Genomic DNA, 72,089 nt, shown 5'->3' on the forward strand with positions numbered 1-72,089 from the left:
TCCAAAAATCATGGTTAAACTCAAAGTGGAAGTATGTTTTTCAAAATGGTCATCAAGATGTCGTTCTTTCGACAAAAATGACTACCTCTTACAAAAATGACTTGTAACCTTTATTTCTGACTATAAACTTATACTTTTCTATTTAGTTTCATAAATTTAAGTTCATTATAAAACCATAGCAACTTGATTCACTCAAAGCGGATTTAAAACGAAGAAATTATGAGTAAAACAAAATTGGATAAATTTGCTTGTTGTAGCTACGTGAAATTTGTAAAAAATCTATACCAACCATAACTTAATTAACTTATATTGTATTATACATGTATTCTAACATATTGATAAGGCTAAAAAGGAACATATATTTCATAGCAATATCCCTTCTAAATAATAGTTTTTCATATGTAATTGTATTATATTTTCATTGTAATTGTTTAAATAAATAAGTGCGAAGACAAAAGGCGAAAACGAAGATTTGAAGACACAAACGTCCAAAAAGCTCAAATGTACAAGATACAATTCAAAAGGTTCAATTTATTGATGAGAAACGTCTAAAAATGACAAGAGTACAAGTTACAAAATGCAAAGTACAAGATATTAAATTATACGAAAGGACGTTCGAAAATCCGGAACCGGTACCCGAGCCAACTATCAACGCTCGACGCAACGGAGCTGAAAGTACAAGTCAACTATGCACAAGAATATAATATAATATTTAAATAATTCATAATAAGAATAATAATAAATAATAAAAAGTTGTTAATTGAGCATAGTTAAGGGGTCATAAGTGAAAATTTCAATTCAATATTTGCCTATAAAAGGCAATTCATTTGATCGATTTATGGACACCTTTTCTTCTTTCTTTCTCTTTACATGTAATATATATATTTATAATTTTAATTTTAATTTTAGTTTAAGTTTAATAATAATTGGGTTATTGTAAGGAATGTTTTACGGGTTTTAAAGTCGAAACTCTGTCCGTGTAACGCTACACGATTAATAATCACTGTAAGTTATGTTCTTCCTTTTTAAATTAATGTCTCGTAACTAAGTTATTATTATGCTTATTTAAGCCGAAGTAATCGTGATGTTTGACTAAATATTAAGACGGGGTTATTGGATTTTGTACCATAATTAAGGTTTGGGCAAAAGACCGACACTTGTGGAAATTGGACTATTGACTATTAATAGATTGGGGGTATTGTCTAATTGAGTGACAACTCATTGGAGTCTGTCGAATCTATCTTCAAATTAATTATCCTAATAATTAATAATGATTATGGTTGTCCTATTTAGTGACGTTCATATGGAATCTATTATAATCATTTAATTAATTATTCGGGTTGGGTAATTGATTATTCAAACTGATCAAGTGGGTAAATTAATATTCATATCTAATCAAAACAGGGGTGGATTACATACAGTGATAACTGATGTAATTGTTGACAGAAGTGATAACTGCGTCACAGTTTAAATCCTTAATTAGTTGGAATATTTGACTTCGGGTATAAGGGTAATTTGACAAGGACACTCGCACTTTATATTTATGACCGATGGACTATTATGGACAAAAACCAGATATGTATCAAATAAACCATGACAAAGGACAATTAACCCAAGTAACAATTAATTAAAATCAAAACGTTAAACATCATGATTACGGAAGTTTAAATAAGCATAATCCTTTTATTTCATATTCTATTGCAATTTTATTTATTGTTATTTTATTTATCGTCATTTATATATTTTACGCACTTTAATTATTGTCATTTATCTTTACGCTTAAAAATATAAAATCGACAAACCGGTCATTAAACGGTAAAAAACCCCCTTTTATAATAATATTACTACTTATATATATATATATATATATATATATATATATATATATATATATATATATATATATATATATATATAGTTTTATAAAAATATAGTACGTAATCACTAGCTCCCTGTGGAACGAACCGGACTTACTAAAAACTACACTACTCTACGATTAGGTACACTGCCTATAGTGTTGTAGCAAGGTTTAGGTATATCCCATCCGTAAATTAATAAAACTTGTGTCATATTTTGTAGTATTTTGTATTAAAAATAATACTATTTCGTACCCTCACGCTACATTATCAAGTTTTTGGCGCCGCTGCCGGGGAGCGCTAAAACGCTATATTTTTAATTTATATCTGTAAAAATATAGTTATAAAAAAAGTAATTTCGGGGACACTTTTTGTGTTTTCACGGGGTATTTAAGTTTTTTTTTTTTAGTTTTTGATTGATTAAAGATATATTAATTTAAATATAATAATTTAATAAATATAATAATATAATAATATTGAAATAAAATATAATAATATAATAATATTTTAGAATCAAATTTGATACGTAAAAGTTTTAAAAGTTTTAAAAAGTCGTATTTATTAAATATTTCAGGGGTATATTATGTAACTTATAATTAATAATTTCTACAATGTCACTTTCATGTGAATAGTAAATTAATTAATTTCTTTCCTTTACCATTTTGAATCGTAAAAGTTTTAAAAAGTCGTATTTATTAAATATTTCAGGGGTATTGTAACGACCCGGAAATTTCTGACCAAATTTAAACTCTAATCTCTATATGGTTCTGACACGATAAGCAAAAACCCTAAAGTTGACCCGCACTTTTTCGATCATTCTATACTTATAAGATTAATATTTACATAAATTAAACCTTACCAACATGATAAGCAATCCAAATTGTTGAGATTTATGTTTCCGAAAAGAGTTTTACACAACGTTTGACCGTCTAGTTTGACCGATGATATCACGAACTATACAATATATGATAACTATACGTTTGTGTATATATATGTATATATACATATTTAACATGATTAATGAATGTTTTAATATCTCATTTTGTATTAATAACAATAAGTTATAAGTATATTTTGAAACTACTAACTTAAGTTTTCAAAACGATAACTATACGTAACGTTATTTGACATAAATACTTAAGACTTATAATGTTTATACATATATCGTATAAGTAATGTATTTAATCACTTTTAAAGACTTAAATACATAAAATCATATAAGTGTATTCACAAAAGATAGCTATATTTGAATCCTCATTCCATTTTTCACAAAATTTCTATACGTATATCTAGAGTATTTGTACTCGTATCATACCTAGCTTCTATACGTATTTACTATTGGTATATACACATCAAATCACCACCTAACCAGCCCTTGTTCATGCCTTATGTATAAGGTAATTACTTTTGAATGATTGTAAGACTAATTACAAAAATACAAACTAAAAATTTGTCCATGTCTACTACATAAACATTTTTTTAGGAGTATATATGTATCCTCATTTTGTTTCATTTTTACTTCCATTCTCTAGCTAAAAACACCCACACTCTCAAGAACATTAAACTCCATAAACATTTAGCAAAGTTCCATGAAGATCTAGCTTCAAAAACCTTACTTAAACACCATAAGAAAACCATACAAAAACACTTCAAGAAATCCTTCCAAGAACACAAACTTACTTCCAATCTTTCATCCACTTCCATCACCCTTTTGATTCTAGCTTCTTACTCCTCTTTTACAGCAACCTTGTCCAAGGAACTTGAGGTAGTATCTATGTTCATAACCTTATTCGATTCATATATATATAGCTATCTTATTTTGTGGTATAAAAGTTTAACAACAAGAACATAGTTTGAATGTTTTCAAACTTGTTTGCAAACTAAATAGATCCTTCTAACTTAACTTTTAAAATACTTCAAGACCTGTAATATAACTTAAATATATGCTAATTTAACAAGGTATAATTTGGTTTTTCAAAGAATATCTTAAAAACTGTTTTTACGACGTCGGAGTGCCACCGGGGACTGTTTTGGGTTGGATAATTAAAAACTATCTTAAACTTTGAGTTGGAGGTTTATGTTCTGGAAAAATGATTTTTACTATGAATATGATAACACATAAAAATTTCATGATTTAATTCTAAGTATAAGTATTTTTAGAAAAATAATCATTTAAGGTTGTTTAAATAAAGGAAAATGTTTAACTTCATAAGTTTCACTAAAGTTTCACCTATGCCGTGTGATTTTGAATACAAACCAAGGTATTTTCAGTTCATAGTCTTAAAGAGGGACTCGATCCAAGGAGATGGCAAGTTGAATCAACGAAAACGGATTTGTAACGAAGAAACTATGACCGAAACAAAATTGGTTATCCAAGACTTGTTTAACTTCGGGATTAATTGGGAAAAATTAAATAAAATCACATCTTTCTAAAATAACATGATATTTTATATATATGTACTCATAATTCAATTTTATATGGTTCAGGATCACCCGTAAACAATACGAGAAGATTAATCATAAGATCCCATGATTGTACGCAACACGTCATTTGACAACACCGGTACTTTATGTACGCAACACGTCATTTGACAACACCGGTACCGTGGGTCAAGATTAATCTCGACCAATACATATACGATGAGGGTTTTATTTATTTCATTGGGGGTTTATTAAACATCTAAATATGAACCATTAAAATTGAATTACTAACAACGAACTGCTAACTACGGACTAAGAAATTATTCAAAGTATTAAAAGTATAACAAGTATATATATGTGACGTTTGTTTAAAAAAAAGAAAAGGTATTGATATATTATATATGGATAGGTTCGTGATATCAACCGGAGACCAAGTCAAATTATATATATATCTTCAAGACGAAAGTGAGTATATAGTCCCACTTTTAAACTCTAAATATTTCGGGATGAGAATACATGTATTTTATGTTTTACATTATGGACACAAGTAACTGAAAAATATATTCTACGTTGAGTTGTACCACTGGCATACTTCCCTGTAGCTTGGTAACTAATATTTACAGTGGTATTGTAAACGCGAATCCTGTTGATAGATCTATCGGGCCTGACAACCCCAACCGGACTGGACGACCAGTATTCAACGGTTGCACAGTACTTCGTTTCGTGACTACACTTGGTACAGTGTAGTAAGATTTCATATTAAAGGGAATATGCGACGTGATTAATTGTTAAGTATGGTTACCAAGTGCTCAACCACTTAGAATATTTTTATTAAAATGTTTATATAAGAAATCTTGTTGTCCATCGTTATATCGCTGCTAGCATCAAACCTATATATCTCACCAACTTTATGTTGACGTTTTAAAGCATGTTATTCTCAGGTATGAATTAAGACTTCCGCTGTGCGTTAGCTCATATTAAGGATACTAGTTGGGACCATTTAAGCCATGATACAAGAACGTTGCATTCGAGTCATTGAAGATCATTAAAGACATTTATTAAGTAAATGACAGTTTAGGTCATTTGGATATCGAGAAATGTTTGACGAGTTTATTAATTTTTTTATGTAAAGATAGATTGCCTTTTAAGAATAAATGCAACGTTTGTAAAATGTATCATATAGAGGTCACGTACCTCGCGATGTTATCAACTGTTGTAATTCGTTTGTAATCAATATGGACATCGTCCGGATGATTAGTTTCGGATCCTTTCAGTTGGTATCAGAGCGTTGGTCTTAGCGAACCAGGCCTTGCATTAGTGTGTCTAACTGGTAGTTGTTAGGATACATTAGTGAGTCTGGACTTTGACCGTATCTACCTGCTAAAAAGTTTTGCTTATCATTTCTAGTCGGAAACCATCTGCTTATCATCCTTAGGGAGTTGCCTGCTTATCATTCTTTAGTCTAGACACGTCTTACTGCATCTAGTGCATCGATAGTGTATAGACAAAATTCATATCCTAGCGTATCTATTACTATAAACATTGCCCGACGAATTTCAAAGATTCTCCGTAATTCACGGGATTTCGGTATTATATATACATATGAAAATTATGTATTGAAGAGTACCCAACCCAACTCCTATAATCTATTCCAAACCAAAAAAATTCATTTCTCCAACTATACAAGATGAATTCTTCATCCAGTTCGAATTCCTCCGACTTCGATAGCTACGCCGACATGGATTTCCATTCGAGCTCCGAGAACAGCGTCACCGGAATGGATCAACCAATTTCCCATCATCTATTCTGGATGAACTGGGGATGGGTTCGTAATATACTAAATTTCTGGAGGCAAGAAGAAGGTGATCCATTTCATCCACCAAATTGCCCTCTTAACGATGAACCTGAAGCACTTACCGGCGAACCCATTCGAAACACCATTTTCTCGCTCATTTCTAGAGTATCTCGTCATGATTTCATACTATCCCATATTTCAAATCTTGTTCATTCGCTCGTTCCAACCGTCAATCATCCCGGTATAATAGAAGAAGTCAACGAACTCCGTGCTCGGGTAGTGGTTTTGGAGAATATGGTGCGAAGGTTACAAACACCAACAGCAGCACCAGCAGCATAATCCGTACTACCATCGTCAACGCCGACAGTACCTTTATCACCCCAATCACAATCTCAACATCACAATCTGTATCTCGAATATCAACATCACACGACTCAATATCTGTACTTCGAGTATGATCTTCGTTCTATATATCGTTCTACATCGATTATCTTCGCTTTACGTATCGTATGACGATTATGTAATTTCTAAAGTCTTAGAGATTATGTAATCTAGAATTAACGATAAATCAAATGAGTTTAATATCTTATTGACTCATTAAATCTATGATTATCTCTGAAGAAAATATATATGCAAGTATATTTTCATAAAGATAGTAATTAAAAATTCCTTCGTACAAACTATTAATGATGAAAATATTTTAACGGGTGGGTAGTACCCGAGGAATATTTAGAATTCACATTAATAAGTTATATTGTACATTCTTGAATCTGATTCAACAGTTATCTATTATCTTACTTACAACCACCGATATTCGTATCCGCTCACCCCAGAATAACCATTTTCAATCAAATTTCATATTCGGATTTTGACCTACCAAAATCCAACAAGTGGCATAAAGAAGAAAACATTGGACAATTAAAATGAATTAAAATGTTGATTGTAACATATGAAACTAAACAATTCTTCAAGCTTGCCACTTGATTTTATCTTAAACCTCATTCGTAACTTGACGATTACAATTCGCATTCAAATCCTTTCATGATTCCTGAAAACACCTCGACCGAGAAATTGAACCAGCCGCACCTCGTCTATGGAAGAAAGATTCCTGCATACAATTATGCACTTGAGAAACCTTCGAAACCAAAGTTATAAACTTATCCGCGTTAAATTCCTTATCATTCCTTGGTAAAAACAATCATACGATTCCTTTTCAATTAGCTAATTTTGTCACAGCTCCACTTTGACTTCTCAATGAGACTACTCCTATTATAACCTCGATATTTATACCTTGTCCTTTTGACGTCGTTACCAGAAAATCCTTTATATTTCACGACATCATCAACAAATGTACCAGCAGATCGTCCACCCTTTGGCGAAATCCGCAATTAGCATTTTGAAAATTTTGCAGAACTTCCCCAGTTATACCTATAACATTTATTCCTAAGAAATTTCATACTTCGAATGTGAAGTTTCTGAAAACACCCTGAACTATGAAGTAGCTCTTGAAATGCTGATGAAGCAGCAAAAACTGTAAACGACTTTAACAATCAAAAGATTGATGATAAAGAATGGTATGGTGGTAAAGCTGAGAAAAAGAGAAGGTTTGGAACTGGAAAACGGATTGAGCAAAGTATGAAGGAGGCCGTGAACAAATCATGAAAATAGAACCTGCCTTCAAAGGATCCAAATGATCCAGTGCCTGCTGAAACCGTTAGTAAGAACACTGCTCCTTATTCTAAACTTTTTAAGATGATATTCTTCACCATCATTTTATCTTAGATATTATAAGACATCTTCATTCGTTATACATATTTTTTCATATTTCTGGAGATATTTTTACAACTATTCCTATCTGCGATCATTTAACTCTCCGTAACATCTGCGCTACAATATAAAAGAAACTGTGTTAGTTTCTAAATTCTGAAATCTCTAAGTTTAAAAATATGAATGTTTTGAAGTAGTGTTGGGAACTGATACATGAATTAGTATAATATAATGAAACTTGATCAACTTCATTATATTACAGTAAGTCATGTTAAGTTTCTAATGGAATGTGATGATTCACAGTACCGTCATCATGTGCCATGTTACACGACTCTTACATTCTATCAAGTCTCCAAACATATTAGAACGTATCACCTTGATAGTTCTATTTTTTTCGGAATATTCGAGTAATTTAACGAATCAAGATCGTGCCATTAAAATTTCATTCTAAAACCAATAGCAAGGTTCATTCAAAATTTCCTACCTACGAATTTCGGACCATTGTTCGCCTGGCTCGAGGACGGGAAGAAGAAATAAAGGGACAAAACTTCAGAATAGAAATAGGAACATAAACCACAGCAAATAAGAGAGAGCATTAACTGTGGATGACAATGATTTTAAAGGACGGGAGTAGGAACATCGAAATATAAGGGAAGGTATAAAACCTAACAACAACCCCGAAACTACAAACCGTGCATATCAATACGTATTGCAACGTAAAGGCACGGGAGAATTAAAAACATTATAATTCCAAGGAAAGGATAAAAGAGAATAGATTCTTCTGGTGATAGATGAAAAAGAAGAATGAAAGATATGAAAGTTAGAAATATAACAAGGGTTAGAATGGGATGGAGCATATTAGCGAATGTCTTAAAGTAGGAACTACAGAGAAAGAATAGAAGATGTGGGAAGAAAGAAAGGGAAGGAGGTAAATTTATAGTGAAATATTCGACAAAGAAATCAAAACAGATTGCCGCGTTAAATCAAAGAAGATCCTGATCGCCGCAAAACTAAATCTTATTACATAAGATTTTCTTTAAAACCCTTGAATCCCGGAAATCGATCATAATCACGTCATCGGTTACAACAATTCTATATTTACTCATTTCACTCTTTTGTGATAGCTTCGCTCGTGCGTCTCACATAACCAAATCGTTTTATCTAAATCTTTCAATAATGATAAAATTTCATTATTACCTCATATTCGTCATGAAAACATTCCTATTGTTGTTTATGACAACCTCTACCAAATTTCGAGGACGAAATTTCTTTAACGGATGGGTACTGTAACGACCCGGAAATTTCTGACCAAATTTAAACTCTAATCTCTATATGGTTCTGACACGATAAGCAAAAACCCTAAAGTTGACCCGCACTTTTTCGATCATTCTATACTTATAAGATTAATATTTACATAAATTAAACCTTACCAACATGATAAGCAATCCAAATTGTTGAGATTTATGTTTCCGAAAAGAGTTTTACACAACGTTTGACCGTCTAGTTTGACCGATGATATCACGAACTATACAATATATGATAACTATACGTTTGTGTATATATATGTATATATACATATTTAACATGATTAATGAATGTTTTAATATCTCATTTTGTATTAATAACAATAAGTTATAAGTATATTTTGAAACTACTAACTTAAGTTTTCAAAACGATAACTATACGTAACGTTATTTGACATAAATACTTAAGACTTATAATGTTTATACATATATCGTATAAGTAATGTATTTAATCACTTTTAAAGACTTAAATACATAAAATCATATAAGTGTATTCACAAAAGATAGCTATATTTGAATCCTCATTCCATTTTTCACAAAATTTCTATACGTATATCTAGAGTATTTGTACTCGTATCATACCTAGCTTCTATACGTATTTACTATTGGTATATACACATCAAATCACCACCTAACCAGCCCTTGTTCATGCCTTATGTATAAGGTAATTACTTTTGAATGATTGTAAGACTAATTACAAAAATACAAACTAAAAATTTGTCCATGTCTACTACATAAACATTTTTTTAGGAGTATATATGTATCCTCATTTTGTTTCATTTTTACTTCCATTCTCTAGCTAAAAACACCCACACTCTCAAGAACATTAAACTCCATAAACATTTAGCAAAGTTCCATGAAGATCTAGCTTCAAAAACCTTACTTAAACACCATAAGAAAACCATACAAAAACACTTCAAGAAATCCTTCCAAGAACACAAACTTACTTCCAATCTTTCATCCACTTCCATCACCCTTTTGATTCTAGCTTCTTACTCCTCTTTTACAGCAACCTTGTCCAAGGAACTTGAGGTAGTATCTATGTTCATAACCTTATTCGATTCATATATATATAGCTATCTTATTTTGTGGTATAAAAGTTTAACAACAAGAACATAGTTTGAATGTTTTCAAACTTGTTTGCAAACTAAATAGATCCTTCTAACTTAACTTTTAAAATACTTCAAGACCTGTAATATAACTTAAATATATGCTAATTTAACAAGGTATAATTTGGTTTTTCAAAGAATATCTTAAAAACTGTTTTTACGACGTCGGAGTGCCACCGGGGACTGTTTTGGGTTGGATAATTAAAAACTATCTTAAACTTTGAGTTGGAGGTTTATGTTCTGGAAAAATGATTTTTACTATGAATATGATAACACATAAAAATTTCATGATTTAATTCTAAGTATAAGTATTTTTAGAAAAATAATCATTTAAGGTTGTTTAAATAAAGGAAAATGTTTAACTTCATAAGTTTCACTAAAGTTTCACCTATGCCGTGTGATTTTGAATACAAACCAAGGTATTTTCAGTTCATAGTCTTAAAGAGGGACTCGATCCAAGGAGATGGCAAGTTGAATCAACGAAAACGGATTTGTAACGAAGAAACTATGACCGAAACAAAATTGGTTATCCAAGACTTGTTTAACTTCGGGATTAATTGGGAAAAATTAAATAAAATCACATCTTTCTAAAATAACATGATATTTTATATATATGTACTCATAATTCAATTTTATATGGTTCAGGATCACCCGTAAACAATACGAGAAGATTAATCATAAGATCCCATGATTGTACGCAACACGTCATTTGACAACACCGGTACTTTATGTACGCAACACGTCATTTGACAACACCGGTACCGTGGGTCAAGATTAATCTCGACCAATACATATACGATGAGGGTTTTATTTATTTCATTGGGGGTTTATTAAACATCTAAATATGAACCATTAAAATTGAATTACTAACAACGAACTGCTAACTACGGACTAAGAAATTATTCAAAGTATTAAAAGTATAACAAGTATATATATGTGACGTTTGTTTAAAAAAAAGAAAAGGTATTGATATATTATATATGGATAGGTTCGTGATATCAACCGGAGACCAAGTCAAATTATATATATATCTTCAAGACGAAAGTGAGTATATAGTCCCACTTTTAAACTCTAAATATTTCGGGATGAGAATACATGTATTTTATGTTTTACATTATGGACACAAGTAACTGAAAAATATATTCTACGTTGAGTTGTACCACTGGCATACTTCCCTGTAGCTTGGTAACTAATATTTACAGTGGTATTGTAAACGCGAATCCTGTTGATAGATCTATCGGGCCTGACAACCCCAACCGGACTGGACGACCAGTATTCAACGGTTGCACAGTACTTCGTTTCGTGACTACACTTGGTACAGTGTAGTAAGATTTCATATTAAAGGGAATATGCGACGTGATTAATTGTTAAGTATGGTTACCAAGTGCTCAACCACTTAAAATATTTTTATTAAAATGTTTATATAAGAAATCTTGTTGTCCATCGTTATATCGCTGCTAGCATCAAACCTATATATCTCACCAACTTTATGTTGACGTTTTAAAGCTTGTTATTCTCAGGTATGAATTAAGACTTCCGCTGTGCGTTAGCTCATATTAAGGATACTAGTTGGGACCATTTAAGCCATGATACAAGAACGTTGCATTCGAGTCATTGAAGATCATTAAAGACATTTATTAAGTAAATGACAGTTTAGGTCATTTGGATATCGAGAAATGTTTGACGAGTTTATTAATTTTTTTATGTAAAGATAGATTGCCTTTTAAGAATAAATGCAACGTTTGTAAAATGTATCATATAGAGGTCAAGTACCTCGCGATGTTATCAACTGTTGTAATTCGTTTGTAATCAATATGGACATCGTCCGGATGATTAGTTTCGGATCCTTTCAGGTATATTATGTAACTTGCAATTAATAATTTCTATCATGTCGTTTTCATGTGAATAGTATATTAATTAATTTCTTTTCATTTACTATTCATGAATAGTAAATGAGTTAAAAAAAGTTTTGAAAAAAAATAATAATAATAAAAAAATTATTAATTCCTTTTTAAAAAAAAATTGTGTAAAAAATCGTTTTTTTTAAAGAAAAAAATTCGTTTTAAAAAAAAAATTGTAAAAAAAATCGTTTTTTTTAAGAAATTTTTTTTTTAGAAAAAAAAGTTTTAAAAATATATATATATAAAAAAAATTTAAAAAAAAAATTTAAAATCCTTAAAAAATGAAATATAAAAAAAATTAAAAAAAAGTTTTTTTTTATTACCTTTAGATTTTTAGACTCTAGTTACAATTTTTAGTATTAAATTTAGTTTTGCCATAGTTATTTTTATTTCTAGAATTTTTAGGTTTGCCGTAAAATCCCTTAAGTGCTTATTCCTTAGACTAAGATTTATGTGCTTTAGAATTTTGCGACGCCGTTTTTCGCGCTACTTTCTTATTTTTATTTTTCGACGCCTATTTTTTGACCTTTTATTTTTCGACCTTTTTCGACGCGTTTTTTTTTTCTTTCTTATTTCTCGCTATTCTAGTTTTAGGATAAGATTTTTATTCTACTTCTTATCTAAATTTCTTAAAATTACGAAAATTTATTTTAAGTGGTTAAATTGATAGACATCAAAATTTTCTGGTTCGTAGTAATAGTTGGATTTGTACGTGGACCGGGTTATTGGAGCCAAACAGTACTCAATTATATTGAGACCAAACGAATCATGCCCCTCTGCTGCATCTTTTGGCTATTCGAAACGTGGGCAAAATCAGAAAAGTCTATTAATTGGATAACTTATATAATTTTTCTTTCCTTTTAAAAACTAATAGGATATTCAGTGAATGCACCGAGTAAAACGTTCACCACCTTTCATACGTTCACCACCTATAACTCGATCAAGACATCTAGCCAATATTGTCGCCGTTGATTTTTCTTTAGAATCATCATCTAGTCGACCAAGAACTCCAACTCAAATTTCCGATAATCCATCTTTTGAACCCGACCTCACAATTGAGAATCCGGAGAATATTCAGGGACAATTCCAAGATCCAGAACCACTAATCATTCCTCCTGAACCACAAATCATTAAATCAGAATCTTCTAGTGATTCGTATTCAACAAATTCAATTATGGAAAATCTGGAACCTCTAAGTATGGAAGACCGAATGAGAGCCACACGCACGGGCCAAGGTCACGCCATTATTAAGCCAGACATTAATGCGCCAGATTATGAAATCAAAGGACAAATCCTACACATGGTAACTAATCAGTGCCAATATAGTAGTGCGCCGAAGGAAGATCCAAACGAACATCTTCGTACGTTTAATAGGATCTGTACACTATTCAAAATCCGAGAAGTTGAGGATGAACAGATCTATCTCATGTTATTTCCTTGGACTTTAAAGGGAGAAGCCAAAGATTGGTTAGAATCGTTACCTGAAGGGGCGATTGACACATGGGATGTTTTAGTTGAGAAATTTCTTAAAAGATTCTTTCCGGCATCTAAAGCCGTGAGACTTCAAGGAGAAATTGTTACGTTCACACAAAAGTCAAATGAAACTCTATATGAGGCGTGGACAAGATTTGGAAAGTTGTTGAGAGGATGTCCTCAACACGGTTTAGACACTTATCAAATAGTACAAATATTCTACCAAGGTGTCAACGTTGCTACACGAAAAGACATCGACATAACAGCTGGTGGTTCCATTATGAAGAAAACCGCAACTGAAGCTTACAAAATTATTGATAACACAGCCTCCCACTCTCATGAGTGGCACCAAGAGAAAGATATATATCGTTCATCTAAAGCGGCTAGAGCCGATTCTAGCCATAACTTTGATTCCGTTTCCGCAAAAATAGATGCTTTCGAGAGACGAATGGAAAAGATGAATAAAGATATTCACGCAATACGAATCAGTTGTGAGCAATGCGGTGGACCACACTTAATGAAAGACTGTCACATTGAACAAACGATGGAACAATGTGAGAATGTTGTCTACATGAACCAAAGGCTGGAAAATAGTTATCAGAATAATTATCAACCGCCAAGGCCAAACTTCAATCGAAATCAAAACATTCTTTACAATCCAAAAACACCCGACAATAACTCGTATAACCAACAAGGTCCGAATAACCAACCAACTCAAAACAACACTTTCAATCAACAAAGACCTGGCTTGTATAAACCACCACAACAAACCGAAGAGAAAAATTCAAATCTGGAAGAAGTGGTATTTAAGCTAGTTGAATCTCAAACACAATTTATTGAAACTCAAACTCAAACGAATGAGAGGTTTGATCAGTCATTTAGAACTCAACAAGCTTCTATTTTGAATCTAGAAAAACAAGTAGGTACTCTTGTTAGATTGATGAGTGAAAGGAAACAAGGAAAGCTACCGAGTAATACTGAAGTAAATCCTCGGAATGAAAATGTTAATATGGTTTCAACAAATTCTGAAAAACCAGCATCAGAAGATGGGGAGGTTTTAGATGTAAGTAACAATGAAGAAGTTACATCACCACCACCACCACCCGAGTATGTAAAGCCAGTGGTGGCACCATACAGACCACCCATCCCGTTTCCAAGAAAAGGAGTTGAGTATGAGCAAGTAATAGGTAATAAAGTTTGTGATACCTCTGGAAAGAAGAAGAAGAAGAATAAAAAAGTGCAAGAAACAAAAACAGTAGAAGTAAACCCGGTGAAGACAGTTCCACCAAATCCTCCACCTAGGGTAGGTGATCCGGGTGAATTTATTGTTCCTTGTCTACTTAGTGACTGTGTCATGTATGCTGCACTAGCAGATTTAGGTTCAAGTGTGAGTGTTATGCCTCTTTCATTATATAAAAGATTAGGTGTAGGTGAGTTAACTCCAACGGATATGAGTGTTCGACTCCTTGATCAAACCATTAAGCACCCAGTTGGAATTGCTGACAACCTACCCGTTCAAGTAGGTAATTTAACCTTTCTAGTCGAATTCATTGTCATTGACATAGAAGAGGACTCAAACGTTCCTCTAATTTTAGGTCGGCCATTCTTAGCGTCCACCGGGGCGTTATTTAATGTAAAAAAGGGTAGAATGACACTTAATAATGATGAGAAATCGATCACCTTTATGATTCGAAAGTCTAAATATCCACAAACCAAAACCGTTGAACCGACAAAAACGATTGGTAAGAAACCATGTTGTTTTACCAACTCCAACAGTAATGCTTAACAATAATAGAACGCCTAAGTGTGGGGAAAATGAAGTAACACCTAATGATGACTTGATAATAAAGAACCCCATAGTTGATACGAAATTAAATGACCCCGTTATTAACAGTTCAATGAAGAAACTTTTTAAACGGATTATTGATGCTAAAAGTAAGGGGAACTTTAAGTTATATAACCGGTTAGTATCCAATCTGTCGCCTAAAGAAAAGGCGAAGCTAGTTGAATTTGTGGATATTACGAAAAAAGCTGGTCACTGGCTTAAAGCAAAAGTCACAGATATGCAAGTTGATTATGGTCCAAGAGAAATTGACGATGAAGTTAATCACAATTTCGACACCACATCTACCTAAGTGTGAGGAGATTCAAATATTCTAAAAAGAAAATGCTGTTTGGAGTTAGTTGTTCTGTTCTCGTGTAGTTCCGAGAATGGAATCCGATTGGTCTTTTCCACTAGCAGACACTAAAGAACTAGTTTTCTCCCCCCATTCTGAATTTTTTTGTTTTTTAGGTTTTATATGAAATTAATATGTTTTCTTTTTAAGTTTTGTGTGAATTTAAAAATAAAAATTTACTTTATTTCATTAAGTTGAAAAAAAATGATTTCTAAAATTCGTCGTGAGTTGAAGACTAGGTCGTTGAGCCGAAATTACTTTACCCGAGGGCGGGGCGAAAAATTTATCATCATTATTTTTAATTTTATTGATTTAAAGTATGCAAAAAAAAATATATTTGATTTTATAAATTTTTGAACGTGGGGCAATATACCCAACTTTAAAAATATGTATATATGTTTGTATTTTATCATGTAAACAACAGGGTAAAACAACGCACTTTCAAAGACTAACATTAAGTTCAGCAAAAGCTACTGATTTTGACGACAAGATGCAAAACAACAAATGTGATATAATAAATGAAGGAATGAACGATGAGGCGCGCCATCTATCATTCGACGAGCTTTGTAATTACAAACTGGGTATTTTTAATCACTTTCCTACACTAATCACCCTCATGAATTTATAATTATAGTCTGATTTCATGCAAATGAGGGCATTGCATGATCTCAAGTGTGGGGAAGGGTTATAAATTCTCTCGGGTTTATACTTGGCTTATTTTCTAAATATTATGAAAATTTTAAAATTTTTTAACTAAATGAATTCAAAATCATGTTTATACATATTTATGAACGATAAAACTAGGTGTTAATGCCGAAATTATTGTTATCTCGGAAAGGACATAAATTGAGAAACAACTAAAACGCTTGAATTTATTTATTAAGATATAAAAAGACGCATGAAAAAAGCCAAGTGTGGGGAGAATGTACCAAGTTATTCAATTAAAAACTATCTATCACATGTTTTTGTAAAGTTATTGCAGGTGCTTTTACTTTGGACTAAATTAACTGGTTTACCCGATTTACTGTAAGAAAGATGGATCTACACGATGAATCAATTCCATCATTAAAAGGAAGTAAAGTCTTCCGAAAAAGAAACGCGCTTCTTGATTTAGGTCATGAAGTTGTCGTCCAGACCAGCTGTAGGTTGACGAAAAATCTAGAAAAGTCATCTCTAAAATCAGCAGAAAATCCACGGACCTCAGCATCAAACAGGGTCGCCTTGTGGTCAGATTTATCCTAACCATGAGAAGGATTTATCTCGCACAATGGGGGGCACCGCGCAAATTAGCTTGATAAGACTAATGAATCAAATCCCTAGAAAGGATAATCTCCTTAAAGATCAAAAATCAGCTTTTAAGACTGATATTACTCAATCCTAGAGATTGACCTTAAAGATTGAGAATTACAAACTCATGGAATTCAATGATATCTAAACTCGAGCTTGAACGAGAAAATATTTTGATAAAAAATAAAACCGATTTGTTTTCTGAAAACCTATTTTCAATGAGTTCATTACCATTGAACGTAAAATCCTGAGAATTCATCAGAATTCATTAGGTCACCTGAACCAAATCGGGTGTCAACCGTAAGAATCGGTGGTTGCATAGCATGGTCGGAGACAGGACCTTGTGCCAGACCGAAAAATCATAGGATGATCTTTACTATTGCTCTTACAAAGGATAGTACTAGCATCCGACACGTTTTAAGACCATAATCATATGCATGTCATTAGACATTGCCTTAACAGTTTCTTGTTCATCGCTTTTCTTTACAACCGGACGGTAGTTTACCAAAAGGTAATATACGGAACAAGTAAACTGGACGTGTTGCTTTCCTAATACAAGGTTAGCAAGTGGGTAACACAAAACCACAAGTGTTGAGCTAAAATTTTCAAATCTGAAACCCACACAACCCACAAAAATATTTTGCAAACACCGGTGAAGGGTTATTCCGAAAAACTTATCTAGGGTAAAAGCTAGATTAAATTTTCAAAAAGATCAAATATTTTCATAAAGATCCAATTTCCTTAAGGATCTACATTTTCATAGTCATGTGGGACTGTAAATCACCTTTCAAATGTGCACTTTGCTTTGGAAACCGAAAGTAAATCAGCTATTTGATTGTAAGTGTCGTTGACCTAAACCCGAGGCAACTGTGGATGACACACCCACCTTTAACCATGGTTCTATCGTTACTATCATTATTTATACCACCATATCAAAATCACTAATGTACAAAGTGTGATGAATAAAAAAGTGATTCATGTATGTTTTTATTTCAAGTTCTGTATTGCTTGAGGACAAGCAACGCTCAAATGTGGGGATATTTGATAAGGCTAAAAAGGAACATATATTTCATAGAAATATCCCTTCTAAATAATAGGTTTTCATATGTAATTGTATTATATTTTCATTGTAATTGTTTAAATAAATAAGTGCGAAGACAAAAGGCGAAAACGAAGATTTGAAGACACAAACGTCCAAAAAGCTCAAATGTACAAGATACAATTCAAAAGGTTCAATTTATTGATGAGAAACGTCTAAAAATGACAAGAGTACAAGTTACAAAACGCAAAGTACAAGATATTAAATTATACGAAAGGACGTTCGAAAATCCGGAACCGGTACCCGAGCCAACTATCAACGCTCGATGCAACGGAGCTGAAAGTACAAGTCAACTATGCACAAGAATATAATATAATATTTAAATAATTCATAATAAGAATAATAATAAATAATAAAAAGTTGTTAATTGAGCATAGTTAAGGGGTCATAAGTGAAAATTTCAATTCAATATTTGCCTATAAAAGGCAATTCATTTGATCGATTTATGGACACCTTTTCTTCTTTCTTTCTCTTTACATGTAATATATATATTTATAATTATAATTTTAATTTTAGTTTAAGTTTAATAATAATTGGGTTATTGTAAGGAATGTTTTACGGGTTTTAAAGTCGAAACTCTGTCCGTGTAACGCTACACGATTAATAATCACTGTAAGTTATGTTCTTCCTTTTTAAATTAATGTCTCGTAACTAAGTTATTATTATGCTTATTTAAGCCGAAGTAATCGTGATGTTTGACTAAATATTAAGACGGGGTTATTGGATTTTGTACCATAATTAAGGTTTGGGCAAAAGACCGACACTTGTGGAAATTGGACTATTGACTATTAATAGATGGGGGTATTGTCTAATTGAGTGACAACTCATTGGAGTCTGTCGAATCTATCTTCAAATTAATTATCCTAATAATTAATAATGATTATGGTTGTCCTATTTAGTGACGTTCATATGGAATCTATTATAATCATTTAATTAATTATTCGGGTTGGGTAATTGATTATTCAAACTGATCAAGTGGGTAAATTAATATTCATATCTAATCAAAACAGGGGTGGATTACATACAGTGATAACTGGTGTAATTGTTGACAGAAGTGATAACTGCGTCACAGTTTAAATCCTTAATTAGTTGGAATATTTGACTTCGGGTATAAGGGTAATTTGACGAGGACACTCGCTCTTTATATTTATGACCGATGGACTATTATGGACAAAAACCAGATAGGTATCAAATAAACCATGACAAAGGACAAATAACCCAAGTAACAATTAATTAAAATCAAAACGTTAAACATCATGATTACGGAAGTTTAAATAAGGATAATCCTTTTATTTCATATTCTATCGCAATTTTATTTATTGTTATTTTATTTATCGTAATTTATATATTTTACGCACTTTAATTATTGTCATTTATCTTTACGCTTAAAAATATAAAATCGACAAACCGGTCATTAAACGGTAAAAAACTCCCTTTTATAATAATATTACTACTTATATATATATATATATATATATATATATATATATATATATATATATATATATATATATATATATAGTTTTATAAAAATATAGTACGTAATCACTAGCTCCCTGTGGAACGAACCGGACTTACTAAAAACTACACGACTCTACGATTAGGTACACTGCCTATAGTGTTGTAGCAAGGTTTAGGTATATCCCATCCGTAAATTAATAAAACTTGTGTCATATTTTGTAGTATTTTGTATTAAAAATAATACTATTTCGTACCCTCACGCTACAACATCACATATATTATGTAATCTTGATAGACCATAGACACGTATACAATGTTTTGACATATCATATCAACGTCATCTATATATATTATTTGGGACAACCATAGACACTCTATATGCAGTAATGCTCGAGTTAGCTATACAGGGTTGAGGTTGATTCCAAAATAATATATATACTTTGATTTGTGATTGAGTCTGAGACTTGTATACACTGGGTCGTGGATTGATTCGAGATAATTTATATTAATTTATTTCTGTACTACTAACTATGGACAATTAATTATGGACTACTAGCGTTGGACAATCAACTTAACAAACTTAAATCGTTAAAACGTAATAAAATATGATATGAATATATTTCGATCGTACTTTGATATATATGTATATATTTGTTATAGGTTCGTGAATCGATCCGTGGCCAAGTCTTATTTTCCAACGAAGTGAAAATCTGTGAAAGTGAGTTATAGTCCCACTTTTAAAATCTAATATTTTTGGGATGAGAATACATGCGGTTTTTAAATGTTTTACAAAATAGACACAAGTACATGAAACTACATTCTATGGTTGAATTATTAAACCGAATATGCCCCTTTTAGTCTGGTAATCTAAGAATTAGGGAACAGACACCCTAATTGACGCGAATCCTAAAGATAGATCTATTGGGCTCAACAAACCCCATCCATGTTGTGGATTCTTTAGTACTTCAAAATTATCATGTCCGATGGATGTCTCGGAATGATGGGGATATTCTATATGCATCTTATTAATGTCGGTTACCAGGTGTTCACCATATGAATGATTTTTTTATCTCTATGCAGTTTGCAAAATGTCTGAAATGAGATGTGTATTTATGAGAAATGAAAAGGTCTTGTGGTTTATTATTACGATTGATAAATATATAGGTTAAACCTATAACTCACTAACATTTTTGTTGACTTTTTAAGCATGTTTATTCTCAGGTAATTGTTAAGAGCTTCTGCTGTTGCATACTAAATTAAGGACAAGATTTGGAGTCCATTCTTGTTTATTATTATTTAAAAACTGCATTCGAGAGTTTACTTTGTTGTAACATATTAATTATTGTAAACCATTATGTAATGGTCGTGTGTAAGCGTGATATTTTAGATTATCATTACTTGATAATCTACGTTATAATTATTAAACCTTTATCGATAGAATAAATGTTATGGTTTATTTTAAAAACGAATGCAGTCTTTAAAAAACGTCTCATATAGAGGTCAAAACCTCGTAACGAAACCAATAAATATGAAACGTTTATAATCGATATGAACGGGACATTTCACTTGCCTCTCGGGATAATGTAGGGATGGGCATTGGTATCTATAAAGCTTTCAATACGTCTCTTCTTCTAAAGTAGGTGCGGAGGTTGGTTCACTCTGTTGGATCGTCTTGCGTTCAACTGTTGAAAGAAATTCATGGTGAAAATATTGGTCTTGATTCCCATGGTTGTAAAACTAAAGGGTTATGAAACTCTATTGTCACAAACAATTTAATGCCAAGAGACTGGTGCATTGTTACCGAGTGCTCTATCACGGAAAGTTGGTAATGGTCGTAGCACAAAGTTTTGGAAGGATCTCTGGCTCGGGAAAAACACCCTTGCAGCTCCCTACAACCGTTTGTTTCTTTTAGACCTTGATCTGAAGTGTACTGTTTCTGATCGCATCTCTAGTCCGACTTAGTGCTGGTCTCGGAACCCCCTGGTACATGTCATGTTAATTATTTGTTACTAGAACTACAATCTGTTTTTTTTTTTTTTTGAATAAAGATGATGAAAAATGGGTTTGGATCTTAGATGATGAAGGATCATTTTCGGTTAAAGAACCCCATATCTACCTTGATAACTTTTACTTTCCATCGAGTGGTCATGCATCCTGGTGGTTTAAGTTTATCCCAACTAAGGTTAATGTGTTCATGTGGAGGTTGCACTTGGATAGATTACCATCACGGTTCAACTTATCTCGTGAACTTGATCTTGAATCTATTGTTTTCCCTATTTGTGGTAATAGATCCGAGACTCGTGATCATACTTTCTTATCTTGTAGCGTCGCAGCTTCCCTTTGAGCTCGTATTTGCACTTGGGTCGACCTTCAGTGTCTTATTTTCTCTAACATGGAAGACTTTTTCACTTGGATCTTTTCGCGTTCTCATCACAACATGACAAGTATCAGAATCTTGTGTATCTTCTCAACGACTCTTCGGTGGTTATGGTGTTTCAGAAACGAGATTCTTTTTTCCTCGAATCGTATTAAAAAATAAGACCTTTTTGATCTTGTTAGATTGTTTTCTTATTCTTGGTTAAAAAGTAGGAGTAAATTTGCTCCTCTATGGAATAGTTGGCTATGTAATCCTTTGTAAACTTTTGTATTTTTTTCCTAGCTCATTGCTAGTTTTTTTTTTTTAAATAAATTCAGCTGTTCAAAAAAATGTATATGTATATTTCACTCTTCTATCTTCTATCTTCTATAAATTCTTAGAGTGAGTTTGATTACCTCTTAATTGGATGGTTCAGTATTGAATGTTTAATCATTCAGTATACTTGTTTTTTACCTCTGAATGATATATGATGCTAAATTGTTCAATATTTAATATTTAATGTTGAATCATTCAGGTCTAAATACTCCCTTAACCCAAAGAGTAAATTTTATGTAACATTCTTATTAGATTATATCAAGAACACTTATTAAACATCTATATTGGTTTTTTATTCATTCAAAAGATTAATAAGGTACTTTTACATCATTTATATTGTTCTTTTAAAGTGATATTTATTTTTGTCATTCAAACCAACTCCCTTCGGAACTTTTGAATAACTCAGATTATAAATTATTTGACGTTTAACCATTCAGTTTAATCAAGCGCACTTAATTTGATTTTATACTAATTATCTTAGGTTAATAATATTGCGAGAAATGAGTTGAATATGGGTATGTTGATTAACTAAATGGTCGAAGTTTAACGTCAATAGACGAGGTCTATACTTTATTTAATTATCTAGGAATTAGTTTATGCTTTAAGTAACAATCTAAACGAGTTAAGGACCTTAAGGATTATCGAGCCGAGCTCTAGTATTTTTCTATTCCTGTTAATCGTTGTATTGCGGTCATTCATAGGAGAAATTCCTCGCTTACCCTATATATATATATATATATATATATATATATATATATATATATATATATATATATATATATATATATATATTAGAGGGATCAAATGAGAACTTTTTTGTGTGAGAACCCTGAGAACTCAAAAATACACTGAAATTCGAGCAAAAAAGGGAAATTTGAGCAAAAATGGGACACGGGCGAACAAAAAAAAGCAATTCGAGCAAAAAATGGGACGAGGGCGAACAAAAAAGTGATATTCGAACAAAAAAAAAGGCGGACAAACAATTTTGTGTTCTACATTTTTTATTGTCAAACAAAAAAATGTAGAACACACAGGTAGTCGAACAAAAATGCTGATATTCGAACAAAAATGTGTTCTACATTTTGAAATTCGAACAAAATTTTTTTTTTTGCTCGACTATGAATTTTTTTGTTCTTCCGTGTTTTTTATTTTAGCTCTCTCGTTCACCTTTTTTGCTCGAATTTCAGTGTTTTTGGAGTTCCCAGAGTTCTCACACTCAAAAAAGTTCTCACTAGATCCTCTCCATATATATATATATATATATATATATATATATATATATATATATATATATATATATGTGTGTGTGTGTGTGTGTGTGTGTGTGTGTGTGTGTCGACCCGGAAATTTTCGGCCAAATTTAAACTTAATCTTTATATGATTTCGACACGATAAGCAAAGTCTGTAATATTAAGTCATAAAATTTTTGAACTGTTTACATGGAATCATTTGACTTTGACTACTCCCGACGATTCACGAACAATTAGTTATATATATATATATATATATATATATATATATATAAGTATACACATAATAATAATTAGAAATAATACAATATAATTTAAACATTTAAAATTTAATATGTGAAATAAGGTATTAAACAAATAAGTTGCAATTAAAATGAGTTTATATATAAATATATGATTCTATATAATTATTAATATATGTATATTGTATTATATTAAAATAGATAAGTATTAAATATTAAATGTATGTTATTATATATATGTTATATTGTATAACATAATTATTAAGTTATAATGTTTAATTACAAGTTAAGTTAAATTCAAACTTATGTAATTTTAAAATAAACGGTGATCTGAAAATGAGTTTTATAAATTATAGGCTTAGTAAAAATGTATTTAGAAGCTATTTGTTAAATTTTAAAACTTTTTATATTTTACTTAGGGTTGGGAGTGAATAATTAATGTAATTTTTATTTAATAATTAATTACCAAATTTTATACCATAAAGACTGAAATAATTAAAGAAACTTAATATAAAATTTTGGGATTTTTATGTGTACTTTTATCCTCCACTGATTAACAACTGAGTACGAAACATCACTCCGGATAAAACGTCGGTAGGCTACAACCAAGGACATTTCACGTGATTGTGTTATTATTATTATTAATATTTTACTTATGTATATGAGATGCATGAACCATATAATCATCACTAAAACCTACTGCAACTCACTTCTCTTTCTTATTCTTGGATCAATGAACAATTATCAGCAAGGTATTACATCAACCCATCGAACCTGCAATCTTCTACTGATCGATAAAACTCACCATCGACTATTACCTTCGGTTCATCAAAAGAACGAAAACCCACCATACCATCATCTCACCACCACATCCTTCTCAACCTCTTACTCTCTCTCCTATTCATACTCAAGAACAACCACTTCCATCACCACCCCAAACCACCGGCCACCTTTAAAAACTGCCACCACCACTTTTATCTTTCATCTTCTTCGTGACTACTCAACCCACAAGACCTACTACCTTTACCCGATTATGTCTTTTTTTCATTTTGCCGCCACCTTCAAAACACAACTTCAACAATCACCACAAACCACCCTCAACTGCCATTCCACTATTATTGTTTGCTAGTTCGAACCACCGTCGCCACCTCTGTTGGAATTGTCTTATCGTGTCTTTGTACCACCGGTGATGGATCCTGTTCTACCAGTGAGTAGTGATGCCGGGTTCCACTCGCATGTCGTGAATGATTACGAGCGTAAGTCAATGGTCTCGGCTAGTCGAACTAAACACCTCTGGGAACTCGATTTGCACATCCTCTTCCTTAAACAACAACATAAAAACGGATCAAGTCGCTAAAACGGGATACGTAAGAGTATTATGATGATGATGTTTCCATTTATACCAGTTTCGGTCATCACCCTCGTCCACGACTGTGACCTCGTCGATGATGATAATTATGAAACAAAAAGGATTAATAAATAATGGTGCTACTTTTTGGTTGTGGGTAGAGATTATCAAACGCAGACATCTACATGTAGTGGTAAAGGTATAAAGATTATTAATAAATAATTTTATTGTTATTTTATATTATTATTATTATTATTATATATTTAATTATTATTGTAAATTGGGTATGTGAAACGGATCATTCTGTTGAGTTATGAAATTGGACCATAAAACAAATAAAAGTCAAGTATGTATATAACAATTGATAATTATATATATATATATATATATATATATATATATATATATATATATATATATATATATATATATTAGAAAAAAAAGTATTATTATGATTATTATGATTATTATGATTATCATTATTATTATTATTATTATTATTATTATTATTATTATTATTATTATTATTATTATTATTATTATTATTATTATTATCATTTAAGTTATTATTAGTATCATTAGGATTAAAACCATTATTGTGATTATTATTACAATTATTTTTATTAGTATTATTTTTAGTGACATTATTATTATTATCATTATTATTACTATTATTATTATTATTATTATCAATATTATTATCATTATAATTATTATTATTTTTAGTATCATAATTATTATTATTATCATTAGTAAGTATATTTACTAATATTATTATTATAAAATAATACAACTTTTTATTTACTATTATTAATATTATTTTATCAAATGACTTTTAGTTACATAACACTATAGTTAATACATATAACATATCTATATTAACGTTTTATAATAAATACTAATTATTTATTTAAGGTACATAAAATAGAAATATTTAAATTAATTATTAATGAAACATATAATTTATTAAAATAACAATTATATCACTAATAATATGTAAATTTGTTCGATTACAATTATATGTGTTAATATATATAACTGATATAGGTTCGTAAAAATGAGGCCAACCCTACACTTGTTCAATGACGTCATATGTATTTTTACTACGAAATACAGTATAGTGAGTTTCATTTGCTCCCTTTTTAAATGCTTTTGCAATATATATTTTTGGGACTGAGAATACATGCGCTGCTTTTATAACAATTTTACGAAATAGACACAAGTAATTGAAACTACATTATATGGTTAAATGATCGAAATCGAATATGCCCCTTTTTAGTCTGGTAATCTAAGAATTAGGGAACAGACACCCTAATTGACGCGAATCCTAAAGATAGATCTATCGGGCCCAACAAGCCCCATCCAAAGTACCGGATGCTTTAGTACTTCGAAATTTATCATGTCCGAAGAGAGTCCCGGAATGATGAGGATATTCTATATGCATCTTGTGAATGTCGATTACCAGGTGTTCAATTCATATGAATGATTTTTGTCTCTATGTATGGGACGTATATCTATGAGAAATGGAAATGAAACTCTTGTGGTCTATTAAAATGATGAAAATGAGCGATTATGATAAACTAATGAACTCACCAATCTTTTGGTTGACAATTTAAAGCATGTTTATTCTCAGGTTTGAAAGAAATCTTCCGCTGTGCATTTGCTCATTTTAAAGATATTATTTGGAGTCATTCATGACATATTTCAAAAGACATTGCATTTAAGTCGTTGAGATCGATAAAGATTATTATTAAGTAAATGGCAGATTAGGTCATCTATAGTCTGGATATTATGAAATGGTATGCATGCCTGTCAACATTCGTTGTAATGAAAGTTTGTTTTTTCTTAAAAAAAAGAATGAATGCAATGTTTGTAAAATGTATCATATAGAGGTCAAATACCTCGCAATATAACCATATGTTGTTGTATTCGTCCTTATGGATTAGGACGGGTCATCTATATATATATATATATATATATATATATATATATATATATATATATATATATATATATATATATATATATATATATATATATATATATATATATATATATATATATATATATACAACAACAACAACAACAACAGACCCAATCCCACATATGTGAGGTATGGAGGAGGTGAGATATAGACAATCCTACCTCTATCCTAGAATAAAGAGAAATTATTTCTCCACCTCTAGTGAAACACTCACAAGAGTAGAAAAAGTCCTCTCTCTCTCTCTCTCTCTCTATTCGACAGATAAAGATATTGCTTTCAAAAGGACCTCCGGCCCAAAAAGTAAGAGGAAAAAAAAGGTAGAAGAATTTAAATAAAAAGGAATAAATAAATAAATAGAATCCAATAAATACAAACGTGATAAAAAGTAATAAAAAGAGACGCCATGAAAATGGTAGAATCAGATTTTCATGGGTTTTAAATCAAGCATGGAGTTCAATTTAGCCCTTATGCGGTAGTCAAGTAGCCAATAAATCGACGTTTGATGTTGCCTCACATGATAGTGTCGTAAAAAAATAGAATAAATAAATTAATTAATTAATTTATATATATATATATATATATATATATATATATATATATATATATATATATATATATATATATATATATATATATATAACGTACCTTAGACTGTTGTGTGGAGCTCCAGACATATAGAAAAATGCTATACTAAAAGAACAATAAACATAGATGTGATGACCCGGAAATTTCCGACTAAATTTAAACTTTATCTTTATATTATTCTGACACGATAAGCAATGTTTGTTAAGTTAAATCTCAAAGATTTTAAACTATGTTTATACATTCATTTAAACCTCGACCAAATTCCAATGATTCACGAACCATTAAATGAACATATATGAATATGTATGTATATGTGTATATGTTATAAATTGAAAATGTCAACAAAGTATTTAAACGTATAATGCTTTATATGAACGTATTTGTTTCAATATGATTATCGACGAAATTAAAAATATATATATATTAAATGATTGGATTATCAAAAACATTGAATTATGATTACAAGTCTCTGTTGAGAGGTCCACTATGATTTGAGAAAATCTATTCCTCTTAACGATATTCGGAATAATTTGTAAAGCTATTTATAAATAAAAATAAAAAGTGTCATTTACGAAAGTTAGACAAAAGCTAGTGGAGAATTGGTTTCCATAATATTCTATTAATCTATTTTCAAACGTACAAAAACGTTTTCAGTTTAAAAAGAACTTTATTATTAAAACGTATATAACTTTTCTAAATATCTAGAATCACTTTTGATAACTCATTACTTAACCAGTATAATAAATATAACGATATTTATATTTTATTTCATTAAATATATATAATGATTTAAATTAATATTATATATATTTATACGCTTATTATACATATATAGTTTTTATACTTTTACTATACTTTAACTTTACCTTTACTTTACTTTTACTTTACTTTAACTTTAATAATTCATACTTTAATAATTCATACTTTAATAATTCACTTTAATAATTCAAAAATCTATTATAAATAGAATTCAATAGGTTTCATTATTTCATAGAAACTTGAAAATATATTTCTCTAAACTCTCTCAATCGATTTATATATATATATATATATATATATATATATATATATATATATATATATATATATATATATATATATATATATATTTGCTCTGTATTATTTCAAGATATTATTAGTATACATAAAATATTACGACGGAGTGATGTCCGAGTGATTTCAAAATAGTTTTTTTAAATGAGTCGAAGCTAAGAAAATTATGGGTTATAGCTATGGAGGTGATGGGTATGGTTCATGGGTATGCTCGTGAGGTCAATCTAGTGTTTATCATCTCCGTTGCGTCTACGTACTTTCCTGCAATATTGAATCTCAATATTGATACGTGAGCACTCATAACTTAACTTTTATATATCAATAGTGTATCCCTGACTAGTACTCGAGTATATAGGATTATGCATGCTTGTACATTCGATATTGTCCTTAGATAGGTTTGTTGAATCCTGAATTAGATACATATGCTACTGAGATAGGGTATATGATATGCATGTCATTGGAAAGCTAGCGAAAAAAATTAAGAACTTTTCATTTAGATATCGAATGATTTCGATGAACGGATTTGAAGTTATAGTCAACTGAATTTTAGTATTATTGTTAAAATGATTATTATTACTATCGTCGTTATTATTTTAATAGAAATATCATTGTTATTATAAAATATCATTATTACTATTATGTTAGTATTATCATTTTATCATAATAACATTTTTAATAAATATAAATATTGTTATTTTTTATAGAATAATAATAATTATTATTACAAAATAATACAACTTTTACTTATTATTATTATGATCAATATTATTTTATCAAATAAATAGGGGATACAAAGATATTTTTCACCACGCGTAATATAATTACATTAATAATACTTACCACTATAGTTTTACGATATTAAGTGAACTTTATAAATTTTACTACTTAAGATATATAAAAGTATATTTTATCATATATAAACGTTAATATAAATTTTTATTAATAAATGACTCTTATTATTATAAAATCTAATAAATATATTTAAATATATAAAACGACTATAGTTAAGTTATATAATATACACGTATAAATTTTAGAAGTCATTTTGGGTCAAGTTGACTTTTGTTGACTTTTGCATATTAGTCTCGAGCATTTGGATTGTGGTATACTATGACTTGACCAAAAATTGTTAGACAAATATTGACCAACATATAAATATATATAATTAATATAGGTTCGTGAATCCGAGGCCAACCTTGCACTTGTTAAATGACGTTATATGTATTTTTACTACGAAATACAGTATGGTGAGTTTCATTTGCTCCCTTTTATATATATTTTTGGGACTGAGAATACATGCGCTGTTTTTTATAAATGTTTTACGAAATAGGCACAAGTACTAAAACTAATTCTACGTGGGTTTAAACCAGAAATATACCCTTAGCTTGGTAACATTAAACTACTTGTCTATGTACGGTAGGCACGAATCCTAAAGATAGATCTATTGGGCTTGACAAACCTCATCCTGACTATGGGATGCTTTAGTACTTCGAGGTTATTTTAAACACACCTGATCTGGTGTACTTCAGAGGGTAAAACATGAACGTTAAGGCTTGTTACCAGGTACCTACAATTTATAGAATACTTTTATACACTTGCGAGTGTACATATATTTATAAATGAAAATCTTGTGGTCTATTAATATATTGAAATGATTGTTATGATAAACCTATGAACTCACCAACCTTTTGGTTGATACTTTAAAGCATGTTTATTCTCAGGTATTAAAGAAATCTTCCGCTGTGCATTAGCTCATTTTAAGGATATTACTTGGAGTCATTCATGGCATATTTTGAAAGACGTTGTATTCGAGTCATTGAGTTCATCAAGATTATTATTATGTCAATTATAGTTGGATGTATTATGAAATGGTGTGCATGCCATCAACTTTTGTTGTAAAGAAAGTTTGTCTTTTAAAACCGAATGCAATGTTTGTAAAATGTATCATATAGAGGTCAAAATATCTCGCGATGTAATCAACTATTGTGAATCGTTTATAATGTATATGAACGGGTCCTTTCAGTTGGTATCAGAGCCGTGGTCTTAGCGAACCAGGTCTGCATTAGTGTGTCTAACTGATAGTCGTTAGGATGCATTAGTAAGCCTGGACTTCGACCGTGTCTGCATGTCAAAAGTTTTGCTTATCATTTTTGTTGGAAATTGCCTGCTTATCATTCTTAGTCTAGACACGTCTTACTGTATTGATTGCATGAATAGTGTATAGACAAAATTCATATCTTAGCGTATCTGCTAATCTATATCTTAGCGTATCTGTTACTGTAAACTTTGCCTGACATATCCCGTAATTTCCTCCGTAATCTACAAAATCTTTTGCGCTATATATATAGGTATTCTATGTAATTAGAATACCACCCGATAGCCGAAAAATCATTTCATATCGAAAAATCCTTTATTCAATCGAACGAAATGGAATTCGTCATTAGTTCAAGTCCCTCGAATTCCGATATGGAATCCCACTCAAGCTCCGAAAGCAGTGTGATCGGAATGGATCAACTAATTAGCCATCATCTATTCTGGATGAATTGGGGATAGGTTCGTAACCTCCTCAATAATTGGAGACAAGAAGAAGGTGATCTCTTCCATCCACCACATTGCCCTCTTGGCGATGAACCTGAAGCACTTACCGGCGAACCGGTCCGAAACACCATTTTCTCTCTCATTTCCAGAGTATCTCGTCACGATTATATACTACATCAAATTCTAGATTTTATTTATCCGCTCGTCCGAACCGACAATCACCCCGGTGTAATAGAAGAAGTCAACGAGCTTCGCGCTCGAGTAGTGGCTTTAGAGAATATGGTGCAAGGGTTACAAACACCAACAAATAACGAAGTATTAATTCATAATTTCAATTTTATTGAATAAATACTCCGTAAAAGTTATGTAATTTCTAAAGTCTTTAGGGATTATTCAATTCTAGTTTCAACCGTAAATCAAATGAGTTTAATTTAATATTAACTCATTGAATCTATGTTACATCTGAAGAAAATATGCACATACATATTTTCATAAAGACTGTAATAAAATTCTGTTGTACAAAATATTAATTGTGAAAAAAAAAATTTTAACGGGTAGGTAATACCCGAGAGATATATAAATTCACAATTAATATGTTACATTTTTCGAATCTGATTAAGCAAATCATCAGCTATACTCCCAAAATCTCACAACAATATACATTCTTGTATAGAAATCAAAACAACCATTCTCACCCAAATTTGATTACGCATTCTGATTTTGACAAATCAAAATCCAAGTCATGATTTAACAAAAGACAACACTCTTAGATTCCTACATCTTTCAAAGCTATACTTTGACTTCAAAACTGTGTTAGAACATCATATGTATATTAACGATTACAAACTGTGTTCAAACTCTCCGAAGTTTTCGAAGACACTTCAAACAATGAACAATTGAGATGATGATCCAACCACATATTACCCACATTTATGTACCTAAAAAGCTCTCGAAGCCAAAGTCATAGTTCGATGCGTATCCGTGTCAGACCCTTTGGCATTTATTAGCTAAAATGACTTTTCAATTCCTTTTCAAAGTAGACAGTTTTGTCACAGCTCCAACAAGTCAACTTCAACTTTTCAGTCGGACTAGTCTTATTATAACCTCGATAGATACGTTGCCCTTTCGTCATCGTTACTGGGGACCTTTCATATCTCGCCACCTTAGCAATAAACTTACCAACAACTTCAATTATCTTTGACTTTTCGAAAAATCATTATATTTATTGAAATCACATCATTTACTCATTCGCATCTTGTAACGAGAATTATCATACGAATCATCGGAAAACAGTAACCAGTATTTTGAAATCTCGCAGCATGTCTACGCCAACAGTTATATGTGTATGTAAAACGTCTATCTACTGGACTTACATACTTTGAATGTGAAGTTCTGAAAAATATTTTGAACTGCAAACTAGTTCTTGAAATGCTGACGAAGCATCAAAAACTGTAAACGATCTTAACAGTAAAAAGTTTGATGACAAAGAATAGTAAGGTGGTAAAGCTGAGAAAAAGAGAAGGTTTGGAACTAGAAAACGGATTGAACAGACTATGAAGGAGGCTGTGGACAAATCACAAAGACTAAATCTGCCTTCAAAGAATCCAAATGATTCAGTGCCTGCTAAAGTCATTAACGAATACCTTACTCTTTATTCTAAACCTTTACAGACAAATCTTCATCATCATCCATCAATATTAGAAATTCTAAGATATTATCATATCTTTCATTATAAATATCCGCGATATTTCTGAAGATATTTTCACAACTAATCTTATCTGAAGTCATTTATCTCTTTGCGCTATCAGTGTTACATCATATAAGAAACTATTAGTTTCTATATTCTATAAACTTTCCAGTTTAAATTATGAATGTTTTGAAGTAGTGGTGGGAACTGAAGCATGAGTTAGTATAATATAATGACACTTGATCAACGTGATTATATTACAGTAAGTCATGCTGAGTTTCTAATGGGACATGACGATTCACAGACCATGCCATCATCATGTTCCATGTTACACGACTCTTGTATTCTATTTAATCTCTAAAAATATCAAGAATATATTTTCTTGATGATTCGGTCTTTTCAGGGTATTCTGGTAAATTAACAAATCAAGATCGTGCCATTACCATTTCCTTCTTAGAACATTAACTATGTTCATTCTGAAATTCATATCTGTGAATACTGGACCATTACAAATGTTGCTTAATCGCAAGAAGAAGAAATGAAAGGACAAAACTCCAAAATAGAAATTGGAGTATAAATCGCAGCAAATAGAAGGGAGCATTAACTGTGGATGTCAATGATTATAGAAGACAAAAGCAGGGGCTTTGAAATATAAGGGAAGATATAAAACCCAACAACCACCCAAAAATTATAAACCGTATATATCGATGCATATAGCAATATAAAGACACGGAAGAACTAAAAACACTATAAAACCGAGAGTATAGTAGAAGTAAATAGATTCTTCCGGAGGCAGATGAAAAAGAAGAACGACAGATATGAAAGTGAGGAGTATATCGAGAATCAGTACTGGAAGAAGCATATTGACAAATACTTTAAAATATGAGTTGAGGGAGAAAGAATAGAAGGTGTGAGTTGTAAGGAAACGAAGGAGGTGGATTTATAGTGAAATACCCGACAGAGAAATCAAGATGGATTATCGTATTAATTCAAAGAGAATCATAATCTCCTTAATCACTGAAGCATCAAATCCAATATAGATTACAAAGATTTTCTTTAAATTCGGAGATCAATTGTGATGACGTCAAAAGATATGACGAATCACTAAAATCTTATTTCCTTCATTTACGATAACTTCCCTCATACGCTTTGAGTAATCGAATTATTTTATCCATACTTCTTAGACATGATAAAACTTCATAATCGTCATAATAACATTCTCATTGTTAGCCATAACGACCTCTATCAAATTTCGGGGACGAAATTTCTTTCACGGGTAGGTACTGTGATGACCCGGAAATTTCCGACTAAATTTAAACTTTATCTTTATATTATTCTGACACGATAAGCAATGTTTGTTAAGTTAAATCTCAAGGATTTCAAACTATTTTTATACATTCATTTAAACCTCGACCAAATTCCAATGATTCACGAACCATTAAATGAACATATATGAATATGTATGTATATGTGTATATGTTATAAATTGAAAATGTCAACAAAGTATTTAAACGTATAATGCTTTATATGAACGTATTTGTTTCAATATGATTATCGACGAAATTAAAATATATATATATATATATATATATATATATATTAAATGATTGGATTATCAAAAACATTGAATTATGATTACAAGTCTCTGTTGAGAGGTCCACTATGATTTGAGAAAATCTATTCCTCTTAACGATATTCGGAATAATTTGTAAAGCTATTTATAAATAAAAATAAAAAGTGTCATTTACGAAAGTTAGACAAAAGCTAGTGGAGAATTGGTTTCCATAATATTCTATTAATCTATTTTCAAACGTACAAAAACGTTTTCAGTTTAAAAAGAACTTTATTATTAAAACGTATATAACTTTTCTAAATATCTAGAATCACTTTTGATAACTCATTACTTAACCAGTATAATAAATATAACGATATTTATATTTTATTTCATTAAATATATATAATGATTTAAATTAATATTATATATATTTATACGCGTATTATACATATATAGTTTTTATACTTTTACTATACTTTAACTTTACCTTTACTTTACTTTACTTTACTTTAACTTTAATAATTCATACTTTAATAATTCACTTTAATAATTCAAAAATCTATTATAAATAGAATTCAATAGGTTTCATTATTTCATAGAAACTTGAAAATATATTTCTCTAAACTCTCTCAATCGATTTACATATATATATATATATATATATATATATATATATATATATATATATATATATATATATATATATATATATATATATATATATTTGCTCTGTATTATTTCAAGATATTATTAGTATACATAAAATATTACGACGGAGTGATGTCCGAGTGATTTCAAAATAGTTTTTTTTAAATGAGTCGAAGCTAAGAAAATTATGGGTTATAGCTATGGAGGTGATGGGTATGGTTCATGGGTATTCTCGTGAGGTCAATCTAGTGTTTATCATCTCCGTTGCGTCTACGTACTTTCCTGCAATATTGAATCTCAATATTGATACGTGAGCACTCATAACTTAACTTTTATATATCAATAGTGTATCCCTGACTAGTGCTCGAGTATATAGGATTATGCATGCTTGTACATTCGATATTATCCTTACATAGGTTTGTTGAATCCTGAATTAGATACATATGCTACTGAGATAGGGTATATGATATGCATGTCATTGGAAAGCTAGCAAAAAAAATTAAGAACTTTTCATTTAGATATCGAAAGATTTCGATGAACGGATTTGAAGTTATAGTCAACTGAATTTTAGTATTATTGTTAAAATGATTATTATTACTATCGTCGTTATTATTTTAATAGAAATATCATTGTTATTATAAAATATCATTATTACTATTATGTTAGTATTATCATTTTATCATAATAACATTTTTAATAAATATAAATATTGTTATTTTTTTATAGAATAATAATTATTATTATTACAAAATAATACAACTTTTACTTATTATTATTATGATCAATATTATTTTATCAAATAAATAGGGGATACAAAGATATTTTTCACCACGCGTAATATAATTACATTAATAATACTTACCACTATAGTTTTACGATATTAAGTGAACTTTATAAATTTTACTACTTAAGATATATAAAAGTATATTTTATCATATATAAACGTTAATATAAATTTTTATTAATAAATGACTTTTATTATTATAAAATCTAATAAATATATTTAAATATATAAAACGACTATAGTTAAGTTATATAATAAACACGTATAAATTTTAGAAGTCATTTTGGGTCAAGTTGACTTTTGTTGACTTTTGCATATTAGTCTCGAGCATTAGGATTGTGGTACACTATGACTTGACCAAAAATTGTTAGACAAATATTGACCAACATATAAATATATATAATTAATATAGGTTTGTGAATCCGAGGCCAACCTTGCACTTGTTAAATGACGTTATATGTATTTTTACTACGAAATACAGTATGGTGAGTTTCATTTGCTCCCTTTTATATATATTTTTGGGACTGAGAATACATGCGCTGTTTTTTATAAATGTTTTACGAAATAGGCACAAGTACTAAAACTAATTCTACGTGGGTTTAAACTAGAAATATACCCTTAGCTTGGTAACATTAAACTACTTGTCTATGTACGGTAGGCACGAATCCTAAAGATAGATCTATTGGGCTTGACAAACCCCATCCTGACTATGGGATGCTTTAGTACTTCGAGGTTATTTTAAACACACCTGATCTGGTGTACTTCAGAGGGTAAAACATGAACGTTAAGGCTTGTTACCAGGTGCCTACAATTTATAGAATACTTTTATACACTTGCGAGTGTACATATATTTATAAACGAAAATCTTGTGGTCTATTAATATATTGAAATGATTGTTATGATAAACCTATGAACTCACCAACCTTTTGGTTGATACTTTAAAGCATGTTTATTCTCAGGTATTAAAGAAATCTTCCGCTGTGCATTAGCTCATTTTAAGGATATTACTTGGAGTCATTCATGGCATATTTTGAAAGACGTTGCATTCGAGTTATTGAGTTCATCAAGATTATTATTATGTCAATTATAGTTGGATGTATTATGAAATGGTGTGCATGCCATCAACTTTCGTTGTAAAGAAAGTTTGTCTTTTAAAACCGAATGTAATGTTTGTAAAATGTATCATATAGAGGTCAAAATACCTCGCGATGTAATCAACTATTGTGAATCGTTTATAATGTATATGAACGGGTCCTTTCAATAGATGAAAACATAGAAATGCTATACCAACAACCAGAAACATACCTAAACATCCATATCTACAAACGTAAACCTACATACATTCACGCATGCATTCATAAATACATACATACATAAATACATACATACATAATTCCGTAACTAAACAATACATTAAACAAACACACATGAAATATACATGAGTACATACATACATACACACAATCGCGCATACATACAAGCACACTAACATACCTACATCCATAAACATACAAAAACATAGAAACAAACGTAAGCATACTTGCATACGCATACGTTAATACATACAAACACAAACTTACATACATCCCAAAACATAAAAAATGCAAACATAAACGCTCACAAAAAACAACGATAAACGTACGTACCCAAAAAAAACTATACCTAAACATGCCTGCATCCATACCCTAAACCCTAAACATGAGTACATACATACACTCATGCGTACATACATACACATACCTCCACACAAGCACAGTATACATGAGGATACATACATACGTAGATCACTCTAAAAGAAGACACATACACACATTCACCCTAAACCACAAGAACACAAACAAACCAAAGCCTATTCATCTTTTCTAATTTGAGCCCTCCAAGCATTCCTATCAGAAGTCATGTCCTCGGTCAATAAAAGCTCCTTCAAGTCGAGCTTTATTATATCCTCCCACCTACGTGTAGGTCTACCCCTTCTTCTTACACCGTCGATTGTAATTTCCTCGACTCTCCTAACCGGTGCATTAAGAGGTCGCCTCCTCACATGCCCAAACCATCGAAGCCGTTCTTCTCTTAACTTGTCGACGATGCTTCTAACTTTCAGGTTCTCCCTAAAAACACTATTTAGAATCATATCCAATATCGTTTTGCCGCATGTCCACCTAAGTATCCTCATCTCTGCCACCTCCATCCTTCTCTTTTGAGCCTTCGTCATTGACCAACACTCTGATCCGTATAGCATGGCAGGTCTAATTGCCACCTTGAAGAATTTCCCTTTTAACTTTAGGGGGATCTTCTTGTCGCATAAGACCACAGTCGCTGCTCTCCACTTAACCCACCCTACTTTAATACAGTGTGATACGTCATCATCTATCCTCCCTGATTTGTAGAGCAACGAGCCTAGTTATCTAAACGAGGTTTGTGGATGCAAGACCTGGTCTCCAATGCAGATGTTCACTCCATCATCTTGCTCATCAACGTTCCTATAAAAATCACATCTAAGGTATTCCGTATTTTGTCTACTAATTTGTAGACGATTCCCTTCTAAGGCTACCCTCTATTGCTCCAGTCTTCTATTAAGCTCCTCTTTAGATTCTGAAACAAGCACAATGTCATCAGCAAAATCAAGCATCAAGGGATACCCTCTTGTATCCCTCGAGAAAGCTCATCAAGGATCAAAGCGAAAAGAAAAGGGCTAAGGGCCGATCCTTGATGCAGACCTACTTCTATTGGGAAAACTTCGGTATTTCCCACCGGCGTTCGCACACAAGACTTCGCCCCTTTGTACATATCCCTAATAACACTAATATATCTACTCGGGATACTTCTACCATTAAGGGTCTTTCAAATTAAGTTTCGTGAAACGCAATCGTAGGACTTTTCCAAGTCTAGGAAAACCATCTCAAGGTTCTTTTGCTTTTCTCTATACTTCTCCATAAGGTTCCTAATAATATGGATTACCTCTATCGAAGAGCGGTCTGGCATGAAACCAAACTGGTTTTCCGAAACAAATGTAACACGTCGAAGTCTAGTCTCAATTACTCTCTCCCAAAGCTTCATAGTTTGGCTAAGTAATTTTATGCCTCTATATTTACCACATATTTGAGCATCCCCCTTGTTTTTATAGATGGGAATAGTCTCGCTCACTCTCCATTCCATAGGCATTTTAGAGCTTCGATAAGTCTTGTTGAAGAGGCAAGTCAACCACCTAACACCATCGTGGCCGAGATACCGCCAAGCCTCTATGGCGATCTGGTCTGGTCCCACAGCTTTATTTCTCCCCATCTTTCGTATTTTCGATCTACCTTCCTCTTGGTTGATCCTCCCACAATCTATGTTGTTCTGGGATTGTTCTATGTTAGAGTCTTGCGGATCTTCGTGATACTCGGAACTTCCTCTAGCGAAAAGGGATTGGAAATACCCTTCCCATCTTTTCCGAATTTCGTCTTCCTTAACTAAGGTTTGGCCAGCTTCATTTTTGATAAACTTGATGTTATCTAGGTCCTTGTGCCTTCGCTCCCTAGCTTTGGCTATCCTGTAGATATCATTTGCTCCTTCTTTGGAGTCTAGTTTCCTATACAAATCTTCATATGACTTTTCTTTTGCACAAGCAACAGCCTTCTTAGCTTCTCTTTTTCCTTCTTTATATCACTCTTCAACCCCAGTTCTACTCACCGGAGTCCCTTCCCGACAATTGATGAGGTCCCTAAACCTTAGTTGCTTAAGCGCGACTTTACTTTGAACCTCGTCATTAAGCCACCAAGATTCTCTATCCGACCTATGTCCTCTCGATGTTCCTACTGCCACCCCAAAGGCTTCCTTGGCTGTCTCTCTAATAGTGGACGCTAGACAATTCCACATTTGGTCCGCATCATCATGAGATACCATATCCACTTCTGCATCAACTCTATCTACAACCAAAGTTTTAAAAGTCTCTGCCTTCTCTCCGTTCAACTTCTCTCCCTTACTATTATTTAGTAATATATATATATATATATATATATATATATATATATATATATATATATATATATATATATATATATATATATATATATATATATATATATATATATATATATATATATATATATATATATATATATATATATATATATATCAAAAAGTTTTTGAGCCTTGTGGTTGAATTTATGGATCGTTATATGTATAGATTATATATATTATTTACAATTATTATTATTATTATATTATAATAAAATAAATATTACTCCGTATATTAAGGGAAATAGTAGTTTGCGATTTTCATTTTAATTCTGCACATCCATTATTAACTTGGGTATAATAATATAATAATTATTAAATTTTTGATTGTGAATTAATGTGTGAACGGTTCCCCTTTAGTTTTCAATGAGATTTTCTATATGTAGCCTTATATAAAAAATATATTATATTAGGAATATATATTAAAATCCACTAAATTTTTTTAACGTTTTTATCTTTCTGTTCGCCGCGAGTTAAGTTCCACCGCCATCACCGTTCAACTAGAAATACTTTTACGAACAAAAAGCAATAAATTGTATTCGAAATGGAGCTTCGATGCACGACCAATAGAGCATTTATTTTTAGCAATAAATATGGAAGTGGTTTAAATTTACAGTTTAAGTGCTTAATATATTTATGAACCCGCAAATATAACTATTATAATATTATATATACATGACGACTCCCCCGAGTACCATTATTTTGCTAAAATTACTAACACTTTTTTAAATTAACTCGCGGGTTACACTTTTATTCAAAAAATAATTGTATATAATAATTCTAAAATAATATAACTTATACTTACTAATGTTACGCTCCATGACAAAATTTTTTACTCTAAATATTACGTAGTATATAATTAATATATTAAAAAGATATTAAGGGTGAGAAAAATATTGTAGACATTAAGTTACTAACAGCACCCAAAACCACTTTTATATTTGTCAACACCACGAGTTCTTAAACTCAAAAGAACTTTTAAAATTCGTCAACACCACGGGCTCTTAAACTCAAAAAAAAATTTTAAAAATTTGTCAACATCACGGGCTCTTAAATTCAAAAGAATTTTTAAAATTTGTCAACACCACGGGCTCTTAAATAATTCTTATACATTTTCTATTTTTTTAGTATCGCTATTTACATACTCTATGAACTGCAAATTACATTTTTGCACGATTTTTTACACACCCGTGCAACGCACGGGCTCAAAAACCTAGTATATATATATCAAAAAGCTTTTTGCTTATGTGTCATTTTCTTATTAAATTGAATTAATTTTTAATTATAATTTAATATATACCTATATATATATATATATATATATATATATATATATATATATATATATATATATATATATATATATATATATATATATAAACCAAAAAGTTTTTTTTGATTGTGGTTGAAAGTTATTTATGGATGTTTATATGTATATATCTATATCTATATCTATATATATTACAATTATTATAATTATATAAAATAAATTATAAAATCTAAACTAATAATAATAATACTTAATAAACCGTACGTTCCAATTGCTTCTTTGATTCCAAGATTTTACTTTCCAAAAAAAAGAAGATTAAAACAATAAATATATACAACTTAGCAACTTGGATTTACTAATTTAAAAATTTTAAGGGTTTTGATTATTTATACATTGCATAACATTTTTTTTAAACGCTTGCATAACATTATTTAATCGGGATATAATAACTTAGTTATGATTAGTGATGGTTGCACAACAAATAAATTGAAATATAGATATTAAAATTATATATTTCAATTTAATTACAATTATTATTAATTTATTTGACCTGAAATTTAAAACGGATAGTAAACCCCCTAAACAACTTTCACCATCTCTCAATTCAGGGTACTTTTTAAAGTTCTTACAGATATATATTCAATTTCAGACATATTTGAGTTGTATACTTTGATTTTTTTTCGTAAGTTTTCTACTCTATGTGGTCTTATGTTGTATGAGTGATTTCATTTGATAAATCTTATAATTTTTCTATTTTTTAGTATCGTTATTTACATACAAAAAATTATAACTATATTAATTAAATAACTAATAAGTTAGTTATTTGCTAATTAATATTATTAATAAAAATGAACTTTTAGAATTTTTCAATATTACTGGCTCTTCAACTCAAAAGAATAATTGTTTGAAAAACTCAATTAATTTTGCACTATAATTTATCCATCGTGCAACGCACGGGCTCGATACCCAATTACAACAAAATTGCAAAGTGTTTCTCATACTATTTTAACTACCGTTTAATGCACGGGCTCCATACACTAACTATTTTTTAAAGTGTTAGGAATTTAGTAATTTTATCAAGCATTATCATTTTATTGAAAATATTAGCTCTAAAAAAAACTCCGTAATTATTTCATAAACTCAATTGATTTTGCACAGTTATTTATATCAACACCACGGGCTCTTAAACTCAAAAGAATAATTGTTTGAAAAAATCAATTAATTTTGCACAATTATTTACACACTCGAGCAACGCACCGGCTTTAACGTTTTATTTACTTTCGCTATTTATATATACTTGAATGATATAATCTGTTACGATTTTTTACATGCTTTTTACACACCCGTGCAACGCACGGGCTCTAAAACGTAGTATATATATATATATATATATATATATATATATATATATATATATATATATATATATATATATATATATATATATAATTGTGTACGTATTACATTCTTTAAGTAATAGTATCAATCAATTCCTAAATTAAAGGACTATTATTGATTTATAGTCTAACGATATTTGCTATTAAATAATGCCTAATATAAAATTTTGAACTCTAATAGTAAGGGAGTTATATAATTTAGTACACATGTGAGTTTCCTATCACCATAAGCCTTACAAATCAACTTTACAAATACGAATTTATCCTTATTTTCATTTCAATTTAAATACGATCCATCAACAATAACAATAATTTATAATTTTATATAATTATAATATATAATAATTTATTATAATTATAATTTTTAACTTAAATATGGACCTCTTCTGAAGAGAAATAGAGAATTTTAGACGTGAAGTTACTAACACCACCAAAACTACTATTAATATTTGTCAACATCACGGACTCTTAAACTCAAAAGAACTTTTAAAATTTGTTAAAACTACGGCTCTTAAACTCAAAAAAACTTTTAAAATTTGTTAACACCACGGGCTCTTAAACTCAAAAGAATAATTATTTTAAAAAATCAATTAATTTGCACGATTATTTTACCCACTCGTGTAACGTACGAGTTCTAGTATTTTATTTACTTTCGCTATTTACATAGTTGAATGATATACTCTGTTACGATTTTTGCACGGCATTTTACGGACCCGTGCAACGCACGGGCTCTAAAACCTAATATATATATATATATATATATATATATATATATATATATATATATATATATATATATATATATATATATATATATATATATATATATATATATATATATATATATTGTTATGATCAATGTGGAAGTAACCAGTTGGGGGGAAGCGGGGGGAAGCAAATTTTTTTTCGTTTAAAAAAAAAACTTTGTTCACAAACATTATAGATTGGATGAAAATATAAACATTTAAAAAGACACTTTGTGATAAATGTTTTATTTTGGCGGAAAAACGCTCGAAGAAATAATAAATGACAATTATCCTATTTTTCGAGCGTATTTTGAGAGTTTAGAAATTAGGGTTTAGATATTAGGGTTTAGATATTAGGGTCTACATATTAGGGTTTAGAAATTTAGGGTTTAGGGTTTAGATTTAGGGTTTCGATTTAGGATTTAGTTTGAGTTTTTAACACGAACGGTTTAGAGTTTAGGGTTTGGGGTTTTCGGTTTAGGGACTAAACCCAAAACACTAAATCCTAAACTCTAAATCGGACTAAATTTTGACAAAAAGTACTTCACAAAACATGAAAAAAAAAGTTCGAAGATTAACATTCTTCACGATCAATATTATCTTGAATGTTATTTTTGTCGATCATTTTCCCGCCTAAATAATAACATTTATCACGAAGTGTCCTTTTTAAACGTTCATATTTTCGTGTGATCTTGATGCCTGAAAAAAAATTCGAACAAACGAAAAAAAAATCGCTTCCCCCCAATTGGTTACTAAAAAAAATCTAACATGTTTTATTAGATTTTTTCCTATGTTAATCTTCAAGCTTCGTGTCTGGTTATAGTAGGTGTCAAATTTTGATGTCGAATTTGAGTAGGTCTCAAAATTTTTAGTTTAACTTATTATATTTTATTCACTGTTGCAAAATATCCCGTCTCGAGCCGTTGCGACGCCCGTTGCGACGGTTTGGTGACTAGCATGTCCCGTCTCGAAGAAAACCGTCTAATATGACAATCAACGATCAAATTTCGGGTCACAGTTGAAAAAACTCGGGTCAAAGTAGGTCAAAATTCAGAAAAGCCAGAAAGTCGGTAAAGTCGGTCAAATTTGTCGTATTTTATTTTGAATTTTTTGTATTAAATTAACAGCAATAACGATTATTGGTACAAATTAATTAGTTAAAGTTTTTGGCTTTAAAATATGTACATATATATATACTTACATATTTAAAAGTCAACTTTGGTCAACGTCCGTCTCGACCCTGTCTCGAACGTCTCGACCTTTTTAGGACCCGACTGTCTCGACCCCGTCTCACGTCTTTTGTAACCTTGATTTTCTTTTATGATTAAAACAAATTAATAATTTAATTACAAATCATAAAATTAAGTTAACTAATATTCTAAAAAAAATACATAAATTAACTAAAATTTATAATATTGCATAAATTAACTAAAATTCATAAAGTTACATAAATTAACTAAAATTCATAAACTTACATAAACTAAATCCATTCATGGTTCGAAAGGTTAGCGAAAGTTGCTATATATGCTCAACGAGATCATCTCTTGGTCAATCGTGCAAAATGTTTATCTCGTATTTCTCGTGTAACTGTATACCGATCTCTTCTTCTACCTGTAATAAGTCTGATCCTGTTTGATGCCTTAACAAACATTTCTTGCTCAATCGAACTAATAGAAAAACCATTGTCTTCTTGTATCATGTTGTGTAATATAACACAAGTGTTCATTACCCTTCTCATCTTGTTTACACTCATTTCTTGAGAAGGTATCTTCAAAATTGAAAACATACCATACAGTACCCTAAAAAGGTTCGCTCAACATTTTTTTGGACACTTGCTTGAAATCTCGTAAATTTAGTCCGTTTATCATCTGTAGAACACGATCATCCTTTGACAAGTCTGGCCGAATCAAGATATATACCGTCAGCTAAGTAGTAATCTTTCATATAATGCTGACCGTTAACCTCAAATGGTGCGGGTGGAACAATGCATCTTTTTAGTGTATCAAAAAGGGAAGTTATTTAGAACATTTATATCATTATTCGATCCCGACATTCCAAAAAACATGTCATATCCAAATTTTGAATGAAGCAACTTTCAAGCATAATCGTCGATTTTTTATGATCACCTATTGTGTATCGACATTTTAGATCATTGAGACAATTTTTTCAATCTCACTGCATACAGTCAGTGCTCCCGAAAGTCCCCCTAAACCCATGTCTTTATTCATGTGCATTATATAAACGTATAATAGCTTGTCCATTTGGTTTCCTCATATACTCGGGACGGTATAAATGAATAATGCAGATACAAAATTTGTCTAAACAGTTTATCAACGATGTTTCACTTATCCCATACACGTTGATTTGCAACTTCACGCTTCCTCGGAATGTAGAGTCGTGTACGGGGGACTCGTTGTTTAGAAGATGAAGATTGGCCAATGTAATTTTGAATGATATCTGGACTTCGAGTTCATCCACAAATATTTAATCGGCTAATTGGTTTGTACTTACTGGAAAACCCTAGCTAGCTCGGTGGTCGTAATTGTTTTTATTACTAATGCACGTGATCTTCTCCTATAAAAGAGTAAAGAATCTATGGCAGTTACGATCGTGACCAATTAGAGGTTGAAACGGATTAAGAACAATGTGGTCATTAAATATCTGCACCGTTAAACAATGCATGCGCAGATATCGTAATGAAACATGGTGCGATAATGACAAATTGCCAGAGATATGCACAAGCCAGATGACATGGAGCCTTGCCTTTATGACATGGAGCCTTGCCTTGCGTATTATGGCACGAAGCTTTAAGACGCGAAGTTGCATGTCTACATGATTAATTTGAACATGTCAAAGTGTCTATCAAACGTACGGAATATTATCAGAAGTGATCAAATGAATCAAAAGAAAAGACCATTATTAACTTAAAGCCACCAAAAGTTGTGCTGCTTAAACAGTAGAAAATTATAAGAGTAATGTTTTGAGTACTCATCAAATAAAATTTGGGCGAATAGGAGGTACAACTTTTGACAATGTTACAAGACTTTACACTTGAGTCACAAAGAATTATGTAACAAGCCTTTTCCAAATTCAAATCTATGACAATCTGCTCACCATATACTCAAGTTTTTTTGATATATTACTAAGAATACGAGGGTAACCTCGTCGTGAGACCGTAATTTAATGTACATCGTCAATAGCGATTTTGACAGATCATTACAATGATAAATTTTAACACGTAATGAATCCATTATTAGTTTAAAGCCATCAAAAGTTTTGCTGCTTAAACACTAGAAAATTATAAGAGTAATGTTTTGAGTACTTATCAAACAAAATTAGGGCGAATACGAGGTAGAACTTTTGACAATGTTACAAGCTTTACACTTCGGTCAAAATGAATTATGTGACCAAGTTTTTTCAAATTCAAATATCTGCTCACCATATAATCAATTTTTTTTTTATTTTTTAAAGCAAAAATTTTATTATTATCACAAATTTACATGGAGAACAACATGCATAAGCATATGGATTGTTTAGACATGATAGCTATACAACAGGAGATCGAAAAAGCAATATGAACGAAAAGAGACAGCAGCAACTTAGCCGTGATCATCGGAAACGAGAGGGTTTGTAAGCCATTGTTGCCAATCGAGTTTGATTATTTTGTAGCGCGATGAAATCCAAAGAAAACTCAATATTTGAATTTCATTTGCTACCATCGGGGCAATCCACTCTTTGCCTTCGAACGCTTTCGAGTTTCGCTTTTTTTCCAAAATTGTGTAGCCCGTAGTCCACTCTATTGCTTGCCATACTTTAGAACTAGCTTGGTTCATGTTTGTTCCCTTACCATTGAACATTTCCCCCATATCCGAATATAGCATATTACCCAAATTGCACCAATTAAAAGTTTTTGACCATAGATCACGGATATTTGGACAATCCAGTATCATATGTTCAATCGTTTCAGCTTCGATGTTGCATATGGGACATAACCTTGCTGTGGGACCGTTATTTAATGTATAGCGTCGCGATTTTGGCGGGCTATTAAAATGATAAATTTTAACATGTAAAATTGTCTATCAAACGTACAGAATAATATCAGAATTGATAATGAATCAAAAGAAAACACCATTATTAGCTTAAAGCCACAAAAAGTTTTGCTGCTTAAACACTAGAAAATTATAAGAGTAATGTTTTGAGTACTGTTAAATTTATCACTTTATTTCTTTGTCAAACTCCTTTTTGGTCTTTCTTGTTCTCATTTGTATTTTGCTCTTGATCTTTGTAGGTTACATGTTTTACTAAAAGGACATGCTGTGCAAAGCCATAAGAACCTGTGCTGTTATGCTTTTAAAAGCTGAGGGTCTGTTCTGCCTTTCTGTGAAAATTATGGGTTGCTGGTGTCTTTTTTTCCCTCTATATCTAGGGTGTCGTGAGCTAGGGTTGACACACACAAAAAACACCCCGCTCCCTTTATCCTCGGCTATTCGTTTTTTATCAACCCTAATTTTGGTACCTGCTACATTGTCCGATCACGATTCAGTTTGAAGAGATTGTAATCTCTATTGTTTTCTTGTTCATCGTGTAATCTTGGCTCCTATTATTTATCTCTGTTTCATCGTGTAATTTTGGCACTAATTGTAATCTTAGCACTTGGTGATTATTATGTATTGTTCTATTGAAATTCTATTGCTGTCTCTTGGTTGTTGATTCACTATTTTCACATGGTATCAGAGCATAGGCTCACGATTGATTAGTGTTTTGTTCGATTGGGTGAAGAAACCCTAATCTGTTTCAAATTAGGGTTTGGGTCGTTCGATCAATTGCTATGATCTGCTACTGTCCTTGCTGTGATCTGCTACTGTGATTCACTGTCTTCCGCTGTCACTCATTGCCTGCTAGGGTTCTTTACCCGTTTAGGGGAGTATCTTTCCTTACTCTCTATCTTGTGTTAGTTTAATTTTTGTTTTTTCTTGTCCCTGCAGACCGAGAATCCCAGTGCCCAACTCTTGATCTGAGTTCCTTTAAACTCATGAATACCTGATCAAGCACTTGGTTGATTCGTGACCTTTTTTTTCTGTTTGGTTATCTCTTTCTGTGCTACTGTGTTCTTGTTTGATTGCCTTTGCTGCCTATTTGCCATGGGGGATGAAAACGCGATTACTCTTATCAATAAGCTTGACTTTGGTGACCCTTTATATCTGCACCCTAGTGACACCTCTAGCACACCTCTTGTCTCTATCAAACTTAAAAGGACAGAAAACTATAAAATATAGAGTAGATCTGTGCTACTTGCCCTTGGTTCAAAAAATAAAGTTGGTTTTGTGGATGGTACTTGTGTTAAAAATGCTAATGATGAAGTTTTGTCTAAGCAATGGGATAGATGTAATTCTATAGTTCTTTCATGGTTACTTGGTTCTATTGCTGATGAGTTGTATGCTGGTTTAATTTTCTCTGAAAATGCTAGCACTGTGTGGACTGAACTAAAGGAAACTTATGATAAAATAGATGGGTCTATTATCTTTAACTTACACTTTAATATTAGCACATTGAAACAAGGAAATAACTCTCTATCTGAATACTATCATAAGCTGAACTCTCTGTGGAAACAATATAATGCCATGGCTAATCTGAAACAATCTACTTGTGAAGCTGCTGATCAAACTGTCAAACATAATAGTATGCTTAAATTGATGCAATTCTTGATGGGTCTAAATGATTGTTACATGCATGTTAAAAGTAATCTGCTATTGAGGGACCCATTACCTGATGTTAAAACTGCTTATTCTGTGTTGTCTAGAGAAGAGTCACATAGAGGGTTGTCCACTACTGATAATAAACCTCAAACATCTGTTTTCATGTCCCAAGTTGAGTCAAATGTGTCAACCTCAAACAATGTTGTGAATGATAACAGTGTTCAAAGAAGGTCAAACCAAAATAATTTTTCCAGTGGGAACAACTCAAACAACTTCACTAATAACAGGACTCTCAACTCTAATTACGAGTGCACAAAGTGCAATAAAATTGGGCATACTATTGACAGATGTTATAAAATTGTGGGATATCCACCTGGGTGGAAAGAAAAGACCTATGTGAACAAATTTAATAATAAAAATGCTGCTAATCATAGCTCTGTGAGTGATAGTTCTGGGTCAGGATCTGGAAATAACAATTTGACAAATGAACAAATGATGAAGTTGTTGAGTCTAATTAATGAGAAGTCTGGTCCCGAGATTGCAACTGGGAATATGGCAGGTACTGTTTTAAACAATAGCAAAAAATTTAATGAGAACTTTCCCAAATTTTTCAACCCTAAAACTAATTTTTCAAAAATTGAGAATAAGGGTTGGATTATTGATTCTGGTTCCTCTCAACACATGTCTGGGTCTGATAATGGGTTGAATAATATTATTGATGTCTCTCATTTAAACTTAACTGTGGGACATCCTAATGGAACTAAGGCTGTTATCAAGAAAATTGATGATTTAAAGATTAATGAAAACATAACCCTCTTTAATGTGTTGGTGATACCAAAGTACTGTGTGAACCTACTTTCTATTCACAAGTTAACTAAAGACAGCAAACTGATAGTTGGTTTTGATAATACCAAATGCTATATTCAGGACTTGAGGCTAGGGATAATTGTAAGGACTGTTGATGTTTTTGATGGTCTCTATGTGTGTAATGTAAGTAGTCATGAAAATACCTGTTTATCTGCTAATAAATGCTACCTGTCCAACAACTTATGGCATAACAGACTTGGTCACCCTTCTGAAAATGTTTTAAAGAAACTTAAAGGAAAAATTGACCTTTCAAATAAAGACATTAACTATGAACCTTGTGATGTTTGTCACAAGGCAAAGCAAACTAGAGAAACCTTTAATGATAGTGACCATAAGTCTGTTGCTGTGGGTGACCTTGTTCACATTGACCTTTGGGGACCATTTAGGGTTCAAAGCAGGGAAGGGTTCAAATATTTTTTAACTATTGTTGATGACTATTCAAGGGCTGTCTGAACATACTTAATCAAATCTAAAGATGAAGTTTTCAGTCAAATAAAGTCTTTTGTTTTCTTTCTTGAAACACAATTTGAGTCAAAAGTCAAAATCATAAGGTCTGATAATGGGACTGGGTTTGTTAATAATCAAATGGAGGACTTTGTTAAAGACAAAGGGATTTTACATCAAACATCATGTGTCTATACTCCCCAACAGAATGGGATTGTGGAGAGAAAACCCAGACATCTTTTAAATGTGTCCAGAGCCCTTATGTTCCAGGGTGGTTTACCCTTAAATATGTGGAGTGATTGTATATTGACTGCTTGCTACTTGATAAATAGGACACCATCTTCCATTCTCTCTGGCTGCTCTCCTTATGAACTTCTGTTTAAAAAGTCTCCTAATCTCTCTCATTTGAGATGTTTTGGTTGTCTGTGTTATGCTACACTATTAAAACCTGTTGATAAATTCAGTCATAGATCTGAGCAGTGTGTGTTGATTGGTTATTCAAATCAAAAAAGGGTTACAAATTATATAGTCTTGAAAACAAAAATGTTAATTTTTCAAGAGATGTCAAATTTTATGAAACTGTGTTTCCTTTTAAAAACAAAAAATTTTCTTCAAGTGTGTCTGAAAAAGAAAACAATTTGAGTAGTAAAGATACTTTTGATCAAATGTTTTTTAATGACTTTAACATCTCAAGACCCAATGATGAGGAGAGATAATCAAATGATGGTGAGGGTAGTAGTGAGTCTGGTCCTACAGCTGTTGAGCATTCTACCAGTGATTTTAGTAGTGATGCCAATAGTGATAGTGATGAGGCTCCTACAGCAACACCAGTGGATAATACCACTTCTCTTGAGGGTAATTTTCAAAATAATCAAAACTTAAGGAGATCGACCAGAGAAACCAACCTACCCAGAAAATTTAGTGACTTTGTTGTGGAAGGGAAGGTGAAATATGGGGTAGAAAAATATATCAATTACTCCTTCTTAAACTCAGAAAACTATGCTTTTGTGTCTAGCCTAAACAAGTCTGTTGAGCCTAAATGTTATAAACAAGCCATAAAAGATCCCAATTGGGCTGAGGCCATGAATCTTGAAATGGAAGCCCTAAACAGGAACAATACTTGGATTATTACTGAATTACCACCTGGTAGAAAAGCTATTGGTTCTAAATAGGTGTACAAGATAAAGTATAAATCCAATGGTGAAATAGAAAGGTATAAGGCCAGACTTGTTGCTAAGGGCTATAGTCAAAAGGTGGGAATTGACTATGAGGAAACCTTCTCACCTGTTGTAAAACATGTGACTATTAGATGTGTAATTACTCTTGCTGTTCAGAATAACTAGTCCTTGTTCCAACTTGATATAAACAATGCCTTTTTGTATGGTGATTTATGTGAAGAGGTTGATATGTCCTTACCTGAGGGTTACTTTGATGAAAATGACACTAGGGTCTGCAAACTTACAAAATCCTTATATGGTTTGAAACAAGCCCCTAGACAATGGCACTTCAAACTTAATGCTGCTCTTATTGAAAATGGCTTTACTCAAAGTGTGTCTGATAACTCTTTGTATGTCAAGGATAGTGGTGATACTTTCATTGCCTTACTTGTATATGTGGATGATATTGTTATCACTGGTAATGATAATAGTGAAATTGATAAGGTGAAACAATTTTTGAAAATTAAATTTCAAATCAAAGATTTAGGAGAACTCAAATACTTTCTTGGAATTGAAGTTTTGAAAAATGAAAAAGGTATGTGCATTTCACAAAGAAAATACTGCCTTGATCTTCTTGATGAGTATGGCCTTCTGGGCTGCAAACCTGCTAGCACTCCCATTGAACCTAATCTAAGTGTTTTAAGTGAACCAAGTGAAAAACATCCCTTGTTGACCAACTTAACTGAGTATCAAAAGCTTGTTAGAAAACTCATTTACCTAACTCTTACCAGACCTGATATATCCTTTTCTGTGCAAGTTCTTAGTCAGTTTATGCATGCTCCTCTACAGTCTCACTTTAATCTTGCCTTAAGAGTCCTAAGATACCTAAAGGGCTCTCCTGGTAAGGGTGTTCAATTTGTTAAAAGCAATAACTGGTCTTTAAATGCCTATTGTGATGCTGATTATGGTAAGTGTAAGGTTGATAGAAAATATGTGACTGGATACTTGGTTTATTTTTGTGGATCCTTAGTATCTTGGAAGAGTAAAAAACAAGCTACAACTGCCAGGTCCTCCACTGAGGCTGAATATAGGGCCATGGCAAGCACAGCTTGTGAAATTGTTTGGGTCAAAAATCTTTTACAAGAACTTGGGGTTAATGTTGACTTACCTGTTGACCTGTTTTGTGATAATAGTTCAGCTATTCAGTTGGCTGCTAATTCTGTTTTTCATGATAGAACTAAGCATTTTGAAATTGATGTGCATTATATTAGACAAAAGGTTTCAAGTGGTTTAATCAAAACTGTCAAAGTCAAATCTGAAAGTCAACTGGCTGACATTTTAACCAAAGGGGTTAGTGTGACCCAACATGGCTACTTGGCTAGCAAACTTGGACTCTATGACTTATACCAAAAATGAGTTTGTGGGGGGATGTTAAATTTATCACTTTATTTCTTTGTCAAACTCCTTTTTGGTCTTTCTTGTTCTCATTTGTATTTTGCTCTTGATCTTTGTATGTTACATGTTTTACTAAAAGGACATGCTGTGCAAAGCCATAAGAACCTGTGCTGTTATGCTTTCCCGAAATGCCTTTCTGGATATTCCTCAATGTCCCGGCTATTCACGGAACGTGAGAAGCAGATGATTAATCATCTGCTTCCGGAAGAAATCGAAGAATTTCTTGGGAATCCTACAAGATCCGTTCGTTCTTTTTTCTCTGACAGATGGTCAGAACTTCATCTGGGTTCGAATCCTACTGAGAGGTCCACTAGAGATCAGAAATTGTTGAAGAAACAACAAGATCTTTCTTTTCTCAGACGATCGAAAAATCAAGAAATGTGGTTAATCTATGCAAGATAATTACGTATTTACAAAATACCGTCTCAATTCATAGTTGAGGGTCTGTTCTGCCTTTCTATGAAAGTTATGGGTTGCTGGTGTCTTTTTTTCCCTCTATGTCTAGGGTGTCGTGAGCTAGGGTTGACACACACAAAAAACACCCCGCTCCCTTTATCCTCGGCTATTCGTTTTTTATCAACCCTAATTTTGGTACCTGCTACATTGGCCGATCACGATTCAGTTTGAAGAGATTGTAATCTCTATTGTTTTCTTGTTCATCGTGTAATCTTGACTCCTATTATTTATCTCTGTTTCATCGTGTAATTTTGGCACTAATTATAATCTTGGCACATCGTGTAATTTTGGCACTAATTATAATCTTGGCACTTGGTGATTATTGTGTATTGTTCTATTGAAGTTCTATTGGTGTCTCTTGGTTGTTGATTCACTATTTTCACAAGTGCTTATCAAACAAAATTAGGGCGAATACGAGGTACAACTTTTGACAATATTTACACTTGGTCACAAAGAATTATGTAACCAGCCTTTTCCATATTCAAATCTATGACAATCTGCTCACCAAATACTCAATTCTTATGAATCCAAACATATATAGACAAATTGTAGAAGGCATACCGCAATGAGCACACGCAGACGTCAGACGCTCAGCAGACCAAACGTGAAAAATATAACTGTTACTATATCATTAAACTTGAAGTAGGTTAACATGTATAAATAACTTATAATAACGTGTACAACTGTATTGACAATAAACAATCACTGCCATGGGATAATTCACATCGAAAAGAAAAACAAGTCAAAGAGAACTTTTCTTCACACCACTTCAAACTTGAAGCAGATCGAAAATGGAAGGTTAAGATTCCAAAATAGTCACTGCAAGAAAGTCAACCAACGGTTTCTGTCGTATTCTGTATGCATTGTTATGGTAATTTCTTCAGTATGTGATTTCAATCAACACCTACGTTATAATCAATTAACATTAATAGATTTTGAAAAGTAAATTCATGTTTAGAGCAAAGATATATAAGAGATAAACTTACCAGTGGCACTACATCCGGGTTCTAAACCTTGATCTTTTTTGTCAGTCAACGTAGCTTGGATAACGCTCTTGTTTGCAACTTGAGGCTGTCGGTCACACATATGAGCAACGATTAATATGATGAATAGTAGTTGTTTACTGAAAACGTACATGGGGCGTGTTCATCTTTAGAATGAAATATAGAACACTACACATACTATAAGATGGAACACAGTTCATCTCTCTTTTAAAAAATGTATTCTTTCTCTGTGTATTTTGTATATAAAAGAAAAACCACTACAAAAAGAGTTTCATTTTTTGACACTTACAAGTGTCGCACAGTTTTTGACACTTAAAAGCGTCAAAAAGGAAAAATTAATACTCCGTAACACTTGAAAGCGTCAAAAAAACTAATAACACTTAAAAGCATCAAATTTGAAAAATTAAGTAACTTAAAGTAAAAGGGGTCTTACATAACAATTAAAAGCGTGAAGAACTAAAAGAATTTTTACACTAATAAGCGTGGGATATACTAAATGTTTTTAACGCCGTATTTTTTCACGCTTTAAATTTATTTCTCACACTTTTAAGCATGAAAAACTCATTTCAAAACTCTCATAAACTACAAAATTAGTTGTAGTGACATATTTTAGGGAGTCTTTGTATGTGCATTTTAACAATGATTATATTCACTGAATAATCTAATTATCCAGATGAGCCGTAAACAATGATGTTTGGATACGCTCTGTAGTAATCAGATAATTAGATAGGTGGTGGAGTGTTCAAAAATTATGCTAATGTTTTGTAAAAAAAGACCAATCAGTATGCAAATTTCAAAATATCCGTTTTAGACAAAACAAATATGCAAATACCTGACTGGATGTTTGTGTAATCGTGTGATGGTCCTTGGAGCTTGGCGGCACATCTATCTGCCGAACAGCCGGATTAATAGGAATACCGGGCATAGGTTGTTGAGGGAACAACATTTGCATTCCTTGGTTATGATGTCCATAAATAGGTGACGGATGTCGTGACGTTTGGGTAGCGTTAGGAGGATACGGAAACATATGCGGGTGTCCTTGAGATCCGACGTTCATGTCCATTCCCATTCCCATTCCCATTCCATAACCCATTCCCATACCGATTCCCATGGGTGAGAAATGAGGGTGCATATGTTGCATTCCCGCCGGGAACATCATATGCGGCATACATAATCCAGTTCCCATTGACATAATCTGCAATAGTCACAAATACACAAATCCATCAAAACTATAAGACAGAAGGAAGAAGATAAAATATTAATGTAAGATCAAATTTGAAATAGTTTACCTGTACTTGAAGCTGAAGTGTCTTTAAATACTCAATTGCCTCATCAAGCATTGATGCTTTATCCACCTGTAATCGAAAATAAAAAGAACTAAGATTAGAAAGCCAAGATTTTGTTATAAACATACTCCGTTGATCACCAAAAGTTGTAAAATTTCTATTTTGGGTGGTTTAAACAAAACTATATTTTCCTCTATATAGTAAGATAACAATCCATATTACCTACTCCGTATTTCAGGTTATGTATAGGTATTCTTTGGTTGATATTGAAACATGTATACGCAGAAGATGGATTCACATAGAAGATTAATTACATTGTATACCTTGTTGCAATTTGGTATGAGTTCTTGTAGTGCTCGCATCTTTTCGTTTATCCTATCCCTTCGCCTCTGTTTCAACATTAAAAAACGAGAATTGATATTAGTCTAATTAGTCTAACATAAGATAAATACAAACAACCAACTGAACAACCCGAAAGGGATGCACTCATGAGGCAATCAAGCGTGACATAGCTAAAGGCACTTGTGAAATTTTATACATCTCAAATGGGCAGATCAAAAACTTTTAGCATATAGAATCTTCAAAATATTATTGTCATTTGAAAACTAGATGTATATGTAATGTTTTCAGATTCACAAATAACTAAGTAACTCTTTACATTATAAATTATGAATAAAAAAGCTTTTGCAGGTCAACCCAGTTCAGACACCGCCCATGTTGAGAGTACCTCGTCATTTAGCCTACCCAACCCGCCCATATTGCGACCCCTAGGTTCAAGTGTTGGATACGATGATTAACAAACTACATACAATGTTAGCTCACCCTTTCAGACAGATTATGAACTTCAGCAGCTCGACTTCTTTTTGAACCTGTACCTCCTCTTGAACCACCGGCTGCTTTAGTCCCCAATGATTCTTCATCGACATCCTAATAATGAAAAAGATATCATTACATTAAACGACCACAACACAACAAATATACATAAGATATTGCAAATAAAAAAAGCAGCTTTTTAACATACTTGACTCTGGCACTCAAAATCCTCGGTATCACGCGTTTTTCTCTTTAAATTTTTGGTCAAATCATTCGAAGCCCTCTCGGCACTATTCCCCGAGCAAACAGAAGAAGTGGTACCAACCGGCTCGTTACTTTTTACGGTTTCGGGACCCACTTTAGCCGTGTTTGCATCAACAACCACACTGTTGGACTTGTCATTACCCGTTGTTGACTTTTCAAGACAACATGGCTCGTCGAGTGGCTTACTTGCAAACCCGTTTGAACCTACTTTAACTGAATTCAAATTATGTTGACCAATGTCTTTCTGTGGTCCATGATTCACAACATCAACTGTACCATGGTTAGCTTTAGCAACAGCAGCCGGTCTTGAAAAATGAGAAAAATTCATCAATGTTGATGCCGAATAAGGGAGTACAGATTCTTCTTTTTGCACCTTTTTTTCAAGATTTCGCGATGAACCATGAGTCGGTGCTGATTCTCTATGTACAACATTTTGAGGTTTATTTCTATAATTATTACTACTAACACCTATGTCGGTAACTCGTGATCTGATCGTTGGATCCGGATTATGCACTTGATCATTCGACCACGAAAACACGTGGTTAGTTCTTGAAACCTTAGATGTGTTTGACTGGTCAAATCCAACACCCTCACGTATTGAATTGTTATGTGTATGTGAATGTGGATGCTTATGCAAATGCGGTTCGTTTATGGTTACGCCAGATATTTCAGGCAGGAGATCAGAACAATAATCATCAAGTGGATAAGTCAACCATGGCACCATATCATCATCATCATCATCATCTTGATTTAATCCCAATTCGGGAATAGGTACATCCAAAATACCATCTTTTTCTTGAAATTTCGGTGTATGATATTGAAAATTATTAGAAACTGGTGTCTTTTTAGCTTTACTAGACTGACCCTGCATCATTATCTGACCCTTTTCCCATATTAATTCAACAAATTCATCGTTCGGCCTGCAATTATCACAATCAACTTACATTAATCCTATTAGAATAACATAACAAATTACATACAAAATTTAAAAAAACAGAAACAAAAAACTTACATATATGAAATATCAGTTGATTTTGGCTGTTGGGATCCATTCCTTCCATTAACAGATCCATAAAATTCTGAAAGTGGCATCTTTGTTTCAAAATGTTACAACAACAACAATATCTCAAAATTCATAAACTTGTATAGACCTCAAACCACTTGATGGAACACCTGCAAAGATCATGACATCAGAGAGAAATTTATATTTGTTTATAAATATTTTTACTGACAAATATAAATTACTTTATCTACATCAGGACATGTCTGTATATATATATATATATATATATATATATATATATATATATATATATATATATATATATATATATATATATATATATTCTTTTATAGTAATGTCTTAATCTGACAAAATGTTATCTTTAGCCACAATAATATATAATTAATCATAATCAGTCAAACTTATTTCTTTAATGGTGCTCTATAAAGGTAAAGCAAAGCTGAAGCTAAATCTAATCTAATTAAAACTTATTCTAATTACAAAAGTACAAAGCAAACATACTCTAATCAGCAAGTCAAACATAAGTAAACAAACCCACAAAAGATTTATACCAGTAACTTATCAAATCTACTAATCAAAAGAATAATTAGTTAATTAACATAATTAATTAATAGACCAACCTTTGCAAAACAAAAGTTAATTAAGAATGCCAAAATAAAGTCCAAGATCCATTATTTCTTCCCAATTTCTAGTGGGGTTTGATTGAAATGTATAAAAGTTGTGATCTTGAAGAACCCCAGATGGGTTTTGGGTGTCAAATTCTTGAAAATGGGGAAAGAAAGAAATATAGAGAATTAAACTGGGTTTTAGTAGTAGAAGACGGCGAAAGCAATTGCAAAAAATGGAGGTAACCAAGAGAAAGAGAAAGAAAGGTTCACTTCTAAGTTGGAGCACAACTGTTACCTTCTAAAATTTGTACACTTATTTTCTTATACAATACAATTTCCAATGATATTATCAACACTTTTATTAATATTAATTTGTTCTTTTTTTCTTTTCTCCTTCCTTCTTATCAACAAGCACTTTAATTTAATATTTTGTCTGCGTAACCAAATACGTATTCGTATTAAGTTTTATATACTACTCCCTATATTTCACCCTTAACGCAGCGTGCTGGCCGGATTTTAAAGGCATTGCGTCACCATCACGCCTGTAACTTGACGTGATAGTGGTATTTTTTTGGCGTGATGGAATTGCGTCATAAGACCATTTGTAATGGTGAGGGCGTGATAGTGTGATGAGGTGTTTTTGTGAAGTATAATATTGATTTGGTAATTGTGATAGCGTAATGGAGTATGTAATGGTATGGCGTGATTATTGTGTGATGAGACAATAGGTCCCACATTTTTATTTTCTTTTTCATTTTTTCTACTAACTTATTAATTTTATTATTTAGTTTATTATTATTATTTTATTATTATTATTATTATTATTATTATTATTATTATTATTATTATTATTATTATTATTATTATTATTATTAATTTTTTAAAACAACACTTTTATTAATAACACAAAAACGATTATATATTTTTAAGTATACATAATTAAACTAAACATAATACCATAATTAAACTAAACATTTAAAACAACGATAACGTTCTTAGCATTAATCCGAAAAAAAACATGCCATCCGTGTTTGCCTGGTGGGTTCATCCTCATCACAGAATACACAATATAGGCGCTATCATCCATGAATTCGATATACACCTTAATTTTTTTATTGAGTGTCACTGCTCGATCAACCATAGCATTCCAATCTTCGTCATCTTTAAGAACTGTGGCCGGAAGGTTGGCGTCTTTGAAAAACCATACATGTTTGTGCTTAATAGGTATGTATTCCATAAAAAATACAAGCAAATTCGATAACTGATAATTGTGCACGTTCAAACAATACTCTTTTTGTTCACCACCGAGTCTTAACTTCACGGTCAAATTCACCACCGAAATTAACCAGTAATACAACACATAACTGACTCATTTTTAACTGAAAAGTTTTGTTGTTTAGGAAAATTAGAAGTTTTAGAGAAGCAGAGGAGGTGTGATATGTCGGGAAATGAGTGTAGTATATATAGTGGTAAATGTAGCCGTTTAAAATTATAGTCGTTTGAACGAATATAGCCGTTTGAGTTAATGTATCTGTTTGAATAAACGATATAACACATAAAATTATAAATTATAAATTAAACCATTACAATTTATTCAAATTAAAAGTACTACAAATTAAAAGTAAATTAAGCATTTAAACTTCTAAAGTTTGGTGGAAGGCCCAAATGTGTTCAGTGAGATTATATCGAAGTTGGTTATGAACGTCCTTATCTCGTATTTCCTATTCTCTTACTTCCTATTCTCTTACTTCACGACTTGTAGATCAATTCCTTACAAAGTATGGATTAGCTTCATCTGTCCTAGGTAATTGTTCCTCGAGCCATGTAATGTTGTAGCAATTATCCTCGACTATCATGTTGTGCAAGAGCGCACAATAATATAATATTCGTCTGAACTTGTTGACACTGTGTGGTCGTCCAGCCATTTGTAAAATATGGAATCTACCTTGAAGAATGCCGAATATTCTCTCGACATCCTTACGTGCACTTTCTTGAAATTGTTTAAATTTTGCATGTGACTCATCTGTTGAGGTCGAATATGCCTTGATTAACGTTGCCCAATCTGGGTAAATACCATCTGCTAAGTAATAACCATTTAAGTAATTATTACCATTTACAGTTAATGGAACAAAATGGTGCAGTTCCATTCTTGATGTCATCGAACAACGAAGATTGATTCAGAACATTAACATCGTTGTTATCACCCACATCACCGAAGAATGCATTTCAAATCCACGTATCATATGAAGTAACGGCTTCAAGAACGATGGTTGGGTGACCTTGATGAACACTAATATATTGTCCTTTCCAAGCAACCGGACAATTCTTCCACTTCCAATGCATGCAGTCAATGCTTCCTAGCATTCCCTTAAAACCATATTTTTCTTCATGAGCGTTATACAAACATATATCGCTACCCATTGGTTTCCTAAAATATTCATCAACATAAAGTTCCAAAATACATTTATAAAATCTATTAAGACATATTACGGATGTATGATATGACCGAAATGGACGGTTTTATTCGTGCAGTGTCATTGGGCCGCAAGACGTCAGGATCAGCTTAATCAGGAGGGAGAACAGTGGTTTATTATTTATATTTTGCGGGGCCTAAATTTGCTTTTAACTTTCTAAGGTAGAAGGTGTAAGTTAACCTAGGGTCGTACTTTTGAATGGTTTAACGAATTGAAGATCAAATGGATAATTGTCTTTGATTAAATTACCTAGATAAAGGATAGTAGTTGGTTTTAAGCTAGTAGTCCTAATTGCGGAAAAGTATAGAAAGTGGAAGGATATCCGGAGTATGTAGATTAGGGAAATGTTGACCAAGATATCATTTTGGGCTAGGAAAAGGTAATTATGTTTATGTTACAACTAAGATTGGAATGGTGTAGATCTGGTTGAATGAGCCAATTACAAAGACCTACTTATCTCTAGACTCTCAGAGTTCTCGTTGAGTAGTGAAAAGTATGTCACTTGGTTGTATAATTGAAAGGTAACTATACCTCGAAGGTTATCCTCAGTAAAGCACTAGGATTATTAGTGAGTTGAGTTCTAATCCTAACCCTCGTTATCAGTTTAGTTAACTGAATAACAACGTGCCGTGTTGATTGAACACTGATCACAAACGGAAGGAGTCCGTCGGGTTAAGTTGACAAAACCTTAAATGAAAACTAACAACCATTTCATCATACTAATGAGATCATACCAATCTAAACATTATACAGCATTACAGTTGATATATTGAAAGTAAAGCAGATAGAAACCTAATATATACCTAAACAGTTAATATGACTTAATCCTAGGGCAACAATCAAACAAGAACATGCAATAGGTTTGGGTCATATAGTTAAGGTACTCACTAGATCTTAACAGCTCCTAAGAGGTCTCTTCGGAATAGTTAATAGGCATGCTAGGTCATTCATGTCTCAATTCCTAAGTTTTGTGTCCTAAAAGGGCATTAGATGCCTCATACCGAGTTCATAGAATCTTCAAATATAGTATAACCAGGGGTCTTAGTCCTATGAAGTAGCTAAGTTCATATAGATGGACAAGTCCTGATCACAACCTAGGTTGGCCAATCCTTAAGATGCTAGCATACAAATCTATCGGAATCACAAGTTCAGCAAAAAAACGGTAACCGTACTAATTTAACATAACTACGATAACTCAAACTTCTATCATGGCAACATACAGATTAATTAAGTTATCATGGTAATATCGGAACGCATTATTAAACATAAATGGTAACAATATATGTTTAATTAAATAGACAAGCGTTTCGGATAAAAACCTGAAAAGGCTGAAGAAATCTGCCCGAGATCGCAGGGACTCGCCGGGATATCCTCCGGAAAATAAAAGCTAAGCTAGCTACTACTAAAAACTAACTAAAAAGCTTAAAAATATAAATTGAAGTACAAATTGAGTGTGTGTTGAAATGAGTGGAAGAGGCCCTTTAAATAGATAAAGATCCAGCTGCCATACGGCTGGCAAGCAGTATGTCAAGCCGTATGGCAGGCCGTTTTTGGTGGCCGTTTGCTCCGGTGAACCATTTTGCAAGGCCATTTGCCCAGGCCGTATGGCAGGCCATTTTTCACACTGGCAGGCCGTATGGCAAGCCGTATGGCCTGCCCTGGTCCGCTTATTTCCTGGATCGTAACTTCATTTCCTTGGCTGTAACTTGTCTTTCACCGTTTTTGCTCTAGATTCTTGGTTTTAGCTCCGTTTTACTTAATTCTTTTTGTATCGCCCCTTGTAATTACTTAATCTACAAAATTAACCGAAAAGGCGATTATTTTGGCGACAAAGTTTGGAACTTTATGGATTTAGGGCTCAGTATCGGGGGTAAAAACGTGACTTTTTGGCCGATATCAAATACCCCACACTTAGCTTTGCTTGTCCTCAAGCAAAAACCGGGAATATAAGGTTCTTTCTAATAGATTCTCTCTTGTCTACCCTTGGATCCTTTTATTAAGCCTTCTTCAGAAGTCGTCACATCTTTCGAAAGTAGTAGAAAAAGTTTCGAACTTCGATGGTTTTAGTCGCTAGATTTCAAACGTGTCCATAGTGAAAAAGGTACACTTTCCAACTCTATGATGTAGAGTATACATGACCAGGCTTCACACTAGCGGATCACTCATATCACTCAAGTGTTTAGGGTGCCCTAATCTAGTTGTATTGTAGCTCAGAAGCTAGTCATGTAATGGTTCTCATCATAGGCTTGGTAAAGCATCAATATCTCCACCGGTTAAGTAAGGACGGCATTGATCTTCTTCCTAGGCATTCTTTCAAGAGGAAGACGGGTTGTAGGGTTTGGTTGAGAAGTTTGTGAAAAGGTGAAAGGTATCCAAATCTTTTGATTTTGGAAGAGAATTGATAGATTTTGATTCTTCAGAGTATCCATTTTGGATAGAGAACGGCTTGAATTCCCTGATAAGTTTCTTCGGAAGATGCGGATTTCGCTAAGACTTTTTGTCTAGAATTTTTTTTTTGCTCTTACGGCAATCTTTCTTTGGGCAACTTTTTGGGTTTTTCTTGCCTTTATTTTAGAGACTTTGCTCTTTCATAATCATCACCATTTTTTTTTTGCATACCCTTCCTTCATAACTTTTGTCCTTTGTTCCTGGTACCCATAGAGAAAGTGATAATTCACCGAAAATAGGTCTTTGACCTATCAAAAACAATTGGGGGTTCGGAATCTTTCAACAAGTGCTTTTGAAGCGAATTTGATCGATCTATCTCTTTATTGATCTCTGGATCTTTTTGAAAGGCGGAAAAGGAATAAAGGTGAATGGGTAGTGTATTTTGGGAGTGAATTTGGGGTGAGTATTTTCTAATCATCAACTCTTTGTGTGAGTTGGTCGGTTTAAATGCGTGGAGTGGAAACGGAAACGGATGGGTTTTGCCTTTTCTATTCAGAATGATTTCGGAAGGAGGATCGCACCTGCACCACGTATGGCGCTTTCTAACCATTGGCCTAGAAACGTATGTCAAAACCAAGTTCTAACTTAAACCGTACACTGACACTCTCATCAAATGAATTTACAAAGTACTGTAGATTTGATGGGTCATACAGATACTTTGGGTCCAAGAGTCCTCACTTTTTGGGTGTAGGGTGAAAGGACCCGTTCATATACATTATAAACGATTCACAATAGTTGATTACATTGCGAGGTATTTGACCTATATATGATATATTTTACAAACATTGCATTCGTTTTTAAAAGACAATCTTTCTTTACATCAAAAATTGACAGGCATGCATACCATTTCATAATATCCACTATCCAACTATAAATTAATTTAATAATAATCTTTGATGAACTCAATGACTCGAATGCAACGTTCTTCGAAATATGCTATGAAAGACTCCAAGTAATATCTTTAAAATGAGCAAATGCACAACGGAAGATTTCTTTAATACCTGAGAATAAACATGCTTTAAAGTGTCAACCAAAAGGTTGGTGAGTTCATTAGTTTATCATAATCATTTATTTCCATCATTTTAATAGACCACAAGAATTTCATTTCCAGTTCTCATAAATATACGTCCCATGCATAGAGACAAAAAATAATCATTCATATGGTGAACACCTGGTAACCGACATTAACTAGATACATATAAGAATATCCCCTATCATTCCGGGATCCTCCTTCGGACATGATATAATTTCGAAGTACTAAAGCATCCGGTACTTTGGATGGGGTTTGTTAGGCCCAATAGATCTATCTTTAGGATTCGCGTCAATTAGGGTGTCTGTTCCCTAATTCTTAGATTACCAGACTTAATAAAAAAAAGGGGCATATTCGATTTCGATAATTCAACCATATAATGTAGTTCGATTACTTGTGTCTATTTCGAAAAACATTTATAAAAATTGCGCATGTATTCTCAGCCCAAAAATATAAAGGGTAAAAAGGCAAATGAAACTTACCATACTGTATTTCGTAGTAAAAATACATATAACGTCATTGAACAAGTGCAAGGTTGGCCTCGGATTCACGAACCTAAATTAATTATATATATTTATGTGTTGGTCAATATTTGTCTAACAAATTAGGTCAAGTCATAGTGTACCACAATCCTAATGCTCGAGACTAATATGCAAAAGTCAACAAAAGTAAATTTGACTCAAAATAATTTCCAAAAATTTATACATGATTAATATATAGTTTAAATATCGTCGTTTTATATTTTTAAATATTTTTAAAAGATTTATTAGAGTAAATAATATAATTTATTTATTAATAAATAAAATTTTATATTATATTTATATAATAAAATATACTTTTATATATATTAAGTAATAAAATTTATAGGGTTCATTTAATATTATAAAGATAATATGATACGTATTATTAAAGTAAGTTATTACACGTAGTAAAATATGTTTGTATCAAATATTTATTTGATAAAATAATATCTATAATGATAGTAAGTAAAAGTTGTATTATTTTGTAATAATAATTATTATTATAAAAATATCAATATTTATAATTACTAAGATGACATTATGATAAAACGATAATTCTAATTATGATAACTTTAATATTTACGATAATTTTTAATATTATCTTTAAAATAATAAGTCTATTTAAAATAATAATAATAATGATATTTTATAGTAACAATGACATTTCTATTAAAATGATAATTTTTGTTAAAATGATATTTTTAATACTAACGATAATTTTAATAATAATAGTAATGATAAAAATAATAAGAACGATAATTTTATCTAAATCAATATCTTATAATATTTTAATTTCATTATGATACTCTTACCCATTATTTCCTAATCGTTTCGTTTAATAGCTTTTAATCGTCTTTTATATCGTGTTCGTAATAATGATAATAATAGTAATCAAAATAATTAGGTGTTACAAATATTTGTTTTAATTACACTAATATTAATAATGATAGTTACTATAACATTATTAACGATAATACTAATAATTATCTTAATGATAATATAGTAATAATAATAATAACAATAACCATTTTTAAATAATGATATATATATTAATAATGATAATAATAATAATAATACCAATAATAATAATAATAATAATAATAATAATAATAATAATAATAATAATAATAATTGGATAATAATAATAATACTAATTATAACTTTAACGATAATAACGATAGTAATAATAAAAAAAATAACAATTTTTAATGATAAATCCTTTTATTAATAAAGATAATAATAATAATAATAAGAAAAAACTAGAACGACGATAATAACGACGATAATAATAATCATTTTTAATAATAATACAAAAATTCGATGGACTATAACTTCAAATCCGTTCATCGAAATCATTCGATATATAAATGAAAAGTTCTTAATTTTTCGCTAGCTTTCTAACGACATGCATATCTTATACCTTATCTCAGTCGCATATATAACTAATTCAGGATTCAACATAACCTAACTAAAGGCAATATCAAAAGTACAAACATGCATAATCCTATATACTCGAGCACTAGTCAGGGATACACTATTAGTATGTAAAAGTTAAATTATGAGTACTCACGTATCAATATTGAGATTCAATATTGCAGGAAAGGTACGTAGACGCAACGGAGATGATAAACACTATATTGACCTCACGAGCATACCCATGAACCATACCAATCACCTCCATAGCTATAACCCATAATTTCCTTAATCCAATCCCACTCGAAAAATAATTTCGAAATCACTCGGACAGCACTCTGACGTAATATTTTATGTATACTAATAATATCTTGAAATAATACGGAGTAAATATATATATGTAAATCGATTGAGAGAGTTTAGAGAAAAATATTTTCAAGTTTCTATGAAATAATGAAACCTATTGAATTCTATTTATAATAGATTTTTGAATTATTAAAGTGAATTATTAAAGTATGAATTATTAAAGTGAATTATTAAAGTATGAATTATTAAAGTGAATTATTAAAGTGAATTATTAAAGTATGAATTATTAAAGTGAATTATTAAAGTATGAATTATTAAAGTGAATTATTAAAGTTAAAGTAAAGTAAAAATAAAGTAAAGGTAAAGTTTAAGTATAGTAAAAGTATAAAACTATGTACGTATAATACGCGTATAAATATATATAATATTAATTTAAATCGTTATATATATTTAATAAAATAAAATATAAATATCGTTATCTTTATCATACTGGTTAAGTAATGAGTTGTCAAAAGTGGTTCTAGATATTTATAAAAGTTATATACGTTTTAATAATAAAGTTCTTTTTAAACTAAAAACATTTTTGTACGTTTGAAACTAAATCAAATAAATATAATAATTTTGTTTTCCAAAACCAAATATATTTTTAAGAATCATTTTGTTTAAAGGTTAAAATAATGGAAATCGTTATATCATAAAATGTTTTAAAAAAGTAGAATCATATATATTCATAATAGGTTTCAAGTTTTTAAATTACAATTTGTTGGTGAAGCATGGGATAAAGTTCAAAGGTTAAATAAACGTATGAAATCATCTTAATGAAAAATGTCGAGTTACTTAACTTGTCGATATCCAACATCTAAGTTATTTACACTTCACGTTCTTACTTATAAATCACTTTACCATTTTCCGAATGTTGTCAAAAAGAATAGATTTCTTAAATCACAGTGGACCTCATAACATAGACCCGTAATCATATCATAATGTATCTGATAAATCAACAATTTGATATTATCTTCTAATTCCATCGATAAACATATTGAAACAAATACGATCATGTAAAGTATTATACGTTTAATACTTTATTAATATTCTCAAGTTATAATATATATATACATATATATACATATTTATTTATATATAACGGTTCGTGAATCGTCTGAATTTGGTCGAGGTTATAATGAATGTATGAACACAATTTAAAATTCTTGAGATTTAACTTAACAAACTTTGCTTATCGTGTCGGAATAATATAAAGATAAAGTTTAAATTTGATTGGAAATTTCCGGGTTGTCACAGTACCTACCCGTTAAAGAAATTTCGTCCCGAAATTTGAGTGGAAAGGTCGTGAATGATAATAAGTATGTTTTCATGATGCATACAGGCTGAAAATTAGAGTTTTATCATCAACGAATAATTTGGATAAACAATCCATTTATATGAAGAGTACGAATGAAGCTAACATAGAAGAGTGAAATGAGTAAGTGTAGATTCATCTTATCATTTGACGTAGATATGATTGATTTCCAGATTTCAAGGGATTTGAAGAAAATCTTTGTAATAAGATTTGATTCTCTGGTAACAAAAGGAATTAGGATCCGCTTTAAATGCCATCGTCCATTTTAATTGTTCTGTCGGAGATTTTCTTATAAATTCACCTCCTTCCTTTTCTTACAACTCACACCTTCTGTTGATGCATTTTATGCAAATCCCTAGACATCTACCCACGTCCATTGCAGGTACAACAGTTTACAGGCCACCATGATCGTTCGTTATTATCCTATTTGTGTTTGTATGTGGTTACAGCAACTGCAGGAATGAGATGTGGATGTTTGACTATGTTAGACTTAGTCAGACGTCCGAGTGAAGCCTCACTCGTACGGCTGACAGGCTCATACGCACGGTTGATGCTGAGCTAAGTCACAATTACAATCTAAATGAGAAGACACGAGTGAGTGATCACCCGTACGGCTGATGAAGCCAACTCGTATGTGTGATGGATGAATCGTACGGGTGAGTCAACAGCAGGGGTATATAAAGTCTTATGTTCTTCATTTTTAGGTTAAGCCTCTCATTTGTTACACACACTCAGATCTGGTGAGCTCCTCCGATTCTCTCTCAACCCAAATCACCCAGGTGGTGAATAATAGCTCTAGGTGTTGATCTAATCACACTTGATTTAGTTGTGGTATGACTAAATTAATCACAAAAAGCTTAACCTATTCACTAGAGGGTTTGATTCACTTATTCCGTCATTGTGTGAGTTAAATCTGTTGATTTCTAAGTTCCTAGTCATGTTTCATCACCTTCTATTCTTTCCCCCTCAACTCATATTTTAAAGTATTCATCAATATGCTCCATCCAGTTCTGATTCTCGATATACTTATAACTTTCATATCGGTCATTCTTCTTTTTCATCTACCGCCGGAAGAATCTATTTACTTCTACTATACTCTTGGGTTTATAGTGTTTCTAGTTCTCCCGTGTCTTTATATTGCTATATGCATCGATATATATGGTTTATAATTTTTGGTTTGTCGTTGGGCTTTATATCTTCCCTTATATTTCAAAGTCTCTGTTTCTATCTTCTATAATCATTGTCATCCACAGTTAATGCTCTCTTTTATTTGCTGCAATTTATACACCCAATTTCTATTTCGGAGTTTTGTCCTTTCGTTTCTTCTTCTTGCGATTAAGCACCGCTTGTAATGGTCCAGAATTCACAAATATGATTTTCGGAATGAACATTGTTAATGTTCTAGGAAGGAAATTGTGATGGCACGATCTTGACTTGTCAAATTACTAGAATACCTTGGAAAAGGCCGAATCATCAAGAAATATTTTCTTGATATTTTAGAGGTTAAATAGAATACAAGAGTCGTATAACATGGCACATGATGATGTTATGATCTGTGAATCATCACGTTCCATTTAGAAACTCAGCATGAATTACTGTAATATAATCACGTTGATCAAGTGTCATTATATTATACCAACTCGTGCTTCAGTTTCCAACACTACTTCAAAAACATTCATATTTTAAACTCAAAGGTTTACAGAGTATAGGAACTAAACAGTTTCCTTTTTGATGTAATACAGATAGCGCAAAGAGATAAATGATTCCAGATAAGAATAGTTATGGAAATATCTTCAGAAATATGGAGGATATTTATAATGAAAGATACGATGATATCTTAGAATTTCTAATATCAGAGGATGATGAAGAATATTGTCTGTAAGGGTTTAGTGTCAGGAGCAAGGTATTCGTTAATGACTTCAGCAGACACTGATCATTTGAATTCTTTGAAGGCAGGTTCAGTCTTTGTGATTTTTCCACAGCCTCCTTCATACTTTGCTCAATCCGTTTTCCAGTTCCAAAACTTCTCTATTTCTGAGCTTTGTTAATACACTAATCTTTATCATCAAACTTTTTACTGCTAAGGTCGTTTACAGTTTTTGTTGCTTCATCAGCATTTCGAGAACTAGTTCGCGGTTCAGAGTGTTTTTCAGAAACTTCACATTCGAAGTATGTAAGCCTTGGAAATAGACGTTATGTATAACTGTTGGCGTCAACATGCTGTGAGATTTCAAAATACTGATTGCTAACTCCCAATGATTCGTATGACAATTCTCGTTACAAGAGGCAGATGAGTAAATGATGAGGTTTCGATAAATATAAAGATTCTTCGGAATGCCCAAGATCAGTGAAGTTGTTGGTAAGTTTATTGCTAATGTGGTGGAATATGAAAGGTTCTCCGGTAACAAAAGGGTAATCACATATATCAAAATTATGATAAGGCTACTCCGAATGAAAAAATCGAAGTTGTCTTGCTGGAGCTGTGATATAATTTGCTACTTTGCAAAGGAATTGCAAGGTTATTTTTGCTAATAAATGCCAAAAGATCTGACACAGATATGTGTTGAATTATGACTTTGGTTTCGAGAGCTTTTTAAGTACATAACTGTGGGTAATATGTGGTTGGATCATCATCTCGATTGCTCATTATTTGAAGTGTCTTCAGAGATTTTCAAAGGGTTTGAACATAGATTGTAATTGTTTGTATACATTTGATGTTCCAACACACTTTTGAAGTCAAAGTATAGCTTTGAAAGATGTAGGAATCTAAAAGTAATGGTACCGGTTATATCTCGAATTGAATTCTGAGATTTTAAAATCAGAATACGTAATTGGGTTTGAATGAGTATGGTTGTTTTGATTTCTATGAAAGAATATATATTATTGTGAAAGTAGGAAGTATAATTGATAATTTGCTTAATCTGATTCGAAGAATGTAACATATTAATTGTGAATTTATATATATCTCTCGGGTATTACCTACCCGTTAAAAAATTTTCACAATTAATATTTTGTACATAAGAATTTTATTACAGTCTTTATGAAAATATATATGTATATATTCTCCTCAGATGTAACATAGATTTTAATGAGTTAATACTAAATTAAACTCATTCGATTTACGGTTGGAACTAGAATTGAATAATTCCTTGAAGGTTTAGAGGTTACATAAGTATTTCTTCAATAATATTGAAATTATGAATCAATACTTCGTTATTTGTTGAGAAGTGATGTTGGTTTTCGTTAAATTCTTGTGAACTTCGCAAAGTACGAATGATGTTATCTGAAAAGTTTCGGTTACATCAATGATGAAGTGTAAAATCAAATATATACTTGATTTATTAGGAATTGGAATTTGTTGAATTGAGACAGAGATTGTAGGTAACGATGGTTAAGTTGCGGGTGAGGGACGTACATTATTGCATATTTGTAATATGAATTAACTGAGTAGTTAAGATTCACACACAATAGCTTAGCACGGAAAGATTTGTTTTTTATTTCAAAATATATATATATATATATATATATATATATATATATATATAATTTCTTCAGAGGGAATGAGTTAATTCTTCATAACTTGTTGATACAATATACGCGTTATTGATTCGTAATGATGTCCACAGTGATTCTTGAACTGACGGAGTTTGTGATGTTATAGGTGTTGTTGATTCTGATGTTGACTGTACTGACGATGCTGGTGACGTTGACGGTACTGTTGATGCTGTTGGTAAAACAAGTTTAACTTGTTAATCACACACCATTTTTGTCAGGGTTTCTACTCTTCTTTCTATCATTTTGGTTCGCTTAACTGATTTATGGTTAGGGCTAGATTAGATAATCTCTAAGACTTTAGAGATTATATAATCGCCGCGGAATGTTTCTCCAATGAAGTAATGAATTAATACTTCGTCAGTTATTGTTATTGGTACTCCTTGGTATCTATGGTGCGTATGACGTTGATGCTCGTGGGACAGATTGTGAAGTTGAGGTTTACAACGCGGTTGTGGTTGGAGGTGGTAATGGTACTGTTGGCGT

General features: G+C 31.6%; 4 protein-coding genes across 5 annotated transcripts; 2 read left to right on the forward strand and 2 right to left on the reverse strand.

The window, feature by feature from the left end:
• The first annotated feature begins 21,239 nt into the window (after positions 1-21,239).
• LOC139871045 (uncharacterized) lies at positions 21,240-21,994 on the forward strand. The gene is made up of 3 exons (XM_071858793.1): positions 21,240-21,249; positions 21,434-21,577; positions 21,699-21,994. The coding sequence occupies exons 1-3, from the start codon at positions 21,240-21,242 to the stop codon at positions 21,992-21,994; spliced, it is 450 nt and encodes a 149-aa protein (XP_071714894.1).
• Positions 21,995-38,570: 16,576 nt separating this feature from the next.
• LOC139871046 (uncharacterized) lies at positions 38,571-39,901 on the reverse strand. The gene is made up of 3 exons (XM_071858794.1): positions 39,751-39,901; positions 39,109-39,651; positions 38,571-38,608 (listed from the first exon to the last, which is right to left on the reverse strand). Exons 1-3 carry the CDS (start codon positions 39,899-39,901, stop codon positions 38,571-38,573), a joined length of 732 nt encoding a protein of 243 aa, XP_071714895.1.
• Positions 39,902-48,569: 8,668 nt separating this feature from the next.
• On the forward strand, positions 48,570-50,444 carry LOC139871047 (uncharacterized). The gene is made up of 2 exons (XM_071858795.1): positions 48,570-48,662; positions 48,705-50,444. The coding sequence occupies exons 1-2, from the start codon at positions 48,570-48,572 to the stop codon at positions 50,442-50,444; spliced, it is 1,833 nt and encodes a 610-aa protein (XP_071714896.1).
• Positions 50,445-54,108: 3,664 nt separating this feature from the next.
• Positions 54,109-58,849, reverse strand: LOC139871690 (transcription factor PIF3-like). 2 transcript variants are annotated; one of them, XM_071859418.1, is made up of 9 exons: positions 58,515-58,849; positions 57,883-58,043; positions 56,815-57,790; positions 56,616-56,720; positions 56,108-56,182; positions 55,797-55,862; positions 55,340-55,702; positions 54,490-54,574; positions 54,109-54,407 (listed from the first exon to the last, which is right to left on the reverse strand). In XM_071859418.1, exons 2-9 carry the CDS (start codon positions 57,960-57,962, stop codon positions 54,397-54,399), a joined length of 1,761 nt encoding a protein of 586 aa, XP_071715519.1. In that variant the 5' UTR covers positions 57,963-58,043; positions 58,515-58,849; the 3' UTR covers positions 54,109-54,396. The 2 variants fall into 2 exon arrangements, with proteins under 2 accessions (XP_071715519.1, XP_071715520.1); XM_071859419.1 differs by having other exon boundaries at positions 56,117-56,182; positions 58,515-58,829.
• Positions 58,850-72,089: the final 13,240 nt, after the last annotated feature.

Source organism: Rutidosis leptorrhynchoides, chromosome 10, assembly GCF_046630445.1.
Source record: "Rutidosis leptorrhynchoides isolate AG116_Rl617_1_P2 chromosome 10, CSIRO_AGI_Rlap_v1, whole genome shotgun sequence".
Lineage (NCBI taxonomy): Eukaryota > Viridiplantae > Streptophyta > Magnoliopsida > Asterales > Asteraceae > Rutidosis > Rutidosis leptorrhynchoides.

What these genes read in the sequence shown, in the direction of transcription:
- LOC139871045 (XM_071858793.1), top strand. An exon ending in TTTAGACCTTGATCTGAAGT is followed by an intron (nt 21,578 to 21,698) that starts GTACTGTTTCTG and finishes TTTTGAATAAAG; the next exon opens with ATGATGAAAAATGGGTTTGG.
- LOC139871046 (XM_071858794.1), bottom strand. Translation starts at nt 39,901, where the DNA reads ATGGTATCTCATGATGATGCGGACCAAATGTGGAATTGTCTAGCGTCC. An exon ending in GCTTAATGACGAGGTTCAAA is followed by an intron (nt 39,652 to 39,750) that starts GTAAAGTCGCGC and finishes GATATAAAGAAG; the next exon opens with GAAAAAGAGAAGCTAAGAAG. An exon ending in GGGGGATGCTCAAATATGTG is followed by an intron (nt 38,609 to 39,108) that starts GTAAATATAGAG and finishes TGCTTGTTTCAG; the next exon opens with AATCTAAAGAGGAGCTTAAT.
- LOC139871047 (XM_071858795.1), top strand. Translation starts at nt 48,570, where the DNA reads ATGGGGGATGAAAACGCGATTACTCTTATCAATAAGCTTGACTTTGGT. An exon ending in ACACCTCTAGCACACCTCTT is followed by an intron (nt 48,663 to 48,704) that starts GTCTCTATCAAA and finishes TATAAAATATAG; the next exon opens with AGTAGATCTGTGCTACTTGC.
- LOC139871690 (XM_071859418.1), bottom strand. Translation starts at nt 57,962, where the DNA reads ATGCCACTTTCAGAATTTTATGGATCTGTTAATGGAAGGAATGGATCC. An exon ending in ATTTTGAGTGCCAGAGTCAA is followed by an intron (nt 56,721 to 56,814) that starts GTATGTTAAAAA and finishes TTTCATTATTAG; the next exon opens with GATGTCGATGAAGAATCATT. An exon ending in TTCATAATCTGTCTGAAAGG is followed by an intron (nt 56,183 to 56,615) that starts GTGAGCTAACAT and finishes ATGTTGAAACAG; the next exon opens with AGGCGAAGGGATAGGATAAA.